Genomic DNA, 72089 nt, shown 5'->3' with positions numbered 1-72089 from the left:
CCACTGACTCCCAAGCCACTCCTCTTTCCAGTGAACCATAAAGATCCAGAACTGAAAGGCCCATAAAATTCAACCTCTTTATTTTATATGTAAAGAAATGAGGACCAGGGAGGCCGAGTGATTTGTGTAGGGTAGTGGAGTAAGCATTGGAGACAGTATTTTGGAGACAGGTCTTCTTATACCACTTCCAGCACCATTTCTACTCTACTGGTCTTGGAGTCAGGAATACTTGTATTCGAATATTGCCCGCAGAACTTACTAGTTGCATGACCCTGGGCTGGTTACTTACAATTTTTCTGTGCTCTAACCAGCTCTCTAAGTCTTGTTCACTATTCATAGATGGGTTTTGATACGCAATGGTGGAGGGTGTTTCCTCTTTGAGATGCCCCGACCTGAAGACCTCACAATTCTTGTATTTGTGGGTGAAAGATTTTACAACTTAATTCTGACTATACAACAATAAATAAATAAATAATAATAAATCTGGCTCTACTAAGCCTCCAGGCTCACCAGGCTGTTTAGTAGCACCCTCCCAAACTTTGCAAAAAAAATGCAGATTTAATTTCCCCTGGGGAATAAAAAGACTTTTCTCTCAGTAGAGGCATTTCAGGACTCAGAAGGCAAGAAGACCCCTTCCCCTCTCCTTGAAATCCTTGCTAGAGAGATGTCGGACTCTTCCTCCATTAAAACTGCCTTTCGACCGAGGAAAACTTGCTTTCTGGGGCATTTAAGGCAGCAAAACTGCAGGGAATTTCAGCTACCCAGCCATGTGGTGCCTTTCCATTTGGGTCCAGCCTTCTATAATTTGCCCCCAACTTCCTTATGGATTCCTTGATTTTTTTTGTTCATTCATTGATTCTTTCGTTCATTCCTTGATTCATTCATTGATTCACCCATCGATTCATCCATTGATTCATCCATCCATCACACACTCGTCAGGTCTCCACTATGAGTGCAGCACAGTGCTGTGGAGAGCCCAGAGCTAGAAAGCTGGACCAGGGGTCTGCTCTTCCCTCTCTCTTCCCAGCTGTCTCCCTCCCCTAGGCCACTGTCTCCCAGATGCTGGCTACGTTCCCTCCGTGGGCTGGAGACCCTCTGCTGAGGCTCTCTCTGGCTCATCCTACCCTTTGTTCACCGGGGCCGTGCCTGTCTGTGCCTTGGCAGGGCTTAAGCCCCCTGATGGTGGGTCCCCGCTGACTGAGATCGGGCCGTCCCGCTGGGCGAGGTTTGTCTTCCCACCTGCAGAGGGAGGGGCTGGGGGTGGGCTGGGCATGTCTGTCTCCAGCTCAATCTCGGTCTCTGGGAGGATTTTGAATGCCAAGCCTGGGTGACTAATATGCTGACTTTCACCTTCCGTTTCATAAATCCTTCTACTCCCGTGTTTGCAAAATGCTTCCTGCTTTATTGGCTCCAAAATGCCCACTTCAAAAGCCCTTCCATTGTCAGGAGAGTCTAGCTTCTGGCACCCCACCTGAAGTCAAGGAAACATGGGGAGGGGGGCTGGGGCTCCCTTATTTCCAGAGGCTAGGAAACACCAACCACCCAGCATCTTCAACTTATAGGACCCCCATTGGTGGGCTAGGCTCAAGCTGTGCCCTCAACACAGTAGAGTGTTGCAGTCGTAGGACCTGAGTTCAAATCCAACCTCTAAAAATTATATGATCTTGGGCAAGTCACTTAACCTCACTGGGCCTCAGTTTCATCTTCTGTAAAATGAGAGGGTTAGACTTGATGGCATCTGATGTGCCTTTCAGTTCCAGAACTAGTATCCTAAGTTATTTCACTTCTCTGGGTCTCAGGTTTCTCTTCTGTAAAATGGGGGTGTGGTACTCCATGGCTTTTGAGAGTCCTTTCATCTCTCAATCTGTCATCTACGATCTTTGCCCCCATCAAAGAACATTCCTTCCATTTTATTCATTGGTCTTCCATTCTTGAGTCTCCCGTTCAGAACCAGGTTGCCCCCAAGGAGTCCCAAGATTGGTTACTGATGCAAACTCAGCATCTTTCTGGATCTTCCTATACTTCTGGCCTCCACTTGCTGAGGTCAGAAAGGCTAGAGCCCCAAGTTCCCTCCCTATCCAGGGCTGTCCCTCACCCTAAGCTGGGAGCACTGAGAAACGGATGGGCATGATGGCCAGAATCCAGAGCTCCCCGGTGCTTCAGGGAAATCCTAGACAGTCAACGTATCCTCCAAGTAGAATCCTGGGCTGCTTTCAGAACACTCATGCTCAGCTCAGCTGCATCTCTCCCCAGGGAAGCATCCCACGTGATAACCTGTTCACAATTCTGTTCTGATGGCTTCCGGCATCCACCCCAGGGGTCTATGCTGCTGGCTAGCAGCCCACACACTGAGTGATCATGCATATGGTTTCAGAGAGAGCCTGGGCTAGAATGTGATGGGCTTCATGTCAGCATCGATGGAGGGCTTTGAGCCTGGCAGGAGGAGTCAAGGCAATGTCTAAGAGTTCTAAGTTTTTCAGTGGCACCAGAGCCCCCTGGGTAAGGAAGGGAGCCCTTCTGGAGGCGTATTTAACTCCCTGGGGATCCATCCCCATAAATCTCTCCTTGAAGCCAAAGGCAGTGACAACTCCTTGGCTTTGAGTATTGGCTTCTGGATGGGATGGTATTGTTTCCTCTTAAAAATGGGACCTTCTCGTTGCACACACTTTATAAGCACAGATAATTGCAGTATGTGAGACAGCTAGTTGGCATAGTGGGTACAGCACTGAATTTCAAGACAGCCTCAGTTTGAAGCCTGTCCCAGACATTTATTAGCCATATGACCCCAAGCAAATAACTTTCGCCCTTGGTTTTCCCATCTATAAAATGAGGAAACTTCTAGCACTTATTCTCAAGATTGTTGTGAGACTCAAATATAATTTTATATGTATATGCATTTATATATACATACACACACAAATATATCCCTTTGCAAAAGTGTTACATAAATATCAGTTAAAATTATTAATAATTATTATTATCCTGAGGAGGCTGGTAGAATCTAGAGTTGGAAGGGGTCTTCAGTTCTGAAGAAAAAGGAGTTCCTACAGTTTTAGTGACTTGTCCGAGATCACAGAGGTTGGAAGTGTTAGAGGAACGATTTGAAGTCAGCCTCCAACTCCAGAGCCAGTACCCTGGTGCTTGAGGCAGCTAGGTGACTCAGTGAATCTCTAGAGCGCTGGTACTGGGGTCAGGAAGATCTGAGTTCAAATCCTGCCTCAGATACTTACTATGTAAACAGATGGTCAATCGGTCAGTTATCTCATATGATCCTCATGGGGTGAGTGCTATTGTCATCTGAATTTTACAGTTGAGGAAACTGAGTCAGGCCGAGGTGGACAACTTGCCCAGGGTCATACAGCTGCAAAGTTATCTGAAACCGGAGAAGAGAAAGGGAAGGGAAGGGGAGGAGAAGCAGTTCAGCAAATTAACCAACATCTTAAATGAAGGCTGACACTGTAGGCAGTGTTCCACACCCATAGTCCCTCACCTTTGCAAGGAAAAGAGGGAGGCCCATTCTCATCTTTCGTCTTTGGGGCCTAGCTTGACCATTATAAACACAGAGACCTCAGGTGCAGTCTTTTGGTCCACTTTGGCTCCACTGCTCTCTTGGCTCTGGGTACTCCCTTTCGTGTTAGTTCATATAGGAATTCCTACTGTATTCCATTTAAAAAATCAGGCCTTTCTGAGTTTGAAGGGAATGATCTTAACTTCGTGTGGCTCATCAAAGCATTTCCAAGGATGGCAGGCCAGCCAGTGGAAAAACCCCACGGTTCACAGAGAAAGATTCTGCTTATTGTTCTGACGTTTTCTTTTCCCTCATAAATCTCTTCTTAAGCTATTTCTTTCTCCTTCTTCTCCACCTTCCAACCCCCAATTCAGACCCCTGGTAGAACTTTGGCCCAGGCAGCCTGGAGTGCCCAGTCTACAGAAGCCCCCACCGAGGAGACAAAGCATCAGACACCCCGAAGGGAAAGCAGAACGTCTCCCGAGGCAACCTGAGATTTTGTATTTAATATTTCAGGTAAAACACTTACTTAGATTCAATTATCCTTCGTTTTGCCTTTTTTCCCCTTCCTCCAAAGGAAATTGCTTTTTGAATCAGCCAGCTCTCTAATTACCAGATTGAACGATTGAAATTTTTAGGCAATTAAATGGAAGCATTTCTGGTTTAGAGCCCATGGTGTCCCCGTCCCCTCCCTTCTTCTTCTTGTCTGGAGCCTTTCTCTAATTTGGAGGCAGTCACAGAAAGACAAGCAAACCTTTAAAACCAAGAAGTATGTCTCCCGGAATTCCTCTGTGGATGTTTTATAGTCTGAGCAGAAAGGGATCTGGCGAATTTGCTCTCTCTGCACAAGCACGTAAGAAACACACAGTTCCATGGGGTCATAGCCTAATTCATCCTGCCATCGAGATAACTGCCTTCTTGATGGCCCTGGTACAAGGCCATGGGAGAAGAGGAATCCTCCGGGAAGAAGATGCTGAGAGGCGGATGGGAAGGGCTCGAGGGCCAAGCTCAGAAGCTTTTTATCCAGCCACCCACTGTCACGAAAGGCTCCTGAAGTCCTATGGGTTCATCCTGGGAAAGACTTTGGAGCTGCTTCTACAGAGGGGGAAACTGAGATCCAGAGAGAGGGAGGCCAAACATCTTGGAAATAGCTGGGCTGAGACTAAAGCCCACATCGTGGAATCTTAGGATCATACGACTATTGCTAACAAGGAATTTGGAGGTCATTTGGACCATTAGAATGGAAGTTTCTTGAAAGCAGGAGTGAAAAGCTTTCCATTCGTCTTTGTATTCAACACTAAGCACAGCACCTCGCATGCGGCAGGTGCTCAATAAATGCTTGCTGATGGATTTACAGTAACCCCCTCATTTTACAGGAGAGGAAACTGAGGCCCAGGAAAGTTAAGGGATTTGCCTAAGGATACGTAGGTAGCTTTAGAGGTAGGATTTGAACCAAGCCTTCCTAACTCCAAGTCCACAGCTCCAAACAATACTCTGTCCAGCTGCCTAAGCAACTGAGCTTGGTGCTTGGTTATCCAGAATGATGTGTTAAATTAGGCAGCTCGCAGACGGCATGCTTTCTCCCTCTGGTGGCTCTGCCCTAGACAAGCCCCTTTGCTCCTCTGAGCCCTGAGAGGTGCCCCGGCTTCTTCCCTGCCCATTGTGGGGGCTCTCACAATGCTTTGTTCTCCATCTTGACCGCATTTATCCTGAAAAGTTAACTTCAAAGCTCCTATGAATTAATCATCAACCAAGAAACAATGATTGAATACCTACTATTGAGGGCAGCTAGGTGGTGCCATAGTGTGCAGAGCTCCTGGCTTGAAAGTCAAATGGACTCATCTTCCAGAGTTCAAATCCAGCCTCAGACTCTTACTAGCTGGGTAACCCTGGGCAAGTCACTTAACCCTGTTTATCTTAGTTTCCTCATCTGTAAAATGAGCTGGAGAAGGAAATGGCAAACCACTCCAATCTCTCTGCCAAGAAAACCCCAAATGGGGGAATGAAGGGTTGGACACGACTGAACAACAATTGAGTGAATGGTGTTTTAGGCATTGGGGATAGGAAGAGAAGAGTGAAACAATTCCTGCCTTCAAGGAGGTTACAATCTAGTGGGGACTACAACCCCTACCTGTGTAGGTATGCAGAAAGTCAAATCAGTCAATAAAGCATTTATGAAGTGCTCTGCAAACGCTGGGCACTATGCTCAGAAGGCAGCCAGGTGGTACCATCTTAGTGGCTGGAGTGTTGGACTTGGAGTCAGGAAGACCTGAGTTCAAATCCTGCCTTAGACACTAGCCGTGTGACCCTGGGCAAGTCATTTAGTCTCAGCCTCACTTTCTTCATCTGTAGAATAAAGGTAATCATAATACCTTCCTCACACGGTTGTGGTCAGGATCGCATGGAATAACATATGCAAAGCACTTTGCCAGCCATGAGCCTATACAACACTAGTTATTCTGTGCTATTCTATAGCTCCATGGTAATTTTGGGAGGAGGCCCAAGGAGACTAGGGCAGGGGGGTCGGGAGAGGCTTCTTGGAGAAGGTGATGTCTGAGCTGATCTTCCTTTCCATATAACATGTTCCATTCTAACAGGGCTACTCACTATACACTATACAAATACAGATATCTTACCTTCCCACTCCCGCACCTTTGCTCACATGGTTCCCCCTTGCCAGGAATGCCCTCCTTCTTTCTCTCATCTTTGTATGTTGATATCCAACCCAACCTTCACATTTCATCTGCAGTGTCTTTGTTTGATCTAATGGAAAGATCACAGAATCATAGATCTAGAGACGAAGGAGATCTCAGAGCCTGCCTAGTCCAGTTTGTTCACTTTAGAGATGGAGAAACTGAGACCCAAAGAGTGTCAATGACTTGTCCAAGGTCATGCACATGTGGTAAATGATGAAGGCAGGATTTGACCCCATTTCATCTGGAAGACAACAATAAGTACTTTTTGGTCCTATCCACACTTTGTCATGTCCACTCAGCCCAGGGGCTGCAGAACCTTAGACTCTGGCCCTGGAACTGCCCTAGACTCTGATGGGGGAGCAGTCACCTTGTCTTGCTTGGATCCTCACCTCTAAAGCACTTCTCTTCCCTTTCTTCGTGATGCCTCAAGAATCCCTCCCTCCCTCCCTCCCTCCTTTTCAGCTCTGATTGATATCTTCTTTCCCCATGAGAATGTAAGCCCATGGAAGGAAGGCACTGTTCTGATTGCTTGCACTTTTAGCCCCCGTGCTTAGCCCAGTTCCTGGCACATAGTAAGCACAAAATGTTCTATCTATCTATCTATCTATTCCATCTATCCATCCATCCATCTATCCATCCATCATCCATCCATCCATCCATCATCCATCCATCTATCCATCCACCCATTCACCCATCCATCCATCCATCTATCCATATATCTATCCATCCATCATCCATCCATTCATCTATCCATCCATCCATCCATCCACCCACCCACCCATCCATCCACCCATCCATCATCCATCCATCCATCTATCTATCTATCCATCCATCCATCATCCATCCCTCATCCATCCATCCACCCATTTATCCATCCATCCATCCATCCACCCATCCATCCATCATGTATCCATCCATCCATCCATCCATCTATCCATCTATCTATCCATCCATCCATCTATCCACCTATCTATCTATCTATCCATCCATCCATCCATCCCTTATCCATCCATCCATCCATCCATCCATCCATCCATCCATCATCCATCCCTCATCCATCCATCCACCCATCCATCTATCCATCCATCATCCATCCATCCATCCATCTATCCATCTATACATCTATGTATCTATCCATGCATCATCCATCCATCCATCCACCCATCCATCCATCCATCTATCCATCCACCCATCCATCCACCCACCCATCTATCATCCATCCATCCGTCCATCCATCCATCCAGCTATTCATTTATCATCTATCTATCTATCTATCTATCTATCTATCTATCTATCTGTCTACCTATCTCTCTCTATTTATATATCTATGTATGTATCAATATATCTATTTACAACAAGAAGCATGCTGTCATTAATTTAAGCCCTAATTAATTTCATTAAAAGCATCAATTTAATTGTTTTGGAGGCAGCATATGGCAATGCTACAGGGAGACTTTGTTTTTTTGAAGGGTATGCGCCTGAAAAATAAATCCAGACCAATTTTAAATACATCAGATGAACTAGCAGAATTAAGGGCGTCCCATGGTGACTCCTTTTGGAAATCGAGAAAGCCCATCGTCCAGTGAAAAATCATCCCCTCCATTACTTGGGCTAAATAACAAACCCTTGGTTTATAGAGCTATTGATAGGTTGGCCTTTTGTGTAAAAAACAGATTTCTGTATAGTGGTTTTAAGGTAGAGCACAATTAGACACTTACTGTGTGACCCTGGGCAAGTCACTCCACTCCGTTTGCCTCAATTTCCTCATCTGTAAAATGAGCTGGAGAAGGAAATGGCAAACTGCTCCAGGATCTCTGCCAAGAAAACCCAAAAAGTGGCCGCAAAGAGTCAGACACGACTGAAACAACTGCACAACAAGAAGATGATGAATTACATGACAAAAATCTTCTTAGGATGTTGTTTTTATAAATACTCCAGATCTAGGTTTGAATCCCGCCTCTGTGGCTTATGAGACATATTTCCTTGGTCAAGTCATTTTCCATCTCTGGGCCTTTGCTCCTCATCTGTAAAAGGAGGGTTTGCACTCCATATCTCTTCCAGTCTTAAATCTGTGATCCCATAATTTTACCAGTGTGACCTGGGGTGAATCACTTTGGCTCTCTGGCTCTTCACTTTCCCCAACTGTAATTTGATGGGGTTGGACTAGGGGGCTTGTAATGCTCCTCCCAGCTCCCAATCTGGCACTGGATTTAGAGGATCTTGATTCAAATTCTTGTCTCTGAGGCTTATTCCTTGTGGGATCTTGAGTGAGTCAACTTAGTCTCTCTGCGACTCAGTTTCTCCATGAGTAAAATGAGTGGGGGGACCTTGATGCCCTCTTAGGGATCTAGCAGAAGAGACGCCACATGATCACTCGGTTTTAGAAAAAGAAGGGGAAAAAAAGACTGTGCTCAGAATAACCCTGCAACAGATATATTGCTAAGCCACTTTTACAGATAAGGAAACAGAGGTGAACTCATTTATTCAATGTCACACTGCACCCCCAGAGCACCAGGCAGGGTCAGAACTCACACCTCCCCCCTTATGGGCATCTGAAGCTTGTCTCTCCCGCTCTGCTGCCAATTTGTTTCACAACGGCCTCATTTTGCTAAGTTTTCCATGGCCTCAGCTCGATTCTGATTGTGGTTGTTTCTGTCTTTATAAGATGAAACAGAAAGAGGGTGGGGGGGGAGGGGAAGCTAGACAGGAATAATTGGCTAAGAGCTCATAATTTCTGTTTTGATTCACTAAAAGTCTCAGAACCCACAAATATTCCATCTAGGATTTATCTATGACGCTGGCAGTCTTAGCTGCTCTCACACTCATTACGGCTCAATGACTGGAGGGGACGAGATTTCTTGTCGTCTCTCATCCCAGGGAATCCAGTTCAGTTAGACGTGCTCCACTCCCAAACAAGGGCTTAAGATGCCAGAAATTAGGAAGTAGGAAGCCCAGCAGCGCATGCCTTGGTGGCCACTGGCTCCAGAGATTTATTAGCTGTGGGGAGCATGAAGCCTCCCCTTCCTCTAGACAACAAGCAACTTGTCCAGCCCTGGGGCTAGGAGGCTTCTGAGGAGCCAGAGAGAGAATCCTGCATGGGATGGAACTTCAGTGGGACCTCATTCTTTCCTTCCACGAGCCCAGGCAGATAGCTTTCTGGGTTAGTCTTCAAGGAAAAGATTTCAGATGGGAAAGGGTGGCGATACCCTTGAACCCAAGGCACCAGGAAGAAGTTCTTGAGTTTCCTCTATGGTACCAGCCTTTCCTGACCACCTCAGCCCTCATTTATTAGAAATCCTAGGGTGATAGTGGAGGGGATGCTGAAGATTGCAACTGAACCAAAAATCAACAGAATTTCCCTCAAAGTTGAGCCTGTATGCCAGGCTGAACTAGCCTGGGGAAATGCCACCCACAGGTCAGTCAGTCAACAAGTGCTTATTTGTCCAGGAACAGTGCTAGGCATTGGGAATATAAAAAGCAAACAGTCCTTGGCCTTGTATTTGATGAAGTTATGTTCTATATGCATAGGCAGGGTGTCCCGAAAATCTTAGTGCAGGCTGGACCTTTTGGAATGAAAACTTTTGGAATACCCTTTATAAGTAAAAGATGTGTATCAGATCAATACAAGGTCATGGGGGTGGGGAAGGAGGAAGCACTAAGGGCTGGGTTGGCTCGCCAAAGGTTACACCAAAAGCACGCCTGGAGTTCTCCAACTCTAGGTCCAAGGTGATGCTTGTGCTAAGCTTTGAAGGAAACCAGACATTCTGAGTGGCAGAAGAAGAGGAAAAGAGGAAGCCTGTACAAAGGTCTGGGGAAGGGGGTGGAGCATCCACCATGTCCCTGACCAGCGATCACTTAGCCTTTGCCTAAAGACCTCTAGTGAGGGGGAACTCACTGCCTCCCCAGCAAGTTCATTGACCTTTTGAGTGTTTCCAGTGACTAGGTCTTTCCTTGCATTGAGCCAAAATCTGTCTCACTGCACTGGAAAGAAGACTTCTGACTGGTTCTCTTGGATCTCTTCTCAGGGGCCAAGCAGAAAAGTCTGTTCCCTCTTCCGTATGACAGCCCTTTAAATACTGGAAGATAGCAATCAACCTTTAAATGGCATTGCTACCCTTGTAATTCTAATCACACTTTCCCAAACTACTCTAGTTGGTCTTTCCTAAAATGTACCTTTTTCCTCACCCCCAACTTACTATATTACAACCAAGGCATAGTACAGGAGTACTCTTGTCTGCCTAGCCATGGGCACTGTGGCCCAAATAAAAGCCACCTGGGATGGTGTGAGCTTTTTATCTGACTGCTTTATTTATGCTGTTCACATGTCTGGAGCTCGCAATCCACCAAATCTCTAAGGTCGTTTTTACACGTTCATTGTTTAACCATATCTTCCCCCCCTTGGACTTGTGAAATTGATTTCTTGATCCCAAGTGTCAGGCTTTGCATTTATCCTTATTATATTTCATCTTCTTAGATTCAGCCCATTTGGCTTGTTGAGACCTTAGAATCTTGGCTCTGACAGCTAATATTTTAGCTCTTCCTCCTAGTGTCTATATAGCTCAACTAAGTCATTGATAAAAAATGTCAAATGCCACTTGGTCAAGAACAGATGTCTACCTCATTCCCCTCAACAATGGTGGCTCCATCACATTTTCTTCTGGGACTAGACCAGAAAAGGTTGATATTCTCTTATTCCTTATTGTGTCTTTCCCCCTGTCCTTTCCTCCAGTCTGTCCTTCTTACCAGGAAAATGCCTCTTCATTCACCCATTGAATGTATTCATACATTGGATGATGCACTAGACCCCCCCCCTCCCCAAGTTGCTACCAGTCCAGGAATGACTGTGACCATGTAGATCTTGAGACAGGGGCTATATCTTCTCTGAGTTTTGGAAATGTCCCAAACACCCAAGTCAATGTCAGATTAAGTATTCTGTGGTTTTCGCCTGATTCTGATTGTAGATTTTTGTGCTTTTAGCTGATGATTAAAAAGGGGTTGGAGGAATGGAAGGCATGGCAGGTGGAGGAACTGGATAGGAATTATTGACGAAGATCTTGTCATTCCTGTTTGTTTCTCTCAAAGTCTCAGAGCCCACAGCCATTCCATCTTGGGCTCTGGCACTCTTATGGTTCTCACACTCATTACTGTTTGGCAGCTGGAGGGAACATTGGTTCTCATCCCCTCCCCTCCTGGAGAAGCCAGTTAAGTTAGACATGCTCTACTCCCTAACAATGGCTAAAGCAGGCAGAAAATGAAGCTGCTCAGTGAGCTCTGCAGTCTTCAGCTCCTTTCTCCCAGACCCTGAGTCACATGGAGGTCCTTTATCGCTGCTTACACACTTTGGGGATGTTGGGGAGGTTTGGGAGGGTAGATGGTACTCACGCTTCCGGGAGATCTCTTATTGCAGTGGGTTGTGAGAGATTATGTGCCACTTGACATGGGAGACAGTGCGACCTCCCTGAGAGAAAGCCAGCCTTGCAGCCAGGAGGACCTAGCTTAAGTCCAGCCTCTGACACAATACTGGCTATGTGATCCTGGACAAGTCACTGAAATTCTCAGGGCTCTTTCTAAGACTGTAAGTTGGCAATCTGCAATGGTGGAGGAGTTTTCTCACCTCAGAGTTCCCCACACACATGAAATTGTAAGAAGCCTGATTTCCCTCTGCTGCTAGGCATCTTCTCCGTCTCCTACAAAAAACCAAGCAAATCATGTCTTTAATTTCCACCTATTTTTTATGTAGTTTGTGTTTCCTCCAATAGACCATAAGCCCTCTGAGGGAAGAGACTTTCATTTTGATCTCTGTACCTCCAGAGCCTAGCACAGTGCCTGGCACATCTTAAGCTTTTAATAACTGCTTATTGAATGAACACAGGAAAGTGGCTAATTCACTGCCAGGGAGAAACTCGTCATGAATTGCCAACCTTCCCAAGGCCATTCTGAGTATGTCAGGTGTAGGGGTGTGCACCTGGAAGCTGCTGGATCTCTTCAGCTTGAGAGAAAGGCAAGAAAGAGAGGGAGTACAGGTAAGTAGATGGAGCTCTGGCTCTGAAATCAGGGGATGTGGGTTGATTTCCTTTCTGTGATGCTCCTTATCTGACCTTCAATTGTTGTTCAGTCACTTCTGAGTCTTCATGACCCCATCTGGGGTTTTCTTGGCAAAGATACTGGAGTGGTTTGCCATTTCCTTCTCCAGCTCATTTTATAGGTAAGGAAATTGAGGCTAACAGGGTTAAGTGACTTGCCCAGGGTCACACAGTTAAGAAGTGTCTGAGGCCAGATTTGAACTCAGGTCTTCCTGACTCCAGGACCGATGCTCTACCCACTGAACCACCCATCTGCCTTATGCATGACCTTCAGTAAAGTCACTTAGTTTTTCAATCCCTCAGTTTCCCCTGAGCTGCAATGGGCCAAGCCGATTGGACATCTGCACTAATTTTGGCATTCACAATGATAACTTTTTCCAGTTGGAGCCAAAGGGCAAAACATAGAGCTGTGATGGGAAGTAATGGAAAGGCAGATTTGGGCTCATTATAGGGGAAAACTCCCCCAAAATATGGAAGAGCAAAATGGCGCCCCCTTGTGAGGGTGGTCATGGAAACCAGACAGATGGTGGGCCAGTGAAGCCCCCTTCAATTCTCAGATTCTATGGTGCCTTTCCCCTTCTTCCAAGAGCTACACCCTCCCACCCCAAAGTGCTTGGTATTTAATTACTGTCTACACTTTTTCTTTATATTTATGCTCTATATGTTAGATCAAGGGACTTGGAATCGAGTAATATCTGATGTTCTAACCCTATCTCAGAAACTGGCTGTGTGACTGTGTTAGCCTCAGTTTTCCCATCTATACAATAGGAATACTTACCAGCATCTATTATTAATAACCACTAATTGTTAATGAATAATAATAAATGCCAATTGTTAATATCATTAGCATTAATAATTAATATTCTGAATACTTAATGAAAGCTTTTGGGGGTTTTGTGAAGACCAACTAAGTCAACATATGCAAAGTACTCTGCAAATCTTAAATTGCTACAGAATGCCAGCTATTAGGACCACTCATTACTATTATTTGAACTTGTTTTCTCTCCCATTAGAATGCAAGCTCTTTGTGACTTGGGATTCCTAATACTAATAATAGCTAGCATTTCTCTCCCCACAGTGCCTATCACAGTGCCCTGAACATAACAGATATTTGATAAATGTTTGCTCGTTGGTTCTGTGACCATCCTCTACTTCCCCCAGTTCCAGCTTTGGATGCTTCCCTCTGGGATCGCCTCCATTTAGCCGGTCTTTCTCCTGATTGTAGATAGCTGCTTGCACGTTGTCTCCCCCACTGGATTGTGAGCACCTTGAGAACAGGGACTCGTTTTTGCCTTTCTTTGTACACCAAGTGCCTAGCACAGTGCCTGGCACATAGTAGGTGCTTGTTGACTTGACATACATCCTGTTATCCCAGGTTTTTTTCTGGACTTGGATTTAGTCTCAATTCAACAAATCTTTGCTACAGGAGGGCAGCTTCTTATCACTCAACAGGGGCACAGACTGTATCATTTTTGCTTGTAAATCAACAAGCATTTTTTTTTAAAAATCCTACTATGTGTCAGGCACTTTGCCAGGTAGGGAGATAAAGGAAAAATAGTTAGGAAAGAAAGGCAGCACAGGAAAGTGGAGATAGCTCTGGTTTGGAAGTCAGAGGACCTGGGTTCATTTCCTACCAGTGATACTGCTGTTGTTACCTTGGAGAAGTCCCTTAACTACTCCAGACCTCAGTTCCCTCATCTGTAAAGGTATATTTCTGGAGTCCCTCCCAGTTTCTGATGCCTTCAAGGAGTTTACATTCCACAGGGGAGACCTGCACATGTGAAGATATAAAAGAGATAGCAGGTTATTCATTGGGGGAGGTACTAGGACAGGAGGGTGCGGGGCGGGGGGGGGGGTTTGGGAAAAGCTTCCTGCTAAAGGTGGTATTTAGGCGGGGCTTTGAAGAGGAATCAAAAAGGCTTCTTGGAGGAGAAGATCCTAAGATGAGCCTTGAAGGATGGACAAGGCTTACATAGTCACACCCAGTCACACTTCTCCCCTGGGATGGGCAGAAGGTCACTGACCCTTTCCATGACCACGAGGAAAAGCCCCTCTAAGCCTCCATTCCCACCTTTCAGCCAGAGGCCGCCAGGACTGAGGCTCTGGCTTATCTTCAGTCTGAATCCCAACTGCATCAAAGGCAAGCTCTGGACCACAACGCTCACTGCTCTTCCCCAAGCTTCATGGGCCCTGTTGCTTCCCCCATGGGACAGTTAAGCCCTCGCATTCCTAGGGACGTGGTCAGACCCTAATCTGAGTTATGTTTTCCCTGGCAAAGGATCTGACCAGGCGGCCCCCAAACAGCCTTCTGGGCCAGAGACCGTCAGCGATCAGAGAGCTAAAAGGAGCTTTGGAGGTCAGTGAAACCTTGGCCCAAGATGGTCAGCTAACTGGCTCAAGGTCACACAGTCAGGAGGTGGTGGAATCAGGATTTGAATCCAGGTCCTTTAACTTACAGCACACCTTCCTCTGCACCAAGCTGCACTCACTCAGGCTGATTTTTCAGATGCACAAACTGGGATTTAGAGATAAACGACTTGTCCAAGCTAGTTAGGATTTGAACCCAGGACCTCTTTCTACTTCTTCACAGTATTCCTGACAGGGTCAGATGGCTCTAAAGCATGTAAAGGGCTTTGTCTCTCTAGAAGGGTGCACGATACTGGCAAATGGGCCCTGCAGCTGCCTTTTCCTTGGGTCTCTCTCCTGATTCTTCAGGAAACAGAGGAGCCTTCATCAGAATCTAAGCCCTCTGAGGGCACGGACCATGTTTCCCTTTCCTTTAGATCACCAGTGCTCAGCCCAGCGCACATACTAGGTTCACAGTCTCCTAGATCTAGGGCTGGAAGACTTCAGAGTCAGTCAGTCAGTCAGTCAACAAGCATTGATTAGGTCCTTACTGTGTGCCTTGGACTGTGTGATATAAAGAAAGGGAAAAAGCCACCTTTGCTCTCAAGGACCTCATAGTCCAAGGTCTTTTACTCCAACCTGCCCACTTTATAGATGAGGAAACAGAGACCAGGGGAAATAAAATGACTTGTCCACAGTCATTTTAACCCAGGTCTTCTGACTCCAGAGGCAGTGATTTTTCCTTTCTGCTCCTTAGAGCTCAAGCCCATGGTGGTTCTGAGAAAGCATTTGAGGAACCCAAGGAGATCACGCCAATTCAGCTTGGCATCTCTGTGGGAGGCATTTCTGGAACACGGGCACCATTTCTTAGCTTGGCATAGGCAGCACCTGCCGGAAGGGAGGGTGTCTGGACTTTTAGCTGTCTGAAGCAATCATTCAATCAGCAAGCGGCCACTCTGCCAGGCATGGTGAAGGGCTCTGAGATCCCTGTCCTCAAAGAATTCACATTCTATTTGAGCATAACAAGATATAAATAAATTAATATTTTTGTTGTTTGGTCGTATATAGGTCATGTCTAACTCTTTGTGACTCCCTTTGGGGTTTTCTTAGTAGAGACACTGGAGTGAGTTACCATGTCCTTCTCCAGCTTATTTTACAGATGAGGAAACTGAGGCAAACAGGGTTAAGTGACTTGCTCAGGGTCACACAGTTAGTAAGAGTCTGGGGCCAGATTTGAACTAGGAAGATGAGTCTTCCTGACTCCAGGCTTAGTTCTCTATCTAATGCAACACCTAGCTGCCCACATAAATTAATATACATAAAATGAACACAAGGTGAATTTGGGGGGAGGAGTGCTAGCAGCTGGGGAGGGGGTCAGGAAAGGCTTCCTTAACCTGGGGGCCACAAACTTGGGATTTTTGGTATTTTGGTTATAGTATTTGATGTCCTTTGTAATATGATGTATTTTATTTTATGCACCTAAAAATATCATTCTGAGGAGTCCACAAGTTTTCATTGGATTGTCAAAGTGGGCCATAACACAAAAAGTGAAGAACTCCTGGTGTGGAAGGGAGTGTTTGGGCAAACTTTTGATGAAAACAAGGGTTTTTAAGAGATGGAAGTGAGGAAGGCATGGAGCACCGCCATTTTAAAATTGTGGACATGGGAAATGGATCAAAATCTGGAGAAAAGCAGGGAGGGCAGCTGGAATTGCCTTCTTTCTCCCCTTTTATTCAGTTGGCTAGCATTTATCGAACACTAGAAAATCCTAGACTAGTGTCCGTGGGGATCCCAAAGAAACGTCAGATGTAACCCTTATGAAGTCAAAGACTCTGTGGTCTAGTAGAATTCATCTTCGGGAGATCAGCCCATCTGGCAGAGTCCATCTTTAGAGCTCTTTTCCATTTTACGATAAAGGCCCAGCATTCCCACCATGGCCGCACTTGCCCACCATGCTTGAGTGCCCAGTTGGTACTCTCTGGGAGGGGGCATTTTCAAGGGCAGCCCTAGACCAACGTTCAGCTCCAGCTTTGTTGCTGGGCAGATCCCAAGTCCTGCACAGATGAGATGCCAGAGATTCTCCTGGGCTCTGGTTACCGCACTTTTACCACCTTACATCTATTGTCTAAACTTGGAACAGGCTTATTTGCCCTCATTGTCAGCAACACTATAAAATTGCCAGTCGATGTGCTATCTTGCAAGTTGGCACAACAGAGGCGGCAGAGAGAACAGCTTGATGGTAGGTAGGATGGGATTATTTTTCTCTTTTCTTTATCTCACTCCTTTCTTTTTTTTCCCTCTCCCTTTAGCCCCATCTCTTGTGTGTGTCCTCCTCCTCTTTGTTCCCCCCACTCTCTTTCTCTTCCATCTCCTTTGTCCAGCAATCCTGATGGGAGGAAGCTTGAGGCAGCAGGAGCTCAGCTAGAGAAGGTCTCTGTCAAGCCCAGGTGGCTTCAGGTCTAACCTGAGGTCATCCCAGAGGGAGCGGAGGGCCCACCCACAGGCAATAAGGGGCCCAGAGGGCCTCCCTCTCTGGCTTCTCATGGTTTCCTCTTCCAAACCTCTTCCTTGACCTTGTATTCCCAACCTTAACCATACATCTCCTACCCTGACCTTGTCTTCCCCCGGCCCCAACTTCACTGAAAGCCCCCAACCCTTGAATCTGACCTTGGACCTCAACCCAACAACACAGACCCCACCCCACCAGTCCAAAACTGCTTTTATCTTCCTAGTTCTGTTCTCCATTCTAACCCTGGCCTTAACCCATCCTTCCCCCCCTCCAAACCTGAACCTCACCCACAAAACTGACCTTATTCTTTCAGTTCTGACCCTCCCCCAAACCAGACCTCATCCTCCCAGCTCGGGCCATCCCCCTCATCCTTAACCTCATCTTCCACCATCATCTCATCACACTCCTCCAACCTCCAACCCCAACCCTGACACGGCCTCCCCTCCGCCCTGACCTTAACACCTCATTCCAGCTGTGGTCTCAGCCCCAAGCCTGTGCTTACCCTAGTCATGCCCACACCCCATCTATCCAAAGCTTGTCACCTACTTTGTCATAAGTTGGCAGTAATAATTTGTTGACTTTGATTTGTTTAACGATTACATTTTTCTAGGTTTGTGGGGAGATGAGAGGTGGTTATGAAAAGAAGGGGCGGTGAAGGAAGAACAAAGAAGGGAAGAGGGAGAGGAAGAGAGGGGCAGACAGGAGGGGTTTGTATTTGCTCAGAACTGGGGAGTGGAATGGAAAACTCTGGAAGCCGCAGCTCAGGACTTTGCCCTCTCCTTGTTTCCCTCTAAAGACAGTGGGAAAGAAGAGAGGATCTGGGGGTCACAGGGCCTGTCTTTCTACTTGAGTGACCTTGGCCAAGTCCCATGGGCCTCAATTTTCTCATCTGTAAAATGAAGGGATTGGTTTGGGTGGCCTCAGAAGTCTTTTCCTGCTTGAAACCTGTGATTCCTCTTGGTTCCCTCCTGGGGTCGTGCTCTCCCAATGCATTATCATGATACTGAAGTTCTTCCAGGTATGGAGGTTAGTCTGGGGCCAGAGCAGAGCCAAGCTGTCTTCTGTCTTCCAGGCCTTCAGCTGCTCTGAATTCTTGCTAGCAGGGAGTAAAGGGTCTGATGCCCTCATTCACGGACAGGAGCTTGGCTGTGACTCATAGGGAGGGATGGGGAGTCTTGATATCAAAGCACTTGAAAAGCTAGGGCTGGACCCAAAGGGATGAGGTGCCAATAGCTGGGAGATCTTAACCCTAGAGCTGGAAAGGACCTTGGACACCATCTCATCCAACTCCCTCATTTTACAGACGAAGAAACTGAGGTGGGGGATAAGAGATTTATTGTAGGTCCCAGGAGGAAAATCGATTTCTAAGCTCACTGGCAGCTCTAGGCTAGGAGCCTTTGAAGGGCAGGGGAGAACTAGCCCTGTATTTGAGTAACTCACTACCTGTGTGACTGGAGGCTGGGCATTTCATCTTCTTGGTCCTTGGGTCCAGCTTGTGCAGAATGAGGGGACTCAGCCAAGAACATAAGGCTGGCAGGCACCTCAGCAGCCATGTGGTGCAGCACCCTCCTTTTGCCTTTGAGGAAACGGAGTGGGCCACAGAGTGGACCTTTGTCTACTAAGGGACTTGGTCAAGGTCACGTCGCTATTACTAATGTTAACCTAACACCTTATAAAGTGCTTTACACACATCACCTCATTTGACCCTTATAAAAACTCTGGGAGTAGGTGCTTTATCCTCTCTGTTTTACAGATTAGGAAACTGAGGCAAACAGGGTTAAGTGACTTGGGCAGAATTGTGTAGCTGGTCAGTGTCTAAGGCGGGGCCCCCTGGCTCCCCATCCAGCGCCATCTGGCTCAGAAGCAGGATCTGAAAGCAGATTCTCTGATTCCAGTCTCAATGCGCTGCCCACTGTACAACACTGCCTCACATTCTAAAATTATTTCTATCTCTAGAGCCCAGGAATTTCAGGATCCCAAGAGGCTTGTATGGACAGCTTGCTGTGTAGGTGGCTGGCCCTTCTGCCTCATCGATGGCCCCCCCCCCCCCCCCGAATCCCCCAACCCAGTCTCGGGAGAACAAAGGTTTTTTGCTCCTGGAACTTGGTCCCTGTTTGTTGTTCAGGCAGCAGGAGGTCCTATTGCCGTGGGCCAAGCCCTTACACTTTCTGACACCTTTCTCTGCAGAGGAGAAAGGAGAAAGATCTAAGCCTAAAAGGGAAGGGGGGAGGGAGCAGGGGCAAGGGAAAGGGTGGGGGGAGGCTGGAGGAAAGAGAGCTCAGTCTCTCTTTCCATAAGGAAGTGATCATTTTTTATTAATCAGAGGGAAATGTATATGTAATTATGTTAGATGAACTCTGTGGGGAGGTTTTTTTTTTCTTTATGATGTCTTAAGGGATTTATAAATATTACAGAGATTTTATAGCATCATAATATTTCAGCTGTTCAGTAAAGCTTCTTTCAAAGGATTAGTGGAGACAAAGAACCATAGTTAAAATAATTACGAGTCAGCAGACTGCTTCTAGGCCCTGACAAACAGTCTTGGAAGACAGGGTGAGATGCATGGGTTCAGGGAGATCACTTGGGGAACAAGGGGGAGACCACACAGAGCCTCTGGAATGGAATTCAGAGGGCCAGAGGACCCAGTGAGCAAATTCCACTGCACACACAGCCTCCCATTTGCCTTGGGTGTCTGGGTTTGGGGTCTCTGCCTTTGGGGAGAAGAAGAGGACTGGGAAGAGGGAGTGTCCCTGAGACAGAAGAACAGGCCAGGACTGGGGTGTCTGCTGTCTGGGCTTAGGAGGGCGGGTCAGTCTCCTCTGAGTTCTGGTCTGGAGCTTGGCTCATTCACTCATACCTCTTTTGGGAGAAAAGGAAAACTCAGTGAAATATATCTCACTTCCCTCCAAAATAGACCAAGAGAACACAGCTCTAGATCTGGAAGGGACCTCAGAGGCATCTAGTCCAACCCTGTCATTTTACAGATGGGAAAACTGAGGCCCAGGGAGGGGAAGGGACTCTAGATTCAGCTGACCCTTACTATCCAGAGGAAGGGGATAGGCAGGAGCCTCACTCTAGAGCAGAGGATATCTAGTCCGGCTTCTTGTACAGATGCGGACGTTCTGGCCCAGATGGGTCAAGTGACTTGTCCACAGCCACACAGATGCTAAGCTTCTGAAATGGGATTCGAACCCAGTGTCCTTCCCGCCATCCCAACCTGCCTCATAGGGTAGGGACTGATGACCTTTGTGTGGATGCACTCAGACACAGGCTGTGGCTGAAAGGAGAAGAGCTTATTTGGGGGTTGACCGTGCTTTTAAGGGAAATGGGCTGGATATGTGTTGTGTGAGAGATGTGATGTGTGTGTGTCAAGGGGTTGAGGGAGATTCTGTTGTGTATTTAAAAAAATGTAAGGCAAATACAAGCCCATCTGTATTTACTGAGCACCTGCTGTATGCACAGGACTGTTCTAGACACTTGGGGTGAGGTAGGGGTTGTGGGGAGGTGGGGTAGAGAAAATCTAAGATGTATGTGGGAGTGGCTGTGGTTGACTGGTCCCAGGAGGAGACGGGAGGACTTGGGGTGGGGGCGGTGTATAAAAGGGAGATTTATGTCAGGAGTGAAGAGGTGTGTGTGTGTGTGTGTGTGTGTGTGTGTGTGTGTGTGTGTGTGATAGAGACACAGATGGAAAGACAGGAGGGGTAGAGGGAGAAGAGAAACAGGGAAATTCAGCTTGGAAAAACAAAGAAAAGGAGAGAAAAGCAGATTTAAAGAAGTCACAAGGGGGAGAAAAAAAAGGCAGAGACAGACCTAGAGCGGAGAGAGCACAAGGCAGGAAGCCAGACTCAGTGCTGGAGAGGAGGGTGCTGCTGTTCCCACGGGAGCCCAGGGAGCCGGAGGAAGTAAATTGGGCCTATGAGTAATTCTAGGCGGCTGACAAAGGACGGAATGGGAACCGATTTTGGAGGGGCTGATGAAGAAAGTGGGAGAATCTTATTACTGCAAATGCTAATTGTATTTAAATCGAAGGCAATCCCTGTTTGAAATGCAAATTGTGTCCTTCGGGAGGTCTCCCAGGCCATCTCCTCCTGGGTCCTCCCCGACCAGGGCTCTCCTTTGATGGTCCATCTGGCCTTCACCTGCCCCAGAAAGGGCCCGGCAGCAATGAGCAGCAGGGCCTTTCCCCCTGACTGGGGCGTCTCATTCATTTCATAATGAAGGAGACCAACAGAGGTGAAGGCCCAGCCCCCTCCCCACCCTCATGGAGGGTCTGCTGGCTCTCCGAATCTTTCTAGGCAATCTTTCATGTGGCAAGACAACAGGAAAAGCTGGAGGCTTTGGTCTGACCTTGAGGCCCCCTAGATTCTGGCCCTACCTGACCCTGCCAAAACCTCATCTTTCACTGCTCACCTATAAAGAAATGTCTGCTCCAGAGAGGCCAGTAAAGTGCCTCTTTGTCCACGCCATTCCCTCCATCTGGAATGCCCTCTTTCCTACCTGCTTTGGGCACAGTTTTACTCACTTCACCCTCACATCCCACATAGGCTAGGTCAGGGGTGGGGAACTGACAGCCTCAAGGCCTGGAGTTGTGTGAAATTTGGATTCACTCAAAAGGCCACACTTGAGGACCTAGAGGGCCACATGTCACCTCAAGGCCGCAGGTTCCACATCCCTGGGATAGATAGTACTTGTCATATTATCCCCGTTTTCCAGATGAAGAAATTGAGGCATGGAAAGCAAATGACTTGCCCAAGGTCACACAATTCTTAAGTGGCAGAGAGGGGATCTGAACCCAGGTCATCGTGACTGCCGCTGTTCCTGAATTCTGAATCTGCCCCACCCTTCAAGGCCCAGGGTCCAGCCTACCTCCTCTGGTAAACAGCCTGCTCACTCCAGGGTCATCCTTGTCTCTATCTGGCCACCAGGAGAAAGTGAGGCTGGTGACTCTGCACAGCCCTGCCTCACTTAAGTCCAATTCACCAGCCAGTCATGGCATCGCCTGGCTGATGTCACGGTCTCCTTAGAGAACAAAGGGCAGTGATTGCTCACAACTGGGCATGACCGGCCAGGGGTTCAGATGAAAAGTTCTGGGGACTTTTGTGGGGTACAGCGAGATCCAGAAGCCAAAGGAGCTAAAGCAATTACAGAATTACATTAATAGGCTCAGTTGTGTTCAGTCGCGTTGGACTCTTTGTGACCCTGTCCGCGGTTTTCTTGGCAAAGATACGGGAGCGGTTTGGCCGTTTCTTTCTCCGGCTCATTTGACAGATGAGGAAACTGCGGCAAACAGGGTGAAGTGACTTGCCCAGGGTCACACGGGCAGCACGGGTCCGAGGTGGAATTTGAACTCAAGTCTTCCAGACTCCAGGCCTGGCGCTCTATGCACTATGGCACCACCTAGCTGCCTCACTTTAATGGGAAAATGCATTATGACTAATATGAATTATTATCAATCTCATTCTCTCAATAAGTGAAACATATTGTCAAGACTATTTAAAGCAAGCTTCCTCCTGCCTTCATCTCCCTCTGCTCTGCTCTTCTTTCTCTTCTACTTTTTGGTTAAATTGTCAATTATTTAATACAAATGAACACGAACATTCGCTGTACGAAGAACAGAAAAAAGGGGTGCAGCGGAATCCGTGAATCTGTTCCACACAACTTGGTTTTTCCACAAAGTGCTTGTTAAATTTAACACAATTGCACCAACGACGCTTGTCTACGTCCCCTTCTAAGCTTCCGTCTGCTCACTTTGGTGCATTTAAAAGTATTTTATTGATGCTTTCTTCCTTTCCTTTTTCCATCACTCCCTCCCTCTTCTTCCAGCCTTCCATGGTTGGCATTAGGAGAGTGAGTTAGAAGCTAGTACTCTTTCCTTCCTCAAAAACCCTTTAAAATAAAAACATCCTCCACCATAATCATTGGAGACAGCTAAGTGGCTCAGTGAATAGAGGGCTGGGCCTGGAGTCAAGAAGCCCTGAGTTCAAATCCAGCCTTAGACACTGACCAGCTGTGTGACCCTGGACACATCATTTAACCTCTGTTTGGCCACTGAAGAAGGAAACGGCAAACCACTCTAGTATCTTTGCCAAGATAACCCCATACAGGGTGACAAAGAGTTGGACACAATTGAACAATAGAGTAATTATAATTAATTTATATATGTGTGTGTATGTATATGTGCATACACACATATATTACGTATGTATATATACACACACAAAATTATATTGTACAAGTCGCACACTCCTATTTATCTACCCCACCCCCAGCTTGCAGTCCGGTAGGGGGTTATGATGGATCCCAGAGTAACTATAATGTAAAGTGATGCATGCTAAGTGCCTGATTGAGGTACTAATGTAGAAATGAGTGCTATCTATGGTCCTAGTGGAAAGAGAGCAGGGAAGGCTTCCTGGAGGAGGTGGCATTTGATTGGGATTTGTAAGATGGCCAGGAGGTCAATAGATAAAGAGTGAATAGTGGGGAAGGCTGGCCAGGGTTGGGAGGTTATTCCAGGTGCAAGCATGAAGGACACATGCAAGGTCTAGATTAATGGGATTCAGAGCTGGAAGGAACTTGGGTAATGATCTAGCTCAGGGTCCTTCTTAGATGAATAAGCAGAGAGCTTAGACAGCTTCTCTCAATTCATAGTTATTAGGTTGGAATCTCTGTGATTAAAAACTTAGCAAGGACCCCAGAGGCTTCCTAGTCATACAATCAACCATATAGTAAGAGCTCACTACGTCTCAGATACAGCGCTAAATCCTGGGTCTACGAAGAAAAAGCAAACACGATTCCTGCCCTCAAGAAGCTTATGCTCTAATGGAGGAGACATGTACATAAATCAGTACGTACCAGATGCATACAAAGTGGATATAAGTAATGTTAGAGGGGAGGTATTAGCAATCAGAGGGACCGGAATGGTGGTTCTGCACGTGGTGGGATTTGAGCTGAGTCTTCTAGGAAGGTAGGAAAAGCAAGAGACAGAGGTGAGGAGGGAGAGTATAGGATCCCAGCTCTAGAGCTGGAAGGCACCCTGGAGATCATCGAGTTTGGATGAGGAAATGAAGGCCCATGGGTGTAAAAGTACTTACCCCAGGTCACACAGGGATTGAGAACTGGAGACACGATTTGAACCCAGAGCCCTTCCCCTACACTGTACTAACATCTAAAGTCCAGCCAGGCCCTATGATTCCAAATCCAGTTTTCTTTCCACTGTACCACGGCACTCTTTGGCAAGTCACAGAACCTCTCTGGGCTGGCTGCCATTTTCTTTTTCACCTAATGAGAAGATTGAGCTAGGTTATCTCTGAAATTCCTTCCAGTTATAATTCGCAAGAGCCTGTGATGCTGAGTCAGTCCCATATTTCCATGCCTACGATGCCCTTCAAATTCATCACCACCCTTTCCCGCCCCCCTTCCCTTCCTGGCCAGCATGTGCTTGTGGGTCTAGAGGACCACTGAGGCCTCTTCCCCTTCTCCAATCCAGCAATTCCCTGGTGCCAGACTCTGCCCTGGCACCGGGGAGAGCACAATGCTGGCTTTTGCTTTGATGTGTCTAGGTCCATATATGAGACTTTTTCCCTCGAAACCTCCAAGTCCCTAAAATCTAAGAATTAAGACAAAAAATTTGAGAGAAGAGGAAGGAGAGCGGCTGGTACAATGGGTTGCCTGGGCACCCAGTCTGGGGCAGGGGCAGGAGAGGATGATTATTTTTATTATTGTTACTGCTAATTTTTTAAATTCTAAAAATAACAGAAAAGATTCTGGGAAACAGCCCAGTTGAAAGAACATTAGCATTTGTGATATAATAAAGTGATTAGAGGCGGCTATGAAGTTGGCCTTTTAATTATTCAGCACAGGGAGCTGTGCTGTTCAGAACAGAGGGGTGATTAAGAGATGCAAGGAGGAATATAAACCACCTCATTGCAGGCTGGCCCAGCCCTCCTGCTGCTCCCCCTGCCGAGGGTTCTCTCCGACTCTGCCTAGGCACCTGGCTCTGAGCCCTCTCCCTAATGGGAGGAAGGAGAATATAGGGGGGCTGACTGGACATCATTGAGGAAGCCTCCGTGAAGCTGGGGAAAATGAAAAGAATGGGTGGAGAGTGTGGAGGGAGGGAGGGCAGAATTCCCCAGCATTCTGCCCAAGTCAAGCCATACCTGGAACAGTGTTCAGTCTTGGGGACCGCATTTCAGACAGGATGTTGGTGAGAGGCAGCATGGTGTAGTAGGGAGAAGGCAGGCCTCTGAGTTGGGAAGATTTGGGTTCGAATTTTACTTGAGACATACTGGCTGTATGACCCTGGGCAGGTCACCTAACCCAGTGCCACAGACAACTGTCTAAGACTGTACATTGAAGACTAGCTTACCAAGAGTGGAGGAAGTTTCCTATACTGTTGAAATCACAGGGACCAATGATGACCTAAAGTTCGTCCTTAGAAGAGAGACTAGGGTGGTGGGAAGACTTGAAATGCCATAGGAGGATTGGTCCAAGGAACTGGGATATGTGTCTTCAGATATTTGAGGGTAGGTTGTTTGGTGGGTAGAGTCAAAGGGTCTGGGTTCAAATTCAGGCTCTTCTATTTACTCCCTGTGGATAAATCACTGAACCTCTCTGTGCCTCAGTTTTTTTATCTGCAAAATGAGATGCTTGGAGTCAATCTCACGGTCCTTTCCAATGCTAAATCTTATGACTAAATGATGGCACAGTGGAAAGAGAACTAGCTCTTAAGTCAAAGGACCTGGGTTCAAATTTCACCTTTTATGCTTACCCTCTGCGTGACCATGGGTGAGTCACTTTACCACTCAAGGTCTCTGTTTCCTTATCTGTAAAATAAGTGGGTTAGATGAGTTCATCTCTAAGGCTCCTCCCTGTTCTAAATCAATGATCCTATAATCTTCCTACCTGGGTGATCATGGCCAAGTCACAACTGTGACTCTCGGGCTTCAGTTTCCTCAAGGGTACTCGAGGGGTTTGGATGAGGGGGCCCTTTTCAGCTTTAGACCTTGTGATCATATATTCATAAAGCAATGGCTAGAAGCTGCAGAGATGATAGCTAGCCAATAATAATAGCACTTTAAGATTGCTTTTCAGATATTATTTCATTGGCTCCTCACGACAACCCTCTGAAGTAGAGGCTGCTATTATCCCAATTTTGCATTTTGGGAAACTGAGGCCAACAGGGGTTAAGGGATTTGCTCAGGGTCCCATAGCCAGGCAGTGTCTGAAGCTAGATTTGAACTCAGGGTTCAGTGCTCTATCCACTGTGGCTCCACCTAGCTGCCTCCGGCTAACTATTTATTTCTCAGGTATATAGAAGGAGCTATTCATTTTCATGGATGACTGGGCAGGACAGTCCCCATGTTCTCTTCTAGCCTAGACTGTCTTTGATTCTGTACTGCACGAGTGACCTCCTGAGGAAGGTACAGGACTGGGATCGTCTTGGTCTGGGTGACCCAACAGCTCTTAACTAAAGAACAGCCGTGTATCTTGGAAACTGGGAAAAGGCAGTTGCTTTGAATTACATGCTCTTTTGGCTCAGCCAGCATTCTCTTGGCAAGGGCTTCTCTCTTTATGGATCTGTTTCTCAGTTGTGCCAGGCTCGCCCATCCCACCTGGCGTTGTCTGTCAGGCAGGGAGAGAGATCTTTGGAGGAGCAGCCTCACATCTGGGGAGGTTGCCCTCCTCCCATTCTGGGTAGGACCTGGTTACCCACATGTCAGGCTAGGATCACAGGTCCACAGGGACCTTAGAGATCCCCCAATCCAACCCCCTCCTTTTATGGATTAACAAATGGAGGCCCATAACAGGTTAAGTGATTGACTCAAGGGAAGCAGAAGAGATGGAATTCAAACCCGGGCCCTTTGACTCTGAATTCAGGACTCTTTTTGCTGACCCACAGCTATGAGGCCAGGTGTGCAGGGCTCCATCTCATACTGCCCTACATTTATCCTTGCCCCTGCATTACTTTCATGTTCATGGCTTCCTGCCCCTCAGAGTAAATCTTAGAGACTTCCAGGGACCGACACATTGGGAGCCAGGCTTTGAATATTGGTCTGAGCGCAAGGAGCCCTGATGAGTGCAGTGGAGGCTTGGGAGTCTCACAGGATCTGGAGTCTTGGAAAGCCAGATTCCCAAGCAGTCATTTCGATGGGGAAAGGATGATGGCATGTGGATTCTTAGGTGGGATCATGGGCAACCTCTATTAAGAGCTGACAGATGCAGGAAATTTGTCTTTGGTGCCCACTCTTCTTGCATTTATACATCCTTCTTGGCTTTCTTTGAGCTAAGCCCTTGTTTCTCTGCAGTCTGTCTTATATCTCTGTCCCAAGAGTTTTCAGTCTTGTCTGACTCCTTGTGACCCTATTTGGGGTTTTCTTGGCAGAGATACTGGAGGGTTTGGCCAAGGTAAGTAGCACTAAGTGACTTGCCTAGAGTCATATAGCCAGTAAGTGTCTGAGGCTAAATTTGAACTCAGGAAGATGTCTACCTGACTCTCGACCCAGTGCTCTATGCACTGTGTCACTTCGCTGTACACACACACACACACACACACACACACTCACACATTATGGATCTGTTTCTCGGTTGTGCCAGGCTTGTCCATCCCACTTGGCGTTGTCTGTCAGGCAGGGAGAGAGATCTTTGGAGGAGCAGCCTCACATCTGGGGAGGTTGCCCTCCTCCCATTCTGGGTAGGACCTGGTTACCCACGGGTCAGGCTAGGATCACAGGTCCACAGGGACCTTAGAGATCCCCCAATCCTTCACACATCCAAGGGCCAGTTTCTACTGCCATGATTTCTCTAGCACCAGCATGAGGCTCTTAAAATAATCAATGGGTCTGATCAGTAGTGGTGTGTCCACACTCCCTACTGCCCACCCTTCCCCTTGAGAGTCTATTAATTTAGTTCAACTTAGCTGTTGTTGCTTTTCAGCCTGGAACTGTGATTTTATCCATGTAGGGGGCTAGTGAGGAAGAAGTCTCTCTCCCAAATCCTAAAGATCTCCTCTTTAGCTTGGGAGATGCCTAGGGCCATTGATTGGTGAAGTAAATGAGCTTAGGCAACAGAGTCAGTTTGTGATAGAGTCAGGACTCAAATCCAGCACTTCCTGGCTCTAATGCCAGCTCTCATTGCACTATGGAATTCTCTCCCTACTGCTGGCTTTACATGAACCAAACCCCTCTACAGCAATACTGGTGGGTGGTCTTCCAGGCTCATCTTGGTCTGTAGTCAGTGAAATGGAACTCACTCCTTCCTGGGACAGCCCATTCCATTTGGGGGATTGTTCTAATTATCATGAAATTTTCCTTTCATCAACTGAAATCTGTCTTTTTGTAACTTCTACACATTGTTCTTATTTAAGCCCTTTGGGTGGAAAGCAGAGTAGGTCTAATCCAATCTTTCAAATCCTCGAAGACAGCTTTCCTCTCTCACCCAAGTTCTCTCTTCTACACTCCAAATATCTCTACCTCCTTCCACTGCTCCAGATGTAGCATAATCTTCAGTCCCCTCCCCACCACTGGATGAATTCGAGGTTGTCGATGTCTTTTCTAAAAATGGGATGCCCAGAATTGAATACAACACTCCTCATCTAGTCTGACAAGGGTAGAGGATGGCAGGACTGGGACCTTTCTTCTTATGGACAGTTTTCATCTCTTAGTGCAGTCCAAGATTGCATTAACTGTCTTGACTGCCATGTTAGAGTGTTAACTCAGGACAAGCTGGAGGTCCACCAGGAAGTCAAGATACATAGACATTAGCCTAGCCACACCCTTCTTTCATACTGTCCATCCTGATTTTTTAGACCCAAGTATAAGACTTTACATTAAATTTCATATGTTGATGAATTAGTGCTTTTATCCATGTCAATGCCCCATATGCCAGCGAAAGTCACAACCAATACCAAGTTTTCTCATCCTTAACCACTAAGGATATCAGGAAATGTCTGATATAGAATGACATACATGAGGTGAGCCTTTAAAAAAACTAGGGGTTATGGGAGATGGAGGTAAGGAGGGAGGTCACTGCAGATATGAGATAAAGTCAGTGCAAAATCATAGAGATGAGAAATGGAATGTCATGTGTAAGGAACAGTTAACAATGCAGTTTGGCTAGACCATGGTGTTTAACCATAATTTTAGTGAAATAATGTGTAATAAGACTTGAAAGACTATAAAAGTAGAATCTGGGTTCAGAAGAGAGACAGAGACAGCAATAGAGAGACAGAAACAAAAAGACAGAGAGAGAAGAAGAGACACAGAGAGAGAGAATGGGAGAGAAGGCTCTCAGGCCACAGACTTGGGGTACCACTAAAGTTAGGTGGCATGATGTAGGTGATGGAAACTAAGGAAGAGTGGTAAGATAAGTAGGAAGAGAACCAAGAGAGAGTAAGGTTCTGACTGTCTAAAGAAGTAAGACTGTCTAGAAAAGAGGGTCATCTATGGGGTCAAATACCTCAGACAAGTTAAGAAGAATGAAGAAAGGGCCCCCAGCCTTAACAGTGAAGAGATCATCAGTGGCTTTGGAAGGGCAGTTGCTTTTGAGTGATGATGGTGGAAGACAGATTGTAGTGAGTTCCAAAGGGTGAGAATAGAAGTGAAGGCAATGAGTGCAGAGAGAATTTTAGAGGAGTTTGGGTTATAAAAAAGGAGAGACACAGGAGGCTAGCTTGAGGGCTTGGTAGGGTTTAGTGAGGGTGTTTTTTTTAAAGGGTGGAGGAGATCTAGGAGAGCTTGTAGGCAGCTGGGAAGGAACGAATAGATAAGGAGAGATGGAGGATTAGAAAGAGGAGGGGAGTGATCATGAGGCCAATCAGCTGGAGAACCCTAGTCATTTAGCTACTTCTGAATCCACTCAATCACACCATCATCAGGCTTGGATGTGTCCAACTTGTCCTCAAGACTCCATGTGAGAGACTCAAATGTCAGATGTTTTGCTGAAATCCACAGATAGTCCACCATCTTTGCTGGTTGGCCATATCTTCATTGGTCCAACAGATACAGGAGATCAGCCAGTCCAACCCCCTCCTGGCCCAATCACCCACTCTAATTCATAAATTAGACTTGGTCCTTGTCTTCAAGGAGCTTATAATCCAGTAGAGAAGAAAAGAAGTACATACATACATATATATATATATGTATATACACATACATACATACATACGTATATGTGTGTGTACGTATATATATATGTGTGTGTGTGTATATGTGTATATATATGTATATATATATATGTGTGTATATATATATATATATATATATATATATATATATATATATATATATATATATAAAACCCTCTCCCACCACCCCACCCCCTCCCCCAGATGGGAAGAGAGGTGGCTGTTATCTTGAGGAACTTCATGGACAGGGTGGCATTTGAAAGATGGAGACCACTTCAGCAGGGGGAGCTTGGGTCGCTATGTGGACGGAAATTTAAAGCATAGGAAATAGCAATTAGAATAAGCTTTAATCTTCTCATCTGTAAAATGCAAGTACTAGGTTAGACGATCTCTAAGCCTGGCAATTCTATGATTCTATTCTTCCAGTCCTCGAGGGTGGAGACTGTTACATCCTTTGGAATACCATTGCCCTATAGCTTAATGATCCCTTGCCTTATGCCCCGAGGGTGGGGGCTGGTTAGACAGTAATGGACTGGGAAGATGTGATGCTTATTTACAAGGCTTCAGTAAGATTTTGCTTTTTCTCTGTTTTGGGAGTGGGGAGTTGGTATGGCTATTAACACAGGTAGGGGTGGTAATAATATGGTTTTTAATAATATAGGGCTTTTAACTTTTTCTCCAAGGTGTTTTCACGGGGACTCTTTGTCCCAGTGTTGGGAAGCTGTAGGCCATGGTGGCTGCCAGTGCTTGTGTCTGCATGTCGAAGTGGTAATGACTGATGTCACATATACATTGGTTTGTTGCAGGCTCCCAAAAAGGCAAAGAAGAAGACAGAGGGAGGAGCTGGCTCCAATGTGTTCTCCATGTTTGACCAATCCCAGATCCAGGAGTTTAAAGAGGTTGGTTACTCCAAAATGGAGTCAGGGCCCCCACCTGTCCAAACTTGAGTAAAAACCTGTTTCTCTAAGCAAACCTTATGTGTAAAAATCCAGGTATAGAAAGACAGAGAAATAGACAAGAGGAGGTATAGGGAGACACATAGAGAGACAAAAAGAAAGGAGAGGAGAAGAGGGGGGACAAGAAGAGACAAGAAGAAAAAAGAGAAGTGAGAAGAGGAAGAAGAGAGAGAAGTAGATTAGGAGTGTCTAGAACATGCTCTAAGAATGTACTCCCAAAGCTTCCTTTAGATCACCAACTCCCGTGCTTAGCCCCTGAGTACACGTGAAATCGGACTCATGTTATAAAATGTTGATTTGCACCCAGTGTTCGAAGAGCACATTGATTTCTTAAAGCGAGGCAGGCTTGAGGAAACAATGGAGTTAAGCAGAAAGGTCACTGCAGTCAGGGTTTTGAATCCTGTCTCTTGACAGTTAATACCTGTGTGACCCTTGGCAGCCATTCCACCTCTCTGGGCCTCAGCTGTAAAATGAGGAGGTTGAAATTGGCCTTCAAGGCCCCTTCTATCGCTGAAGCTATCATCCTATGATTTAAAAACTGTGTGCTTTCCCCCTCTCAAAAGGACTTGATGCTGAGGCCCAAAAGGAGTGGTTTGAAGGGCAGAATGTGGGTGGGTCAGAGAATCGTAGGCCCATTATTTAATCCCACTGCATCTAGGCTGCCAAGGAAGATCTCGGGTAAATCATTTTATTTCTGACCCTCAGTTTCTCCATCTGTATGATGAGCGGGGTGGGACTACATGTCCCCTGGGGTTCCTTTCTTCTCTAAATCTATGATCCAAAATGGCTCTTCCTGAGCTCTGTCTGCCAACTACCATGGTGAGGTTTGCTGTATGTGCCCACATCTTTCCTACCTTGAGTTTCCTTCTCTCTGGGAAGAATGAATTGGGCATTTAGTTGGTCTGTCCATAGAAATGGGTGGAAAGAGGGCTGGGGTCATTGGAATACCATCCCTCAAGCCTCACAAATACAAGTTCTCATGGGTTAAAAGAGTGAATGGCTGGAGCTAAGAGCATTGACTGGGACCCAACTCCATGTTTCACCAAGTGTTAATTTGGTAAAGAGAAGTTTGAGTGGATTTGATTAAACTTCTCACCAACATAGATTGATGTGTTGAAAGTATGTAATGCCCAAGAATTCCATAGGCTGAAGAGAAATGAATAATGTAGAACAGAATCTGGGCCCTTGTTCTCGTGTGATAATAAAATCATAGTCATGGCTGGGAAGAAGGAAGGGAGCAGGAGGTCCAGAAGGAACTCGGCACTAACAGGCTATTTGTTCTTTGTTAGGCCTTCACCATCATGGATCAGAACCGGGATGGCTTCATTGATAAGAACGACCTGAGAGACACCTTTGCAGCCCTGGGTAATGCTCTGAGATAAAGAATTATAATGATGGTCACAATAGCTCCACTTTCTAGAAGGATTTACTGTTACAAAGAACTCCACATATGTAGCTATTTAATCCTCCCAATGGCCTTGTGAGGTAAATAGTAAAAACATTCATTCATTCAGTTTTTAGCAAACCCGGCTCCATGCAGAGCTTGATGCTAGGAGCCAGGGGCCTGTTTTAGAAGAGTTTTGAGTGAGGTTTGGGATCTCAGGGTAGAGTACCAGGTTGTTGTATGTTATAGGTGTGTTCTTATCTGGGTCTGGAAGGGCTGAACGAACTGAAGGAGAGGAGAGAGGGAGGATGGAATCTTGACCCAGTGTCTGGGCTTTGGTTTAGGGGCTGGTGCTGCTTCAAGCTGAGGAGAATCCCTGGGGAATGGGTGGCTAGTTCATATTCACAGTCTCTGCCAATGAGAAGAGGTGCTTTTGGCTATCATCTAAGGCCTTGCCTTATCTAATTGGGTTGACTAACGGGCATTGGGCTTCCCTGGCTTCTTCAATTTGAAGGGCAGAGGGGCCACCGATGTCCTTGAGTTCATTTCAGTTGATTTTTCAGTCATGTCTGACTCTTGGTGACCCATTTGGGGGTTTTTGGCAGAGATACTGGAGTGGTTTGCTCATTTCCTTCTCTAGCCCATTTGACAGATGAGAAAATGGAGGCAAGCAGGGTTGAGTGACTTGCCCAGGGTCACACAGCTAGTAAGTGTCTGAGGCCAGATTGGAACTCACAAAGATGAGTCGGCCTGACTCCAGGCCCAGGGCTTTGTGCGCTGTAGCATCCCCATGGGTAGGTATGACTAACCTCATTTTATAAATGAGAAATCTAAGGCTCAGAAAGCTCAAGTGACTTACCCAAGGTCACTCAGGTAGCACATGGCAGTCAGAAATCAGGTCTTCCTTCCTCTTCTGATTCCACGTCCAATTCACTGCCCATCGTCCGCTGAAGGTCCCATAACTCCCTTCCATCCTCTGCTCACAGGTCGTCTCAATGTCAAGAATGAAGAGCTGGAAGCCATGGTGAAGGAGGCACCTGGTCCCATCAACTTCACTGTCTTCCTGACCATGTTTGGTGAGAAGTTGAAGGGTGAGTATCCTTCGGAGGAGCAGAAACTGGCAGAGGGAAGGGCAGGGCTGGGGGAAGGGCGGCCTGGAGGATGGTTTTCTGAGGAGAGTCTTGGTCCTAAAGCAGCCATATTCGAGCTCCTCCAACACCAGCTGCCATCACCTTTTTCTGACTCTGTGTTGCCTGCCCCCTTTCCCCCACCCTTGGAATGTTCTTCCTCATCTCTACCTCTTGGTTTCTCTGGCTGCATCCCAGACTCTGCCTTTGGCGGGAGGCTTCCCCCGTGTCCCCAGCTGCTGGTTTCTTCTTCTGTGGAACGACTTTCCTTCTACTCTATATCCCTCTTGTATCTACCAATCTGCTGACATGCTGCCTCCTTTATTAAAACCATAATGAATAATAATAACAATACCCAGCATTATTCGGCCCTTTAAGGTTTGCAAAGTGCTTTACAAATATCTCACTTCATCCTGACAACAATCTTGGTAGGTAGGAGCTATTATTGTCCCCATTTTAAAGATGAGGACACTAAGACAGACAACGACAGGGTCACGCGGGTCTTCCACACGGCCAGGTCTTACGATGACATTCAGTTGGCTTGACCTTCTCCTCCACCCTGTTGGTCCTCCTGAACTCCCACCTAAGGGTGGACATTTTTGTGGTCTCAGGGTCTGGAAAGGGGAAGGAGGAAGCTGAAGTGGGGCTCAGTGTCTGTGAGGGATGTTCTTGGGGTGATGAAAAGCTAGGCTGGGGGATTTCTTTGAGGTAAAGTGCGTCTTCGTGCATGGCCAGAGTAGGAGAGGCGGTGGTAAGCATTTCAGTCACCGCCTAACATTCTCCTTGTTCCTGTGACTCACTTTCTTAAACAGATTCTGTGCCATCACAGAGACCTACAATCCCTCCACCCCTCAGGACTTTCTCAGACCATTACTCATGTCCTAATTTCACTTTCCTCCTTTTCTGACCTGGAGAGTTCTGAGAAAATAAGCAGGACTTTGAGGTTGGGAGAAAGGGAAGGGGGTGGGGAGGAAAGGGAAAGTAGGAGGGAAGAGAAGAGGATAGGAAGGAAAAAAGGAAGAAAAGGGGAAATGAAGAGGAGAGGAGAGGAGGGGAGAGGAGAGAAGGGAGAGGGAAGGAAAAGAAGGGAGGGATGAGAAGAAGGGAAGGAGTGACCTTAATTCCTTCCTCTCCTCCGTCCCATCCCTGCCTTCTTTCCCTTCCCTTCCCCCTCTTCTTCCCTTTCCTCTCTCTTCCCCTTCCCTTCCCTTCTTTTTCTTCTCTTTTCTCCCTCTTCTCCCTTTCCTCCCCTTTCCCTTTCCCTCCTTTTTCTTCTCTTTCTTTCCTCTTCTTCTTTTCTCTGTCCTTCCCCCCCCCCTCCTCCCTTTCTTCCAACCTCAAAGGTTGTTACTTTTCTCTTCCTCCCATGGCCCAATGGGCCTCATAATCCTTCAAGGAGGTACACATGTTGTGGTCTGGCTCTATTTGGGAGGGTCAGCGCAGAAGTGACCAGGAGGGATGCACTCGTGCCAATAAGCTTAGAGCCATAAAGCTTGTGTTCAGGTTTCCTTATGAAAACTTATTATCCATAAGATACAGCAGAACCTTGCTAATGTGAAACACAAGGGATTTGGGGGATGGACTTTGAATTAACTGAATTGGGATTATCTGATGGCTTGATTTAAGAACAAAAGGGGGTCTCTAGCAGTTTTGAATTGAGCTATTTTTGCCTTAACTGACACCAATTCAGGGCCTGTCTGTGGCATTGTTCCATTCAGGGGAAAGGTGCTAGAGAACCTAGGAAGTAGCTGATATAGACAACTAGGCAAGAAGAAGGCAGACTTCCCTGGCAGCTCAGTCTGGCGGGAAGCAAACTGGCTCTGGAGTCAAAGGATCTGGATTCAGATCCTCCTCTGATGCGTATTGCCTGTGTGACCTCGGGCAAGTCACTTACATTTCTGGGCCTCAGTCTCATCAGTAAACGAAGGCGTTAGACTAGACAGCCTCTGAGGGTCCCTTCCAACTCGGTCTGTGATTAACAGCTGTGTGACCCTGGTTCAGTCACTTCTCCAAGCCGGCCTCAGTTTCCTCCCCTGAAAGATGATGGGGCCGGATGAGATGGCATCTGGGGTCTTCCCTCTCCAGCTCTAGACACACAAGCCGGGGTCCCTGCTACTCTTTCCCTCTCTCACTCCTCTAACCTCTGTGTCCCACCTTCATGTCACCCAGAGCCCTAGGCCTTGGGAAGCTGGTGCCACGTCCCCAGTCCACCATCCTCAGGCTTCCACTTGGCCAGGAGGAGGCCAGCTTTTTTTCATTTGACAAGGGGGAAACAGCTGGGCCTGTCAGGCCCTTCTGGCTGGGCTTTTGTCATGCAAACGATGCTGAGCCAAAAGGCTGCTCGGAGCCAATCAAAGCTAATTGGGATGAAGAGCCTTTGTAGTGGGAGCAGAGAGTCAGGAAGGGAGCAGAACGCAGGGAGCTAGACCTGGCCATTGGACTGTGATTTTCATTTGCCAAGCTCCATTCCAAGAGGATGCTGAAAGGTGCCTTCCCTGGGAAATCTGTGGCGCTGTAATTGATTTCTGTCTTAAAGGGTGAGCTGGGATTCTGGAGACAAGACCGAGCCTTGTACATTGATATTACGGTGCCAGATGAACAGCTAACAAAACTCCATTTATGTTAATGCCATCCACATGGAACTGTAGCTACAGGGAAAAAGAGTAATGCAATTTGTCCAGAAAGCAGCGATGCCGGCACATCAAAAGGCCGCGCTATTTACCAGCTAATCAATAAAGGCTGCCTGGTGTAGCCCGGCTGGGCTGGGCCTCGTGTCTAGTGCAGGGGAGAAGAGGCAGTTTGCATGCAGGAAGGAAAGAAAGGAAGCCTCCCCACACCCCCACAAACCATCTCCTGCCCACACGCAGCGGGGTCTGTCTCCAAAGGGGCCCCATTCTCACCCTGGGAATGGCAATCTTCCTTGCACCTGGCCTTTCACATACAGAGAGACCTGGAATCATGCCTTCTCCTATGCTGCTCTCTCTAATTTATCCTGTGTATAGTTTGTTTATACATATTTATTTGCATATTGTCTGCCGTTAGGCTGTGAGCGCCTTTGTACCAGTGATGATTCTTCGCCTCTTTGTATCCCCAGCACTTAGCTCATAGTAGTCATTTCAGTCCTGTCCAACACTTTGTGAGCCCATTGGGGGTTTTCTTGGCAGAGACACCGGAGTGGTTCGCCATTTCCTTCTCCAGCTCATTTTACAGATGAGGAAACTGAGACAAACAGGGTGAAGTGACCTGCCCAGGGTCACCCAGCCAGTGAGTGTCTGAGGCCAGAGATTTGCACTCAGGAAGATGAGTCTTCCTGATTCTAGTCTCTCTCCACTGAGACCTAGCAAGACAATAGCACCTTTAAAACTCTCCAAACCGAAATTTAAAAGCAGCAATATTAACCGCCAAAAACCTCACTAAGTGATAATCGATAATCGGTCATGTCCGTTACCCTTTGAAAAAAGAAGAAATAGCCCTGGGCAAGGTGTATTCATTTAAATAATAACTCTCGTTTGCTGTATTTCACCACATTTCGAACTCCCCCTCCACCCCCTCCCCAAATCTGGCTTCTATCAAACCCAAGTGCTGCCTATAATAACCTTCAGCTTATGATAAGCGGCAATTAAAGTGAACAAGGATGATAAACACGAATCATCCAGCCTTCCAACAACGGCTGCTTTAATCTTTCTAATGAACCCTGTCACGTCCTTGCTTAAAAATATTCAGTGACTCCCTATTATCTTGAGGACAAAACTATTGAGGTACCTTACGTCCTGACAGGAGCCTACCTCCCCAGCTGGATTTCACTATTCTTCACACTCATGCTGGGATGAGCCAAGATGAACTATTAGCTGGTTGTAATGTCATCCAGCTTTCTGCTTTCTCCATGCATGCCTCCAGCAAGGCAGGAGACCTGCATTCTAGTCCCAACTATGACACTAGCTTGGTTGTGACCTTGGATAGATCATTCAACCACGCTAGGCTTTGCTTTCCTCTTTGGTAAAACCAAGGGGTTGGGGGGCGGGTGGTAGCTAACACCTAGGGTCCCTTCCAAAAGTGATTTTAATTAGCTGTTTTAGTTTGTTACAAAAGGAAGTCTTACTGGGTGGGCAGGAGTAGGGGAATGACTGATTTTTTTGAAGATATCAATAAAAATGTTAATTTAGAAAAAAAATTAAGGGACCCAGTTCAAAAAAATAAATCAGTCTAAACTTCAAGGGAGGGGAGAGAGAAGTTATGGGATTTGGTGAAGAAGTCTGTCTTTACCCTGACCATCCTGATTTTATTGAAACAGACCCTACTTCTCTTAGCCTCAGTCTCTCTGCAGGGACTCCTGGCTACATGAAACATTCACCTGTTTTGTCTGGTTTGTCCTTCCAGGCACAGATCCAGAAGACACCATCCTGCATGCTTTCAAGATTTTTGATGTTGAAGGAAAAGGCTTCCTTAAGGCAGACTTGTAAGTTCACCTTTCAAAAGTTCCCCTTCATTTTTTTAAACGAACATTTTATTGATGGTTTTAAAAAATCACAGTCAATCCAGATATAAGCCCCCTATTCCAGCCCATCTAGTAAGTCTTCCTCTGTAACAAAGAAAAGGAATTAAGCAAGAACAACTACCACAGCGATGACACCCCACAATGTACGAAAAATTTTTGTATCAATAGTCTTCATTTTCTCCAAGGAAAGGGGAAATGTGAGGTGAACAGCATTTAGCTTGACTCCCCACATCTGGAGTAACACAAGGGAAAGCATTTCTTCATTTCATCTCTATCCCTGGACAGGTAGATAATTATGGAATTATCCCTGGGACACATAAAGGAAGGAGATTTTCATATCACTTCCTTAGGACCAGGTTTGGTCATTATAAGCACTCACTGTTCAGCTTTGTTAAACAATCCACTTTAAGAGAAATGTGTCCTCTCTCCATCCTGCATAGAAAGACAGTTGAATGGATGGATGGTTTTCCAATATTGCCTTCCCCAGATGAGGAAGGATGATAGGTGGTCACTTGAAGAATTCCAGACACTCACGGGCATTAGATAGACTGACCTCTGTGTTTTGGAGAGAAATCAACCTACAACCCCCAGATCTCTACCTATTGAATACATATGGGTGATCATAATCACCATGTTTGGCAACGAGTGAGGAGACACAGCCCAGATGGAAACTACTATCACATTTCTTGCTAAGAACCCAATTCTTGAAAAACAAGTCTCAGGGCATGGAGACAAAGGTTTCCCTGGGGAGGGTATTCATTTTCCTTGAAAATATTTGGCTTTGGATGCTTCTTTTCTACTGTAGACACCACTCAAAGTTTGTGGCTCCTGAGAGGACATTTATTTATATTTCCACATTATCCAAAGGGGGTCTTGCCAAGGCTAAAGTGTGAAGGCAATTAGTTTTATCTTTGATTATCCACATCTGGAGTAACCCTTCACAAAGAAAGAACAGAATTTCATTGAGAGATATAAAAGAGTATAGTGCATAAAATAATACACTTGGAGCTGGAAGGGAACTTAAGGATTATATTGTCCAACCCTCTCATATTTACAGATATGGAAATTGAGGCCCAAAGGAGTTACTTGTCCAATGAAGGGACAAGATTTCTGGTTGGGTTCACTATGAGTTTATGTTATAAAACCTCAACTGGGCCCTCACTGCTGCCAGGCAATCCTACTATATCTCTCATCAACTCGTTATCTCACTCTCCATAGTGGCTCTTCTAAACCTTTTCATCTCTCCTCAAACCTCCCATGACAGCCTCTGCCTACTCTGTCAGTGGAGAAACTTGCATCATATTTTACAAGTAAGAAATTGAGGCCATTTGCCAAGAGCTCCCTCTTCCTGATCTCATATCACACAGATGCCTTCTGCCACTCTCTCCTCCTTCACCTGTCTCACATGATGAAGTGACCTTTCTCCTTACCAAGGCTCAAGTGGTTCCATTCCATCCCATTCCTTCCACAAGACTCCCTCTGTCATCCCTACTTTATCACTTATTTTCAAACTCTCCTTCTCTACTGGTTCATTTCCTACAAACATGCCATGTTCCCCTCTTCCTCAAAACCTCCTCAATTGATCCTTCCATCCCTGCTGTCATCCTAGATCTCTTCTGCCCTTTGTGGCTGAACCCCTTGAGAAGTCTATAACTGGTACCTTTACTTTCCTCTCATTCTCTTCCTGACCCCTTACAATCTGGCTTCTGACCTCATTTCATCAAAACGTCTCTCTCCATAGCTACTAATGATCTCTGTTGCCAAAACCAATGGCCTTTTCTCAATCCTCATTCTCCTTGATCTTTCCGTAGCCTCTGGTGCTGTTGGTCTTCCTGTTTTCCTGGTACTTTCTTCTCTTGGTTTTGGGGACACCACTCTTCACCTCTCTGACTATTCCTTCTCAGTCTCCTTTGCTGGATCCTCATCCAGATCATGGCCTCTAACCACAGGTGTTCCACAGGGTTCTGTCCTGGGCTGTCTTCTCTTCTCCCTCTACATACCACTTGGTGATCTTATCAACTCCCATGGACTTAATTAACTCTGACGATTTTCAAATCTACACATCTTGCTCTAGCCTCTCTGCTGACCTCCAATCTTGCATCTCCAATTGCCTTTCTGATGTCTCCAACTAGACATCCAGGAGACATCTTAAACTCAGTATATCCAAAACCAAACTCATCTTTCCCCCTAAACCCTACCCCCTTCCTACCTTCCCTATTGCTGTAGAGGGTGACATCATCCTCCCAGGCTCTCAGGTTCCCAACCTAGGTGTTACCCTCAACAACTTACTAGCTCTCACCTGTGTATTCATATTCAATCTATTGCCAAGGTTTGTTGACTTTACCTCTGTAATATCTCTGGTATGTAGGGTTTGCCATTTTCTAAGGTATAAATGCTCCCACTGAACGTTTAACAACCAGCTCTTATAAGCTGATACAAGCTGGCTCCAGCACCTCTCAGGTATGGATCGATGGTAGTTGAGGTCCCTTTCAGCTCTGAAATCCACTTATTCTATATGATAGCTCCCAGGCCCAGCATGGGTGGCATGACTGAAGGTCAAGGTATAGGTCTCTGAAGCTTTGGATCACAGGAATCATGGACTGAGTTGAAACTGAGGCCCAGAGACATTAAATTACTTGCCCAAGGTCATGCAGGGCTGGGCTTTATCCAATGCCCTCCTTTTCAGTGGTTGACTGGGTCCTTGGAAGGGCATTGATAAACAATACAATGGTTGAGAGCTTTTTGAATAAATCTGGAGACTGTGAGATGATTTTCAAGAGAGGCTTGGGAAAGTGTGTGCTGTTGGATGACCTGAAAGGGCTCTGAGGCGAGCCTCTGAAATGGTTCCTAATTCTGGACGTAGATTACAAGGTGAGAAATCAAGACAGGGAAAGCCCAGTTGGAGATCTTGCCCTTGAGGTGATGGCAGTCAGATGCAATGCTCCCCTCTATTCAAACTCTCTTGGGCTATTTCCTATAGATGGCATATTTCACAGTTAAAATGAAGACAGTTCCCTCCTCCCAGCCAAACTCCTCTCTCTCCAAAGGTCAGAGCTCCCTTCTCTCTGCTCTGTTCAAAGTAGACAGTTACTTTAGTCTGTCCCTACTGGAGACTGTGATGTTTCCTTATTAGACCTGAGGGTAATGCTGATCATTACAGAGCAAACCATTTAATCAATTCCTGAAATGTCTTTGAGGTTTTCGTTTGTACTCATGGGCTCCCCTGGGTTAGAGATTTGAAGGTTTTGTAACAGATTCTTGGGCTGGTGCTTTTCCTTCCCACTTTAACATGGATCTTCCAAGCCCAATTAATGTCATATTTTAGAACTTTAAATTTTAACGATAATTGTGTTCCATATTAAAATAATTAAATAACACTGGGAAAAAAGCCTTGATGACCTTTAATCAACATTTATTTTGTTCATCTCCATATGAACGGGCCTGGGGGGGCCATGGTTTATGTCCCGTCTCCTCTTGTATTTTCACCTCGTCTGGAAAGTTGTGACTCATGTAGTCCATCTGATGGTGGTTGGAATGGGCCTCCAGATGGGCTGGGGACGGTACATTTTACCGATTTACAGCCCTGGCCCTATTTTCTCACTTCTCACAGACCCCTTGGTGCTTTCTATGTCCTTCCACCTTCAGCATCTCCCTCCCACCCCAGGAGTCTAGGGAGAGAGAATTCAGGGAGTTGATGGCAGCGTCTCCTAGTATGTTCCTAATAATGTGGTTCTCCTGAGGTCCCCGTGATGAGGCCCCCACCTCCCCACCCCCTTCATTCTTCCCCTGCCCTTGTTCCATGTGCTGCTGGATCAGGGGAAGTCACTTGCCCCGCAGATTCCAATGATAATCTTTTAAATGATTGTATGCAAATCAAAGGAACAACAAAATAGTTTCAATATTAGAACCAGTTGATATTGGCCAGACTGTTCATCAGTGAGAGCCCCACAACATGACTCTAGGCACGAATTCTGTAAAGGCACCAGAAGGCTCTGGTTGTTGTCTTGTTTGGGGGGAAGTTCTTGTTTTTCTTCCAGAAATAAATAGTATGTGAAAAGGACATAACTTTCAACATTGGAAACTGTGACTTCTCCTTCCTCTATAAAATAAATAATGGAAAATGCACATAGGTCTTTAACTTGGTTTCCTTGTGCCCCTGCCAGAGGATGGAGGGTGGGCTGGGCATCAGAAGATTATAATTAGACACTGGATTCTCCACATCCCTCCCCCATACCCTTACTTCCTCCAATATGAGCATTCCGTTCAAATTTTCTAGTACACATTTAGGCCCATCAAGCCTAAGATTCTCGAGTTTATGTCTATGTGCTGGGGGGGTGATTATTCCCAGCACTGCCATGACCTTGACCTTCATAGCCCATAATGTTTTCGCTGCCCAATGGGACAAAGGGTGATATCTCACACAGAAAGCATGAAAGGCACCTCTGAGCACTTAAGAAATGGCAGACCTGGGGCAGCTAGGTGGCACAGTGAGTAGAGCACCGGCTATGGAGTCAGAAGGACCTGAGTTCAAATCCGACCTCAGACACTTGAAATACTTACTAGCTGTGTGACCTTGGGCAAGTCACTTAACCCCAATTGCCTTCCCTTCTCCCCTCCAGAAAAAAAAAGAAATGGCAGACTTTGGTGGGGGGAGGTGAGAGGAGGGCAGGAATTGTTGCTCCAGGGACATAAAAGGTAGGGTAAATCATGATGGATTCCCAGGGGAAAATGCTGATAAAACCAGCTGTCCATGAAGGAGAAAGAGCTGAGTTCCAATCCTGCCTCTCTCCCTCACTATCTTTCTAGGGCTCAGTTCCTTCATCTGTAAAATGAAGACTTGGACTAGATGACCTTTAAGGTCTTTCTACATCTAGGACATGCAATTATTTGTCTGATGGGCCTTGGTCTCCTCATCTGAGGGCTGGACTGGATGGCCCTTCCTTTCCCCTCTGGTTCTAAATCTGCAATCCTAAAATTCTATGGTCAATCTCATTTTAAAGTTTTGAAGTAATTTGGTGGATGAGCCTTGGTTTTTTTCATGTGCAAAGTGAGGGTACATTTTCTCTCCTCTGTTGGGGAGCCACCCAAGCTTGAGCATTATCATTATACAGCATTCAGTATTTTTTTTGTTCCTTCTATTTACATTATTGTGGCACTGTGTATATTGCTTTCCTGGTTCTGCTTACTTCCCTCTGCATCATTTCATGTCTTCTCATCCTTCTCTGAATTTGTCACAGACACCATTTCTCATAGTGAAGTAAAATTCCGTTCCATTCCTGTTTGTTTAGTCATTCCCAGACTGATGAGTATCTCCTTTGTTCCCAGTCCTTTGCTGTCTCACAAAGGGCTTGTAATAAATCCGTTAGGGCATAATGATCTTTCTCGTTTTTGATCTGCCAGAGATTTATGGCAGTGCTCACATTTTAAGAGAGGTGCCTGGAGAGGCCAATCCTGAGCCCAAGGAGTTAGGATGCCAACCCAAGGGGAGTTTCAGGGATTAGGAAGGCAGTAATCTACCGGAGTCTCCCCACATCATGTAGCATGGACAACTGCATCATTTGCCCCTGGAGCCCTATCGATGTTTAGTAAATCTTGAGCCTTAAAAACCTCAGAAGGAAAGAATGGAACAAGAATTTGCCAGCTTTGCTGGGCCGGGGGCTGGATCTGATAGGGAAGGCAGGGAGCTCTTTTTGGAGCTACCGAGGAAGCTATGGAGGGGGATTTTGGTATGAGGAAGGGGATGACATTTGATCTCTGTGAGGGATAGGAAGAACAAATGACTAGAGATAAAATAAGCTGATATTTTAGTGCTTGGGTGCTGGGTTCTAATCAAGTCTCAGGGCCTTGAAGGGGGGCGGGGGAGGGAATGCCATTGAGGCCCTATTTTTCGATTTTTAGATCTAGCCTCAAAGCAGGATGCTGCTGTATCATCCTACTGACCTTCTTTCCAAGCAGAGGCATCTCTGAAGGCTGAGAAGAGAGGGAGAATTCTTTGCAAGGTCCTTAGGGACCTGCACAGGAGCACCGAGTAGGAGATTGGAGACATGGGATCTAATCCTGATTCTTATATTAACTCGCTGTGTGACTTTGAGAAAGTCACTTCCTCCCTCTCTGCCTCAGTTTCCCCATTTGTACAGTGAAGGTCCACGCCAGTTCTAACCTTTAAGGATTCGTGATGTTTGCAGGTTTTCCAGAGTGAGAGCACAAAGAAAGGCAGGAGGGGAAGACAGAACCATCACCAATTGGGAGAAACGATCATCTGTAGCTTGTTACCCTGGGGAATAAAAAGCAGAAGCCAACTAGCTGGAGAAAACAATATTCTGTTTCAAGGCAAATAACTTCAGTAATAAATAACATGGGAAGGAAGGAGATAAATCCCTGATGCTGTTTCTAAATGTGGCCATCGTCCTCACCGGGGAGGAAGCTGTGGGGGGTCTCTGGCCCGGCCGGACCAGAACGGGACTTCACGCAACCGTGTTCGGAACAATTCCTCAAGCACGAGGCCTGGGAGGCGGCTTAGGAAACATTCAGCTCATTCCCCATGATTTGCAGAAGGAGAAACTGAGGCTCAGATAAAGGAACATGGCCACATTTCCGAGGGCTGATCATTTCCTGCCATGAAATGAAGCAATTTGCTTTGTTTTTTATTTTGACAGCATCAAAGAAAGGCTCATGACGCAGGCAGACCGGTTCAGCGAGGAGGAGGTAAGGTCATCTTTTCTGTCCTTGGGATTTGCGATCCTCCCCAGAGGCAGGGGGATGGACTTGATGACCTCTCAGGGTGGGGACCTGTTTTCCTTCACCTAGAAAAATGAGTTTTGCCGTCGAATGATCGGTTGATGCCAGGAATTCCCCACACTGACAAAAACATAGATCCGCTCTGTATCCACATAGAGCGAGGCCGAGGCTTCTATTATCTCTCCCTGTAGGGTGGTCGTGAGGAGAGCCGTCGGTAAATGAATTGTTATGATTAGATTTCCTTGCTAGATTGTAGACAGGCAACCATGAGATAGCGGACAGGGTGCCGACCTAAGAGTCGGGAAGATGTCGGTTCAAGTCTGGTCTCTGACACATACCGACCGTGTCACCCTACATGGGTCATTCTCCTTCCCAGGGACCCCAGGCCACTCTCTAAGACTCTGAAGTTGTTGAGCAGGTGCTGATCTGCTTCTGCTCGCTGGGAGTCTGTCTGAGGGGGGATGGGTTGGAAGGGAATAAGCATTTAGATAGCATCTACTATGTGCCACACACCGTGCTAAGTGCTTTTTACAAATATTAAGTTACTCAGTCTTCACAACAACCCGGTGAGAGTCGGATGCTGTTATGATACCTGTTTTACAGTTGGGGAAACTGAGGCAAACAGATTAGGTGATTTGCCCAGAGTCACACAGCCGAGTAGGCATCTGAGGCTGGATTTGAACTCAGGTCTTCCTGATTCCAGGCCCAGCGCTCTATCTACTTGTCCACCCAGCTGCTTGTACCGATGAAATCACAGTTTGGGATCATAAGCTTCATGAGGGCAGGGACTCGGCCTTACTTTTTGTGGTCACATTTATGATGGGTGACTCTGGAGGAAAGTAACGCCACTGTCTCAGATGCCCAAATATGGATCCTCCGAAGAATTCTGCACATTCATTCGTCACACATCCTGTGGGCTGGGAAGAGGAAGGGCAATTTTTCCTGCATTAACTGACAAAGGGCCTGAGTCCAAGGAAGGTATGGGGATAGGTTGGGCTCAGTGACCTCAGAAGTTCTCACCAATGTTCTGTGACCCTCCAAGGAAGGTCCGGTTAGGACCCACATGGGGAGGAGAGCTAGCGGCTGTCCTGAGCTCAGCAAAGGCTGGGAGGGTTCAGTGAACTTGGATGAGGGTTCTGAGTAGAATTCTCGCTCGAGTGAGACTGGACAAGGCATGTCTTTGTCCGACAGGAGGCCAGCTGGAGGGATTTGGGGTTCTCTCCTCCTCCCTCCCCACCCCGTGGATGCCTGTTTCTTGCATTTATTTTCCAGATCAAACAGATGTTTACAGCTTTCCCTCCAGATGTGCGTGGTAATCTCGATTACAAGAACCTGTGCTATGTCATCACCCATGGTGATGAGAAAGACTAGGTTGGAGGAGAAAGCCCCCAGTGTCTCCTCTGGAAGCACTTAGTGGCAAAGGTGAAGGGGATAAGGAAGCTTCTACCGGAGATGGAGAGAAGAAAAGTCTCCTCCCTGTCATGCAGCTCATCCGAAAGGAACCAAAAATAATAATTAAAAAAATGGAAATGAGGCTAAAGTTATTCTAGTTAATGTTCTAGCCTGGATAAAAGCTGAAATTCCAATTTTGTTAGTTTTTCCCACACTTAAGAGAAAAAAAAACTTTTGGTGGTTTCGGCTGGAATTTTCCTGACGAGTTGTTGCTTTTAATTTATTGACAGTTTTAATGATCACCAGATGGCCCATAGGATAGAGGAAACATCTTGGCAGCCCCTCCCCCCCAACCACCCATTGCCTGGGCCAGACTCCATGCTCTTGGCTGTTGCATCATACAGGGTCTTTGGTAACCACAATTCTCTTCCACTCCATAGCTTTTCACATTAGATATTTAAGTGGAATCAAACTCCAGGTTGGAAACAAACAGAGCCTGTTGGTCTCTCTTGGGGGTTATTGTACAAGTTTATTTTAAAAAGTGCCACTACAGATGTTTTCAGAAGGTCCTAGCTTTCTCATGACTGGTTTCAAATGATAACCTATTCAGCACCTGGCTCGGTGCCTGATACATAGCAGCGTTTAATAAATGCTTATTGGCGGATGGGTGGATTTGTTGGTCTCTCCCCCCACCCCTCCACCCTCCAATTGGTTAGGCTACTGTCCTTACCTTTAAGGATAGCAGCTAAGTTCCCAAAGGACCTTATTATTTATCAGAATCTTAGGGCCAATCCCTCGGGAAGGCAAAGTCTCTCTGATTTTAAAGAAGATTCATTACAATCGACCTTACCAGTGTGCCCCAAGGACCACAGATTGGAAGTTGAAGCCAGTTTGATGTTAAGGAAAAACTTCTTAACAATTAGGGCTATCTCCAAATAGAGTGAGAAGCCATCTTGTCCAACCCTGCCCCTTTTACAGGTAAAAAACTGAACTCCAGGAAAGTGAAATGACTTACCCCAAATCATACAGGTATTCAGTGGCAAAGGCAGGATTTGAACCCTGGTCCTGTAATCCCAGAGCCAGTATTTCTTGTGGAGCCAGGTACCTGACAGCAAGAAGGAGCCGTAGAATGGCAACAGGCTGGAAAAGGATGTAGATCCACCTCTGCATGGACCCTGGGCCTGGCAGTGACACGAGGAATTCATTTTCCTGGGCTGGGCTTGACCTTTGCCCACACTTAGTGGGAGGCAGAACTCCAAAGGGGACTTGGCTGTCCCACCTCCACCCAAACTCCTGTTCCAGCTGCCTCCTTTGCATTCATTTCAGCTCCACTCCAGACAGCCATCCAGGGCCCTCCCATGCCTGACCTCCTTCCCCCCAGATAAGAGACGTTGAATATGTGACTTTCAGGGCTATCGGGGCAAGCAAAGAGGAGAAAAGAGACTGGAGTTTGTGAACTTAATTCTCATTTCCACTCAGGTGAGAAGCAGGACCCTGGGAAAGGTACGAAGGGGGAGAGAAGACTCCTGATTGGTTGCAAAGACACTATGAGAGAGGACCCTGGGGGAGCGATGGGAGGGAGACAGAGAGATAGAGTCAGAGACTGACAGAGACAGAGAGAGGCAGACAGACAGACAGAAACAGATGCAGAGACAAACACACAGAGAGACAGATAAACAGAGAGAGACACGGAGAGAGAGAAAGAGAGAGAGAGAGAGAGAGAGAGAGAGAGAGAGAGAGAGAGAGAGAGAGAGAGAGAGAGAGAGAGAGAGAGAAGACAGAGACAGAGACTGGAGTCCCAGGCATGGACAAGCTGCCTCCTATTTGTGTAAGTTGACCACAGTGCCTGCAAATCTAGAGACTGCTGAGAGTGGACGATGTGGTGAGATCATGCCCTTCCTTCCTCGATTTGAGTTGAGGTGTCTCTCTCTCTCTCTCTCTCCCAGCCAAAGGGTGGGAGACTGGAGGAAACATCACCGAGCCTAAACAATATGGCTCCTACCTGCCCCCTTCCCTTTTTCCTCCTCCCAATTGTGGCTGATGCACGTGTTCCCCCCTCCCCCCAACCTGCTAATCTTGGCAAAGGTGGACCAGTCCTCGGATCATATCTAGCCCAGCCACCCTAAGCCCCTCCTATAGATTTAGACCCCCTTACTCCTCTCCCCCATACATTAAGTGAAGATAATTTGGGGGGGGGGTTATTTTGGACTTGACAAACTGAGCATTTCCATTCAAAAGAAAGGGAAAAGGAGATTCCGTGTGAAACCACACACCTCCACTTTGTATAGCTTTTAATTCTTTTCAAAATTATATAATAAATCCAACAGAGTTTCAAAGCTGTCCTGTTGTCTGTGTTTCCTTCTGTTTTCTTCTGGGTGTTTTTAAAAAGGGCTTCAATGACTCTCATCTTTCCTCATTTTTTTTTTTACATGGGGAGGGGAAAATCACTCTTGATAATTTTCTTCTCTTTTTCCAACCCCTTTCCGAGGGGGGGTGGGGAGGGAGGGAACTTTGGAACAAATAAGCACAGGGAAGCAAAACTATTCCATGCATTCACCCTGTGTGAAAATGTATGTCTCAAGTACCTCAAGTTTCTCACCAATCTGGTGATTGTATTTTAAAAGAGAATCCTGCAGAAAGAAGTTCTGAACCCAAAGAAGCGAAATCTGTTGTTGCTGTTTAGTCGTATCTTTTTCTTTGTGACCCCATTTGGGGTTTTCTTCGCAAAGATACTAGAGTGGTTTGTCATTTCCTTCTCCAGTTTATTTTACAGATGGGGAAACTGAGGCAAACAGGATTCAGTGACTTGACCAGGGTCACGCAGCTAATAAGTATCTAAGGCTGGATTTGAATTCATGAAGATGAGTCTTCCTAATTCCAAGTCAAGTGCTCTGTCCACTGTGCCCCCTAGTTCCCAACATCATTAATGATGGAATTTCAAACATCCATTGGGGAGATATTTGGGGACAGAAGGATCTTCCCAGGCCATTCACATCACACCATATAGACAGTTGCCTCCTTTGTCTAAGAGGAAGACCGGCTCTCTCTGTGAGCATCTGTGTAGGTATCCTCATGTATTTTCACCTGGAATCTGTGAGTTTGTTTTTTAAAAAAATATTTGTATAACCATATTCCTTTTAAGAAATCTCATTTAATATTTTATTTTTCTCCCAATTACATATAAAAACAATTTTAACATTCTTTTTTTTCTTCTTCAAAGTATAAGTTCTAAATTGACTTTCTACATTGTATTTTTTTAAAAGTGAGGGGTCTTGTCAATTAATATATATTGAATAAATAAACGTATAAATGATTCTATCCTATGTTGGATAAGGATGATTGGGGGAAAACGCCAGGAAAGAGTAGAATAACCTTAGTGCTTGATAGCAGTGTGTGTGTGTGTGTGTGTGTGTGTGTGTGTGTGTGTGTGTGTGAAGGGTGTTTGGTCTTCAGGTCTTCCTTCTTCTGGTTTGGGTCTTTGCCACATCCTGACTTCTTTTGTACTCTCTAGGAGCTCGGCTTTCGTGGAAATCCCTGCCAAAACCTTGGGAGCCCCATCTTTAAGAACTTGTTGGGCCTGTTTGCTGCCCGCTCATCCTGAGCAGGGCCCAGCCTTCTTTCCTGTAGTCAAGAGACACCAAAGCCTTCTCTAGTCTGGGATACCAGGTTGCTTGCCTGCAGGGCTCCAAGCTGGGGCTCTTACATTCCACCCTGGCATCTCTGGGCTTGTAGGTTTGCAATTACCAGATATGGCCTTGTCTCCTGCAAAGGCAAGACTCAGGAGCCCTCATATCCCAGAAGTAGACATGAAAGAGAGGGCAGAGATGTGCCAGGAGAGACAGAGTGCCAGGTCAAGAAAGGGAATTGGGAAAAATACTAGAGGGGTCTATGTTTTGGCAGTGTGTCCCTAAGGGAGAATAGTATTTTAATGAGACAAAGACACACACATGTGAGTGCAAGCACACAAACACACACACACACACACACACACACACAGAGTTCTGGGCAAAAATTGTGAGACCAGCGGAATTTTCCTTCAGACCCTGACTCCCTCCTTTGGACACCCGAGGCCTTATGGGGCCCCAAGTGTCCTGTCATCAGTAGAATGGAATGAGGAAAGGGTTGAAAATCTTCTTTCTAGGTCACAGGATCATCAAGTTAGAGGTAGGAGGCACCTTTGAGGTCATCTTGTCCAAGCCCCCTGTTTCATAGTGAGGGAAACTGAGGCCCAGGGGGGTAAAATGGTCACACTGAGACATGATTTGAACCCAAGTCCGCTGACTCTGAAACAGTGCCCATAGGCTCCCAGATCTCAAAAGTCAAGTCAACTAGCAAATATTAAATGTGTGCAATATGCCAGTTACTGACCTAAGCTCTGGGTATACAAAGAAAAGCAGGAAGAAAGACAGTCCCACCAACTAGGACTCTATATTCTCACAAGGGAAGATTAAACCTAAGAGGAAACTGAAAAGGTTCCACCCCTCTCTTTCCAGAGATGAAGAATAGAATACATGATCCTTTCAGGGGATTTACATTTTTAAAAAGGAGGCTGGAGAGGGCAAAGCTGATTCCAAAGGATGAAGTTATAATAGTAGAATTGGGGATATGTGTGACATTTGGGGGGCAGAGGAGCTTTCCCAGCATCTTGCTTCAGAATGAACAAGCAGTCTGTTCAGTCGGTCAATGAACATTTACTAAATGCCTTCTATGTGCCAGGCACTGTGTTATGTGTTAGGGAGACAAATAGAAATAAAGCTCAAGATGCTTACAAGCTAACAGGGGAAGAAAACACACAGAAGGAAAGTGAAAAGGAAGAGAGTGGAAGAAGGTAGCAGGCATGAGGGATTGATGGAGAAGTTTAAAAGCAGTGCAGCTAGTGCCCAATGGGGAGCTGACTGGGACCTCCTCATATAGGTTCTGGAGCTCATGCCTCTGCCCTCCAATTGGAGGGGCAGAAGGGACTCTCTCAAGGGTGAGTACAGGCTGATTCCACCTTGTAGGCTGATGAGATTTCCCAGCAATGAGGTTCGTGGGCCACTGTGGGAAGATGAACAAGTCCCACAGTAGTTTAGCAGAAGGGAAATGCCAATCCTATGGAGAAGTGTGGGCAAAGGCATAAACCATATGGGACAAATGGAACTTGGGAGTGGGGAGCACTTTCAGGACTTCCTTCCCATGGCGGTACCATTCTCAGGGTCTCTTGCTATGCCCCTCTTCCAAACAGCCTTCCCTCCAAAGCCTCCTCCCTCCCCCAACTCCCCAGGCGCTAGGGCTTGACTCCCTTCTCAGGGAGCTGGCTGCCCTTCTCAGGACCTGTATGGACTATTTGCTGCACAGTCGTTGTCAGTGTCTTCCACTCTCCCAGTAAACACACACACACACACACACACACACAGACACAGACACACAGAGTGTTTCATGCTGCCTTAGGTCTCCTGTCATCAATAAAGTTGAATGAGGAAAAGGTCTGAGAAACCACTTTTGTTTCAGGTTAAAAACTCATTGTTCCAGCTTTAAGTGGGAATTCCTATAGCTTGGTAGATTGGGATGGAGTGAGAGTGAGGGTGGTCAGGGTGCATGCTAGTATATGAATGAATGAAAAGTATTTTTTAAAGTATTTCCTGTGTCCAAGAGCACTGTGGTGTGGACCATAGAGTTAGAGCTGGAAAGGACCTTAGTTAGAGTTCACCCTCTTCATTGTACGCTTCCCTGGGGCCGGGATTTGAACCAACAGTTTCCTGACTCTGAGCCTAGATTTCTATCCACTACCCCTGTAGTGGTCTCTGGAATGAAGGCTCTTGGGCCTGACCTCTACGGGATGACTGCACAGCCATAAATAAAGAATTACATTTATTTTCTACTCCTCACTGAGGTCTTCATCTTCTGTGAACTGTTTGCCAGGTTTAGTGGCAGAGTTCCCAGAGGTCTGTCCAGGAGTGGGTCAATTGCTTGGAATAACACCTGAGGTTATCCCATGCAGATAGGGATGACCCTACCTCTGAACTGCCTAGGCCTGTCCCCAGGAGACCCGGCCACAGGCCTGAGTATCCAGAGTCTCAGTCTCTTGCCTCTTGACCTTCTTACTCCTGCTGATTTTCGAAGACCTTAAAGTGCATGGCGATTGTCGATCTGTATTGGTAAAGGTAATTCAATCTTCTAACTGGGGAATGGCTTGAAGCAACCCAAGCCCAAGGTCACAGAGATAAATGTAAGACATGGGATTGTGAAGTGAAGCAGGACCTCCCTCTGTGCTGTGGAGGCATTTTAGAGAATTTCTTGCCCTATTCTAATGCAGAAGATGGAACAGGACACAATATAATTCAGTGTAATCAGTGCTAGAGCCCAAGAGTTCGATGTCAAGTTGAATGGGGGTCTCTAATGCAGTACCCCAGGGATCTGTGCTCTGAAGATTTTTATCAGTGACTTGGATGACATGATCGTCAAACCTGCAGATGACACAGATCTGGGAGGGATGTTAACAAACTACTTGACAGAGTCAATGTTCAAAAAAAATCTTCACAAACGAGATGAGGTTTGCTCTAAAAAAATGAAAATGAATAAGAATAAAGGTAAAGTCTTATTATTGGGTTAAGAACATTGACTTCACAAGTACAAAGTGAGAGGAGCAGAGTTTGGTCATAGTAAGATTTGGGGGTTTTAAAGTGATGGAATATTAAGATGAAGAAATGGTTTTATGACAGTCCAAACAAAGCTAATACAATCTTAGGCTGAATTAAGGGAGGGATAGATTCTGGGGGTAAGGATGCTGGGTCCACCATACTCTGCCTAGCTGTGCCTCATCTGGAGCCTTGTGTCCAGTTCTGGCCACTGTTTTAGGAAGGGCATTGATATGGCAGAGAGTGCCCAGAATAGGGCAACCAAGATTCAGTTCAATCCAATGAGCATTTAAAAATCACCTACTATGCGTCAGGCGTGTGCCAGGCATTGGGGATAGAAAAAGTTAAAAATGAAACAGTCCCTGTTGTCAAGAGGTGTATAACTAAAAGGGGAATCAAAACATAGATAAAATTAATTGCATGATAAAATCAAAATAAATTCTTTGTGTGTGGGGCGGTGGGGAGTAGGGAGAAACAGAGGTCTAAAATGAAGGCAGTTTGTTAGCAAGAAAACGAGGATTACGGGGGATAATAGAAAGGTAAGTTATCGGAGACTGCATCACAGGACAGATGGACTTGACATGGATGGGCACGGGGGAATGAGGACTGGTGGCTGAAGAGCAACTTTAGTTTAAGTGGCCCATGTCTCTGAATTACAGGGGTTCCTCCAGCAAAAAAGAAAAAATGAGACAGTGAGTGAGAGCAACCCCAATGACCCGATGTCTTTTGCTATTTCCTGACTCTGTAAATCCAATAGGAATTCTCCTAAAAGATCTCACCCTCCAACCCTTGGCAGAGGTAGGAGGATTCACAGAAGTGGAAAACTGCATATGTTCTCAGAACATTTGGGGATGCATTGATTGGTTTTGCTGATCTTTCTTTCTTTTTTAAAAAATCATTTGTTACAAAGGATTGCCAGGGGATGGAAAGGAGGAATACAAGCAAGAATTTAGATGCCATAAAAAAAAGATATCAATAAAATTTTATTAAAAACAACAACAAAAGAAGTCTTCTAAAGCTACCATTTGTCTGAAGTGTCTCCCATGGATCTACCTCTATTTGGGGCAGAATCTCAACCACAAGTTCCCTTCTAACCCTGAGACCTAGGACTTTTTTACTGTTGTTACTTTTACAGAGACGTTTTCCTAAGCATGCCTGCCCACGGAAAGCATTCAAAGTCAAATAGGAGGTCTCATTCATAAAAACAAACAACTATGTGCCTTAGTTCAGGTCTGACTATGTGACTCCCCACTCATAAGACGTCCCCAGCTTCCCCTCACCTGTGAATAAAACACAAACTCCATAGCCTGGTCCTTAAAGCCCTCCACAATCTATTCTCATGCACCCCTCAAGTCTTATTAATATTATTTCCTTTTCTTTCATGTGCATTCCAGCCAACTAGACTACTACCTGGTCTTGGAACTCGGAACTCCATCTCCTGCCTCTGTCTGTGCCCACAAGTCATTCCCTGCCCCCCCCTCCAGTTTTGTAATGCACCCCTTCATCTTCTCCTTATCGAGTCTTTGTCTTCCTTCCAGGCTCTACTCTGGGGTCCCCTCATCTCTGAGACCTTTCCTTACCACCTATCACCACCATTCTTATTCCTTTTCCGCTTCAATATCCCTTACATTATCCTTCTTTTCAGACGTCATATCGTCCTGCCCAAGAATGCAAGCTTCTTGAGCCCAGGGATTATTTTATCTTTGTTTTTGAATCCCCACCACCTAGTACAGTGCCTGGCATACAATAGGTGTTTAATAATTATATGTTGACTTGAATTGCATTCTATAGTGCTTGGAGGTTTTGTTCCCAACAGCCCTGGGAAGTAAGCAGTTTAAGTATTATTATTCCAAATTTACAGAAGAAGAAACAGCTCAGAGAAATAAAGGGGACTTGCCTACAGTTAGCTAATAGCTGTCTAGTTAATAAACCAGTGCTTAGCAGAGTGCCTGGCACATAGTAGGTGCTTAATAAACATTAATTGATGGATTAATAGGTGCCAAATGGGAATTAGAAGCCAAGTCTTGGGACTCCAGGTCCGCCACACTACACTGCCTCTACACGGACAGCTCCTTGACTTGCCGTGACTTTGTTTCAATATTGGATTCTTTAAAAAGTACTTTGCTATTCTTGAACCAATTCCAAGGTGAATCTACAAATCTAGTTAACTAGCTCCACTGGTAGATGGAATTTGGAGTTTCTCTTTAACAGTGACTCCCACTAAGTTTATATGAGTACCCCACTGTCCAGCACTCAGTACCAAGACATCACAAATGGAAAATGCTATTCCAAGGTTCTTTATTTGAAAGGTGTTAATGAAAACCAGCTGGTTTAGTTAGTGGGAGGACAGAGGTGGGGCTGGGTTTCTCCTCTGGACTTGGGAACCTCAGAGGTCTCCTATTATCTTTAGTTCTTTGCAAAGGAGGGATTAGGCAGTTAAAGGGGCAGTGCTGGTAAGTCTCTTCCCTGCAGACTTTTCCTTCACTTATTCTGACTTTGCCGGGTTATCCTCAAAGGTGTGAGTTGGTCTGGCATCAATTATTTGAACACAACCAAAGCTTTAAAGTCAAGCCTTCCAGAACATGGAAATATTTACTAACATCTCCTGATGCAGGAGAGAAGGAATGTTTCCTTCCCTTCGTCCTGACATTTAGTAAATAACAAAAATGTGAGGCCAAAGTTTGGGAATAATAACTTAGGAAATGTCTTTTTCAAAAGGCAACAATCAAAGAAGCCAGAAGAAGCCTCCTAGGAATGCAGATCTAGAACCGGAAAGAACCCCAGAGACCAGCCAGTCCAATCCCCTCATTTTCTAGAGGAGGAAACTGAAGTCCAGAGATGTCAAAAGAATTGCCCAATGTCACACAGCTACTAAATAATTAGAGGTGAGATTTGAACCCAGGTCTCTCTGAAACCAATCCAGCACTCCATCAATCACAGAATGTTAAAGATGGAAGGATCCCAAGACATTCTCCAGTAGTCCAACCTTCTCATTTTACATAGGAGGAAACTGAGACCTAGAGTGAAATGACTTGACCAAGGTCAAATAGGTAATAATGACAGAGCCCCAAATCTCACCTCTTGATTTCCAGTCTATAGCTCTGTTGTGAAGGTCAAAATGTTGGGAACATATCCTTCACTTCACCATTTCTCTCTAGAACCCGGGTTTTTTAGCTGATGCCTATGGACAAGTCAACTCATCTCTGTCTTGATCTCACTTTCCTCGTCTAGCCATAAAATGTCGGGATAAGATTAGATGGAATCTAAGTTTGCTCCTGGTTCTAAATCTTTCATAATGATATACAAATATGAACAAGTAATTTGGGAGGAAGGGGTAAAGTCTCATGATAATTTCACAAAATGTTGCTGTGCTATAGCATTGGCTGACTGGTTCTGTTTAGGATATTGTAGTGTTTCTATAGAAATATCTGATCTCTAGCAGTTTCATCAAATATCACGTTTTCATACAACCACTTGCCAGTGTTAGGTAGGGTGTACCTGTATTTGCATGACTCTCTCTCTCGCTCCCTCTCCCTCCCTCTCCCTCTCCCTCCATTTCCTTCTCCCTCTCCCTCCCTCTCCCTCCCTCTCTCTCTCCTTCCCTCCTTCCCTCCCTCTCTTTCTCTCTCTCTGTCTCTCTCCTCCCCTCCTTCTTTCTCTCTATCTCTCTGTCTCTCTGTGTGTCTGTCTCTCTCTCTTCTCCCTCCCTCTCTCTCTTCCTCTGTCTCTCTGTGTCTCTCTCTTTCCCTCTCTCTCGCTCTCTCTCTTTTCTCTCTCTATCTCCCCCCTCCTCTCAAGTGTCTTGAGAATATTTTACAAAATTACAAAATATTTTAGGGTTTGCAAAGCACTTCACAGACATTACCTCACTCTATCTTCACAACCTTCCTATGAGGTAGGTGTTATAAATGCCTCCAATTTACAGATGAAGAAATCAAGACTCACAGAAGCCAATTGGCTTGATCAGTTAAAAAGTATCTAAGGTGGGCTTTGAACCTGGGCCTTCCTGACTCCAAGTGCAGAGCCCCATTGGCCACATTAGGAAGGAAAGGCCCTTGTACATGCTCAGTAAGACCATAGATCGAAGGATGGGTGGAAAAGATTGACATGTAAAAACAAGCAATATAAAATCAGCAGCAGTCCTTGACATTTACTTAGCCTTTTAAAAAAACTTTTCAAAGCTCATTTGCCTCTATTAATTATCTCACTTTTTCCTCACTACAAACACTAAATGCTTTCATATTTATTGATCCCACCTCTGGCAGTGACCTCCGGTGTGCCCTTGGAAAAAGTCGCTTCACCTTCCTGGGCTTCAGTTTCTTCATCTATAAAAAGATTCACCCTGAGGTCCTTAAAAAGCCTAGATTTATGATTCTATAACCCTAAATACATACCTTCCCTGGGTCTTTCATTTATCTTCATTTCTAAAATATGGGGTTTGAACTAGATGGTTTCTATGGTCCCTTACCTTTCTAAGTTAGATGAGGAGATGGAGAGAATTGTGAGAGAGAAATGTCCCCCTCCTGAAAAGCATTACTAGTTACCAGACCTCGCTGGTTGAATGAATGAATGGATAAACAGAATGGGCAGTGTGGCCTAATAGAAAGGGCTCAGGGCTTGGTGTTAGCAGATCTGAGCTGAAGTCTTGGATGGGTCACTTATGTGCTACATGACCTATCTTTCACATCTGCAAATGGGGCACAATAATCCCAGTTCCACCTGCCTCAGGGTGGAGGGGTGGGGTGTGAGGACCAAATAAGAGAATTATGTGAAGCTGGTCATTGTGTTGTAAAGTGGCAAGCAAATATAAGGCATGATAAGTATTAGCAGGCATGGTAGTAAACATGGCATTATGTTTCTGCCAAGTAATTCAGTCTTCAAATTACTCAAACCAATTTGGTGTCTTGAAGACAAAGTGTGGGCTGATTGAATTTTCCATCCCAGAGTTCTCATTCAAGCCTTTGCCTCTCCCAAGTCTCTTTGTGGTTCTGCCTGAGATTCCCTGGCTGGGCCATGGGGATTAGGCTACAGATGTACCTATTTGCCAGGTGCATTGTGAAGATTAATTATTTAATGTTGGTAAATTGCCTTCGAGATTATAAGTGCTCAGTGTTATTAGTGGTCTTTGTCTCTGTTGTGGTTGAAGCAACTGGCAGCTGTAACCTTGGGGAAGGCTGGGTGCTCAAATTCCAGCTGAGCTTTTTATCTTCTAGGAAACCAACAATAGCTACCTTGGTTGTCCACTTCCTCCAGTTACTGGTTGGTTCCCTCCTTTGGGTTATGTGTTTCCTGGCAGATACAACTGTCTCCAAAGACCCAAGAGATTGAAGGTAGCTTTCGGATTTTAGGATTTAAAATGGGAAGGACCGTAGAGGATGTGTAGAGGACACCTACCACATTGCCTGTCACATGTTTGTGGATTGATTTTACAAATGAGGAAACTGAGGCTCAAGCAAAGGGAAATGGTTTTTCCAAAGCAACACAGGTAGTAATCAGCAAGACTCGAGTCTTTGTACTCCATACAACATGCTTGTTCCAATGTCTCTTCAGCAAATTAAAAAAGATATTGGTTATGTGAGCAAGGAAGTAATATGATATTGTGGAAAGAACATGGGACTTGGAATCCACTAGAAAATAAACTTTTCCAAATATAACAATGAGTACAACAGTGTAAATGAAAGAGCAATAACCACAAAACGGTAGAAACTAAACGCTGTGAAATTATAAAGGGTAGGTTTGCCTCCAAAAGAGACAAGAAGATCTCCCTTCCTTTGCAGAAGTGAGGATCCACAGGTGTGGACAATTGCCACAAGGTTTTGATGTGTTTGTTGTTTGGTTTTGCTGAATTTTTTTTCTAATTTTTGTTTTAAAAAATATTACAAGGGATTACTCTTTGGGAGAAGTGAGAAATGTAGGCACTGTTAAAATAAAAGGTATCAATAGAAATCTATTTTCAAAAATGCCCTTGGTGAGGGTACTTTTATTTTTATATCTTCCTCCACTCATATCAGCCTTCTTTCTATGACACACGGTAACAGGAAAAGTAGCAAGTATTTATTTAGCACTTGTTATGTGCTGGGCAATAGGCACATAAGATGAGCAGAAAGAAGGGCGGTGTTTGCTTCCAAGGAGCTTACCTTCTATTGGAGGAAGGCAACACATAATGAGGAGGGCTGGGAAGAGGGCAGATTTTATAGTGGTGTGGTTTGTGAGTGTTTATCAAGCAACATGGGAAGCCTGATTCTGGACAAGACAAGGTGAAAGCTTACCTGTCAGGGCACAGTGTGTTTCCTGAGGTGGAGTTCAGGGTTCTAGTGGGAGGAGGATGAGGACAATGGGTGGAGTACAGGTGAATAAACACCATTGAAAAGCTGGGCTGAGAAGAAGGGTAGAGTCATCTAGTGGGCTAAGGATGGAATTATGAGATTTAAGTGGATAAATGCACACACACACTAAGCTCTTAGACTCATAAACCAATATTACCACCCACAAAGGGACAGAACTATGGAAGAGAAGCAACCATGATGGCATCATTGCACCCTGCGGCATTGATTGGAGTACATACCTACTGGAAATGAGCAAGTGACTGAATATTGGGCAGGTTCAGGCAAGTGGTCAGCAGCGCCTCCTGGTGGTTAGATGTAGAATGAGGCCAATAATATGTGCAACAGGTTGTGAGGAAAGCGCTTTACAAATAATAAAGCACTACAGAAACATGAACTGAACTACTGATGCCTTGGCATATACCGCCTTCCCATATCTCTTGCGTTGTTGTCTTATTTGGTTACTTCTTATATTGCCCATATATACACAAATATTTATAGTGACTCTTTTTTCTGTAGTAGCAAAGAACTGAAACTAAGGGGTATCTATCTATTGGGGAATGGCTGAACAAATTAAGGCATATGAACATAATGGAATATTATTATGACCTAAAAATGATAAAAGGGAAGATTTCAGAGAAAATTGGAGGACTTATATGAACTGAGCTAGAGGAAAGTGATCAGAATAAGGAAAACAATTTACACAATAACAACGACATTGCCGAGACAAGTAGCTTTGAAAGACTTAGGAACTCTCATCAGTACCATGGTCAAGCACAATTCCAGAGGATGCATGATGAAACATGATATCCACCTTCTGAAAGAAGGCTAATGGATGAAAGATGTAAAATAAGACATACATTTTTGGACATGGCCAATGTAGGAATCTGTGTTGCTTGACTATGTGTTAGGTTGCAGGGTTTTTAAAATTTTTCTTTTCTTCTTCCAACGGGGGGTGGGAGGTGGGAGGGAGAGAAAAGAAGTGCTTGTTCATTAAAACTGAGTTTTAAAAATTAAAACCTTCTTGTTTTGCTTGGTAACGCCTTATGTGCTTTTGTTTCATCTCACCAATAAGTAAGTCAACAAGCATTTATTAAACTCCTACTGTGTGCCAGTCACTGTCTTAAGTCCTAATAATCCAAAGGCAAAAATGAAACAATCCCTGTCCTCTGTTGGAGAAGATTATATGTGTGTGTGTGTGTGTGTATGTGTGTGTGTGTATACATATGTGTGTGTATTATGTATGTATACATGCACACACACAGAGGGAGAGAAGGAGAGGATATATACATACACATACATACACATTGCAAAGTAGTTTTAGGAGGGAGGATACTAATACCTGGAAGATCAAGAAAAGCTCCATGTAGAAAGGATTCTTGAATTGAGTCTAGAAGGAAAGAAAGGATTTTAAGAGGAGGGAATGTATCAGGAATAAGAGCCAGCTAGCACCAAACCACACAGATGGGTGATGGAGTATTGTGGGTAAGGAGAAGCAAGAAGGATGACTAGACTGTAAAACCTTTGAAGGCAAGGACCTTGTCTCTCTATGGCCCATCCCCTAGTGCTTCCTGAGCACTGTATTGTAGTTGATTCTATCTGTAGTAGGCTCCCTCCAAGTTTCCATGTGGCAGATTAGAACCAGGCAGGGACTGCCCACACATGCTCCAAGGCTAGACCATTCATACTATCTACTCAAAAAATACTTGATCATTGATTGATTATTGTTATTCTTTGTAAAAAAATGTTTTAGTTATCATCATTTAATCTTAAGGATACATACTCTGCTACAAGAAGGAAGTCACTGATAAATCTCAAATTAAAAACAAAAAGAAATAGAGAACTGACTATAAATTGTTAGATAATAATAGCAGGCCTTTGTGTGGTCTTTTGTCAGGTAACAAAACACTTTTATATTCCCCAGGACACTTGGCTTTCACAGCTGTCCACTAAGGAAGGCAGGGAGGAATTATTCCCATTTTTAAGATGGAGAAACTGAGGGTCAGACTTTTTAGAATCTCACAGTCTCAGAGTTGGAAGGTTCCATAGGGTCCACTTAATCCATGAATTTGTTTTTTCTTTTTATATTTTGATCCCTGTATTTCAATACAATTGACTTCCTTTGTAATCCTTTGTGTTTTATTTTATAAATTCAAAAATATGATTCTGAGAAGGGATCCCTGGGCTTCTTCAGACCGTTGCTGTGGAGGTCCCTGACCCAGCCGAGGTTAAGAACCCCTGTTGTAGAGGGCTCCTTCTGTTTTCTTGGGGATTTCAGTCCATTAGCCTGAAAGTCAGGGTAGAGACAGGGGAACCTTTGGAGATTTTTGAAATTATCCCTAGTGGGCATTGTCTGTTCAGTCTATGGTTAAAGCCAATGTTCATTATTATAAAGTTAGCCTCTGTGGAGGATTTCGTAGGAAACGGCTTTAGTGGATGACCTAACATGATTCCTCTTTGGTCTGCCATTGGGAGCCTTCTTTCAGATAACTGGGCAAAGCTCATCTTCCACATCCTTCTACCTTCTAGTGACTCTGAAACTGGACCATATGTGCTAGGTGGCTCAGTGGGTAGAGCATGGGACTTAGGAAGACCTAAGTTCAAACTGTGTCTCAGACATTTGTTAGCTGTGTGACCCAGGGCAAGTCATTTTCCCTCAGAAACTGGGGCCAAGTGACTTGCTCAGGATCACACAGCTAGTAAGTGTCTGAGACTGGATTTGAATTTACAAAGGGGAGTTTTCCTTACTCCAAGCCCATTGTTCTATCCACTGTACCACCTAGCTGCCTAGTGGTGAGGTAGGGGTTAGACTAGATAATTTCTAAAGTTTCTTTCCATCTCTAATATTTTGAGAGTTATTGGTGGAATTACAGGTACAATAACAGGGTGTGTGTGTGTGTGTGTGAGAGAGAGAGAGAGACAGAGAGAGAGAGAGAGAGAGAGAGAGAGAGAGAGAGAGAGACAGAGACAGAGACAGACAGACAGAGACAGAGACACAGAGACAGAGAAAGAGAGAAACAGAGAGACAGAGACAAAGACAGAGACAGAGAGAGATACACACACAGAGACAGAGAGAGGCAGAAAAAGACAGTGGCAGAGAGACAGAGATTGAGGGAGAGAAATTTGGGTAGAGTGAATAGGAGATAGAGGAAATAAAAATACACTTTCCTTACTAACAGTTTACTATTTTTGTGAACAGCATGCACAGAGGTGTTAACAACTCTTAATTTGCTCAGATTTCTTTCTTTTCTTTTCTTTCTTCCTTCTCCCCTTCTTCCTTCCGTCTTCCTTCCTTCCTTCTTCCTTCTTGCTTCTTCTTTCTTCTTTCTTTCTTCTTCCTTCCTTCCTTCCTTCCTTCCTTCCTTCCCTTCTTCCTTCCTTCCTTTCTTTCTTTCTTTCTTTCTTTCTTTCTTTCTTTCTTTCTTTCTTTCTTTCTTTCTTTCTTCTTTCCTTTCTTTCTTTCCTTACTTCCTCTCTTCTTTCTTTCTTTTATCTCTATCTAACCTCTATATCTATCTCTATCATATCTATCTAATATCTATCTATCATATCTATCTATCCATCTGTCCACCTGTCTGTTGCTCTAACATCTCTGTCTGCCTATCTGTCTATTAATATATCTATCTAATACCTTCTCTCTGAAGAATTATCTCTAATTTCATCTATGGACAGCTTAATTGTCCATAGCTGTTTTGCTCCCTTTTCCCAGGTAGCAGAGCACTGGGTCTAGAGTCTAGGAAGACCTCAGTTCAAATCCAGCCTTAGATACTAACTAGCTGTGTGAAGCTGGGCAAGTCACTGAACCCTGTTTGCCTCAGTTTCTTCATCTGTCAAATGTGCTGGAGAAGGGAGTGGTGAATCACTCCAGTATTTTTGCTGAGAAAAGCCCAAATGGGGCCATAGAGAGTTGGATAAGACTGAAGAACAAAGCTCTTCCTTTTCCAGATTCCATTTAATTTCCTTTGACAGGTACAGTGATCTAAGCAAGAGCACAAGAAAGATAAAAAAGAGCATAAAAATGAAGCAAAAAACATGCACGTGATTGTCAGCGATTGTCTGTGTGACCTACTGTTTGTTCTCTTCATCTCTAGGGACGTAAACGCTGGTTTCCAAAGACTGGGGCCCACTTGCCACGTTTTCCAGATCTTTTTGACTTTGTTTTTCAGGTCTATAGCATGGATTGGTGGCTGGTCTAACCGTTTTGTCTACACAGCTGCAGTCAAGGTGATTACAATTCTTTTGGTTCTTATTTCTTCCCTAGCTTTGCTTCCTTGAAGTCAAGGAGGTGACTTTTAAGGAGAGTTTGTGAATCTGTGAGGGTGGGAGGGTTTGTGTGGGTGTGCATCAATATGTATGAACGTTCCACTGTGTGCAAATGTTTAGCCTGGGATGTTTCACCTGGAGAAGAGAAGACTTAGGGGAGTCATACATATGTATGAGTGTTCTCTCCTAAAGGAAGTCATCCTCCTCCCCCTCCTCCTCCACCTTCCAATTAAGCCTGCCCCTCCCTCCAAATTCCTCACCTCCCGGGTGGGCCTTGCCATCCTCCAAGTCACTTGGGTTCTCACTTTTAAGTTATCTTAGACTGTTTCCCTCTCCCTCCTTTGGTATCCAATAAGTTGCTAAGTCTAGTTGATTCTACATCCATGTTACTTCTAACATTCAATCCCTTCCTGCCCCCCGCCCCAAGCCTTCCTCCAGTTTAGGTTCTCAGAAGTCTCTCACAAACTATTGCAATGGCTTCCTCATTGGTCTCTACACTTCCAATCTCTCTCTCTCTCTCTCTCTCTCTCTCTCTCTCTCTCTCTCTCTCTCTCTCTCTCTCTCTCCCCCCCAAATCATTCTTTCTAAGGCACAGGCTTCCCTACTCAAAAGTTTTCTGTGGCTTCCTATCACCTATAGCATAAAATACAGCCGGCCTTTAAGGCCCTCCCCATCTAGTCCTCTCTTTCCTTTGCAGACTTCTTTATTTTATGATTCCCCTCTCGTTAGATTACTAGCTGGCCCCCAGATTAAACATTCCATCTCCCTTATCCATATATTTGCACAGACACCCTCCCCACGCCCCACCATGTCTGCAATGCTGCATTCCTTCCTCATCAATGGTGCTTTGAATCCTCAGCTTACTCTGGGCTCATCTCGTGAGCTCCCTTCCTCTCTGGGATGCTCCCTCCTTCCTCAGATTACCTTGTATTTATCTATGTGGGGTCACATTTGTACCCCCAGGAGAAAGTAAGCTCCCTGAGGGCACAGACTTCTAAGTTTCCATCTCTGTCTCCCCAGAATCCAGCTAGGTGCTTTTTTCCATGGCAGCTGCCTCATGCAAGCCTGTCAAACTGAATTGACTTGATAACCGACTTCAAGGATCTGAAAGGTTGTCATGTGGAATAGGGATTATATGTGTTCTGCTCAGCCCCAGAGGGCAAAACAAGGAACAGGAGGTGGAAGTTATTGAAAGGAAAATTTCAGCTCAATATCAGGGAAAAAAAACCTTCCTAATAATTTGAGCTATTCAAAAGTATAATGGACTGCCTTAGCAGGTACTGAGTTCCCCAGAGCTGGGGGTCTCCAAGCTGGTAATTGACCATGAGTCAGAGAGGTAACAAAGGGGTCATTTGAATGGGTATGGCTTGGACCAATGACCTCCCCGAGGCCCCTTCCTACTGTGAGATTCGGTGAAATATTTTAATCTCTGTGAGGTGGTATTTGTGGGCATAGCAGGCTGAAATGAGTTCAGAGCAGGGTGGGAATGAATGTGTGTGCAGAAAAGGATGTGTGTATGTGTGTGTGTGTGTGTGTGTGTGTGTGTGTGTGTGTGTGTGTGTGTGTAGGGAAGCCTGGATGTGTCTGCAAGGATGAGAGTGTGTGTGTGTTGGTGGCTGTGTGTGGGTGTGAGTGGATGAGTGTGCTGGGAGCCTGAGAGATGCTTGGCTTTCTGTTGGTCTCACTCCCTGGACCACCAACGGCTCCCTAGCACCATCTACTGGAGACAGGAGGACAGAAAGGTTTCTCCCAACTTGCTGGAAAAAAAGAGCCCCAAAGGGGATTTCCCTCCAAGTCTAGCGGGCTTTAGAATAGGGGCCATGGGGCATAAAACATGGAGCACAAGAAAATATACAGAGTATGGCATGATGGGACATGAGCCAGGGGCAGGAGGCAGGAGGTATGGGCTGTGGGGAGCAAGGCATAGGGCAGGGGCCATCCTAGGGCAAGGGAGCCTATATTGTAGGACCTTTCCAGGGAGGAGAGAGCAATAGGGGCCTGAGTCAGGCTATGGGGCCCCTGGCCTGACCTCCTAGAACAGTCTGGAAAGTTTTTGGAATGGTGGGGAGAGCACCACCTCCATTACTCCCCCGGCCCCTGTGCATGGCCCCAAAGGAGAGTTTGTTTTATTTTAATAAGCCTTGTAGTGAATAATCCCCACAGGAGTCTCACACACTTTAACCAGAGCCAAGAATACCAGGAGAGGATTTAAAGACCACTACAAATTAGTTTAGGTGTTAGGGCCAGCCCTCAAGCTAAACTGTGATGTCACATCATTTATCCTGGGGCCCTTCCTTTTCCCTTCCCTCTCCCCTTCTCTCTCTCTCTCTCTCTCTCTCTCTCTCTCTCTCTCTCTCTCTCTCTCTCTCTCTCTCCCCTCCCTCCCTCTCTCTCTCTGTCTCTCCTTTCCTTTGTCCCCTTCTCTTACTTTCTCTCTCTTTCATTCTTCCTTTTTCCTCTTTTTCTTTTAAAAAATTCTTATCTAATTATGAATTTATAAACAAACAGACATTTCAACAAAGAAAATCGTTGTATCACGGGTATCAAGAAACAGTTTCTTTTGCATATAGTTTTAAAAATAAACAACCTAACTTTAACAGTATAATAAAATTGCTCTTTTTATGTTACTTTTTATGCCTTTGGTTTAATCTGTGCATTTTAAAATGTTTAATAATGCCCTCTGGTGGGGGAGGGGGATGCCTCCCTTTCCTTGAAGGCTTTACTGTCTGGCTGTGCATGCCTAGGGAAGGTGTCAGCTAAATTTCCCCCTTGAGAGGTATGAAGGATTCATGTTGTTTCCTTCTTCCATGAGGGTTTTATCCTTAAAAGAAGAGTCTGGAGAGGAAGATTCTGAAATGAAAGAGACCCTGCCTCGGACACTTAGTACTGATAAGATTTTGGGAAAGTCCCTTAATTGCTCCAGGCCTCAGTTTCCCCACTTGTAACACAAGGGGGTTGGACTAGATGACCTCTGAGGCTTCTTCCAGTTCTGGATCTAGGGTCCTCAGATAGAGCTGCAATGGTGGGATTTCAGGTACGGAAGGTCAGAGGAGTAGAGACTGCCTTGGGTGTGGTGAGTCACTCTGATGACACAGAACATTTGCTCCCTCCCAAGGAACTCAGCTTTATTTTTATTTCGTCTCGTTATCCAAGCACAGTTCCTGTCTTGCACACAGTAGGTGCAAGCTCACTAGATTAGATTGAATTGGGAGTTGGTAATAATAAACTCAAACCCTTTTGGCTGAGATGATGGTGACCTGGGCCTCTACAATCCTGGCTTGATAGTGAATATTCTCTTCTCTTCATGGTGTGGTGGGTAGAGCACTGGGCCTAGAGTCAGGAAGACTTGAGTCCACATCCAGCCTCACACACTTACTAGCTGTGTGACCTTGGACTGGTCACTTAACCTCTGGCTGCCTCATTTTGCTCAACCATAAAAATGGGGGCAATAACAGCACCTACCAGCCAGGGTTATTTTAAGGCTCAAATAAAGATAAAATTCATAAAGCACTTAGCACAGTGCCTGGCACACAGTAGGTACTACATAAATGCTGACTATTGTTGTTCTCGCTGTTATCTCTGAATTCTGAAGTGCTCCCACCCACCAGGCTTCTTATAAGGAAGTCATTGATCTCCACAGAGAAGTTCTTTTGATGACTCTTGTTCTCTGGGAGCCCCTCACTCTATCTCCCTTCCAGGCCCCAGATTGCCTTCTCTTTTTCTAGGGCTTCCTTCCTGGGATCGTAGAGATCAGAGCGGGGAAGTACTTCACATGGCTAGTCCAATGCCTTTATTTTACAAGAAGGAAGAGAGGCAGAGAAAAGGATGCAATTTGTCCAAGGCCACGCAAAGAACAAGGAGCAGAATTCACACCCAGATCCTCTTAAAATCCAATGCTTTTTCTCCTTTCTACAGCATCGTTATTCCCAGAACTCTAATGATAATGGAATTGATAATGCTTATGATCAGTGCTTTGCTTTGCCTCAAATCTATTATCACGTCTTGTAATAGAACGAAGGGTGGCTCCCAAATTAAAGCAGCAGTGGAACCAAAACATCTTCTTAGTCACTTGGTGCGTGTAGATGACATCAGGCTCTGTGGCTCCATGGAAAAGTCCATTAACAGCTCCTTCCTCTCTCACCGAGTCTTTTCACAGTGATATCAAGATCTCATTTCTACTTATAAGCGTCAAATCTTCGGTGTATAGGTGGAACGGTAGAGACTGAAGGCTTAGCCCTGGCATCCAGAGGCCAGATTGAACCAATGAGTGAAAGTGAAAACCTTGGGCTTATTCAGACAAGACATGTTGAGCATTAAGACGTCACAGAAAAGGCTATGGTTGAGTATATTAAGAGAGATACTGATATTCGAAAATCAAAGAGGAATGGGAAGGACAAGTTTGCAGCAATTAGCAATGACAAAATACCTGACAAGACATACATTATAAAACTGTATATAAAACTGACCCTAACAGATTGGGAAAGTATTCTAACAAAAACCCCAAATATTAATGAGACAGTCCTATAGTACCCTCAAAGTGGCTATGGAAAGGTTAATACTCCTCTACTAAAAAGGAAGAAGACTCAGTGATGTCCCCAGAATAGGTCAAAAACATATAGAAATGCTTTTGGAACAAAAAGACATTATTTCAACAGGCAATAGAGAAGACTGATAACAGATAAACGGTATTGGACTTATTAAATATAACTCAAGTGCTTTACTGCCACGTAAAGCCTAGAAGGTGACTAAGATACAAGAGTGGAATCAAAAGGCCCCATGTGGGTGAGGTCTTATGACCTCAGACAAGACTATCTTGATAGAGAAGTATTTACCAAAAAAACCATCAAGCAAATTTTTTATGGAAACAGAGGGGTTAATGATAGGAATTTAGGAACGAGTCATTGCCCCCAGAAATTGTAAAGGATTTATTCTGTAAAACATGGACTCAGTCAAAAGACTGCACCCAAAGGCTTAGCAGGCCACATGTGGCCTCAAGGCTGCAGGTTCCCCACCCCTGGGTTATGTTCTCTCTTGGTCACACCTTTTACTTCCATGTGAGTCTCCATGAGGATGTCTTACAGAAACCTATATCTATGTCTGTGTCTATATTCATATCCATATCTTTATGTATATCCATATCTATATCTTTATATATATATTCATATCAATTTATATCAATATCCATATCTGTCTATATCTATATTTATATCTATCTATCCATCTCTATTTCTATCGCTATCTGTCTTTCATTTATCTATCCTGAATCTCTCCTGAACTTTAGTCCTACATCACCAACTGCCAACAGACATTTTAGACAGGTTGCCACACAGACATTTCAAATTCAACATGTCCAAAATTGAACTCATTTCCCACCGCACCCCTCAGACTGTTTCCTCTTCCAAATTGCCCTGTTTCTGTTGAAGGCAACACCATCCTTCTAGTCTTTCGGGTTACTAAACTCAGAATTCTCCTTGGCTCATTTCTGTCTCACACCACACAGACAAGACATTGTGAAGTCTTGGCCTTTTGGCCTTCACATTTCTTGAATGGACAATATTAGCATCTTTCTCTTTACTCATGCACCTACCACCTTAATTCAAGGTCTCATCCTTTAGTTTATTGTAACAGCTCCTCGGTCTCTTACCTCCAAAGCCGTGCATCCAATGCAATGATACCAAAGAAATTTCCCTTAAGTGTAGATCTGATCACACCACTCCCCTACTCCATCAACTGTACTGGCTCCCTATCGCCTCTGAAATAAAACATTTAAATTGCTTTGTTTAGCTTTCAAGCCACCCCCAGCCTAGCCCTGACCTATCTTTCTCACCATATTGGACATTAGCCTCCTTCCTTATTCTCTGATCTAGCTACACTGGCCTTCTTTCTCTCTTTCTCACTCATGTCACACGGTCTCCCATTTCTAGGCTTCTTCATTGATTGTCGACATGCTCGGTATGTGCTCCTTCCTTACTTTTGTCTCATTAGAGTTCCCCTTTTCCTTGAAGATGCTGCTCAGGCACTAACTTCTATATGAAGCCTTTACTGGTCTCCCCCTCCCCCATAGCTAGTGCCACCCCTAACATACTACCTTGCATTTATTCATTTTATATTTCTGCTGCATCTGTTTTGTGTGTACTTGTCTCCCCTTTAGAATGGAAGCTCTTTACAAATAGGGGTTGTTTCATTCTTTGTACTTAGGTCCACGGCACTTACTATAGTGCCTGACACATAGTAGGCACTTAATAAATTATTGCTGATTAATGGGTTGAAGGAGCTTAGTGATAAATGCAGATAATTCAAAAAACAGTAAAAATTGTGCAGCCTCTCACTGTCAAAATTTAGTATCTACTGAATCTCTGGTAAGAATTATATTTCAAAAGCCCGCTGTCTTTCATGGACTGGCAGGTGATAAAATCCCATACAAAAACAGACCTCAAGAATATCCTTGGGAACTCAACCGATAGCCTGCACCAGAACCAGCATGATCAAAGACTGATCCTTTACCTATGCTGATATAATAGTGATCTAGCAACGCTTAGGAATATTTTATTTATATCTATTTCTATCACTTAAATATCCCCCTGTAAACCTCCTCTCCCTCCTAGAGAACCACCATTTAGAACAAAGAATTTATAAAAGGAAAAGAGAACGAAGAGGGTTTTTTTTTTTGGTTAAAACATCAATACACTGAAAAAAACTGACATTAACTGTCAGATCAAATTAAATCCCAAATTAAATGAAATTCTACACATCTGTGCCCCCACCCCTCTACAAAGGAGTGGAGGGGCATCTTTTCATATTTCTCATTGAGGAAAAGCTTGTACTTTGTAATTTTGCAACATTCATTTAAAATAGTCCTGTGGTTGTTGTCCTTTCCACTTGCGTTGTTGTAGTCATTGTGTGTATTGTTTTCAAAGCTTTGTTTTCTTCACTTTGCATCAGTTCGTAGAGGGCTTCCCATGCTTCTTTATATACATTGCAGTCATGGTTTCTTACAGCATAGTCATATTCCACTACATTCATGTGCTGCAGCTCGTTTAGCAATTCCCCGGTCGATGGGCATCTACTTTGTTTGACCATTTCGTTTTGAGCTCTCTGCAACCATGAAAAGCGCTCCTATGAATATTTTGGTGTTTTTGGAGCCTTCTCCATAAGGAGGTGTATACGGAGGTCAGTGACCTCCTTGGGGTTATGCCTTGCAGTGGAATCACTGGGTCAATGGGAATGGGCGTTTTTAGCTATTTTATTTGTGTAATTCAAAATTGCTTTCCAGAATGGTTGTACTAATTCGTAGCTCTGCCAATAATTCATTATGGCACCTGTCTTCCCACAACCCCTCCACTATGTTCATTCTAATCTTTTGTAATTTTTGCCAATTTGCTAGGTAGGAGATGAAACCTCAGGACTGTTTTCAGTTTCATTTCTCATATAAAACTTAAGTACACTTTTAGTAGATTTTATCCCATCAGGCATCTAGATGGCACAGGAGATAGAGCACTGTACTTGGTGTCAGGAAGACCTGGATTCAAATCTGGCCTCAGAGAATTACTAAATGTGTTATATTGGGCAAGTCACTTAATCTCTCTATTCTAGTTTTCTCATCTGTAAAATGGGGGACAATAATAGCACCTATTTCATATGTTGTTTGAGGCTCAAATCAGAAAATATGTGTACAGCACTCTGTAAATCTTAACACCCGACGTAAATGCTATTATTCCTATCAAATAACCACAATCTCTATACAACAAGGAACAAAATTCAAATATGGAGGCATAGCCAAAGAAAAGTCAAAATCATGCGAGCACAGGATGAGGCACATATTGTCCCCATCAGCCTGTCTGCTGCCAGAGTTGTTTTATTTGATTACAAAAAGCAGTTGTTTTATTACCTGGGTGATAGATTTTAAATACATTTTAGATAGATAGATGACAGGTAGACAATAGATACGTGATAGATAGATGATAGGTGAATGATATAGTGATAGACCATAGATAGATGATAGACAATGGATAGATAGTAGACAGTAGATAGATCACGGATAGATGATAGATAAGCTATTGATAGATAACAGATAGATGATAGACAATGGATAGATGGTGGATGGATAGATGACAGACAGTAGATAGATAATAAAAGATAGAAAATGGATAGATGGTGGTTAGACAATAGATACATGATTGATAGATAGATGGTAGATAAATGATATATTGATAGACAACAGATAACAGACAGATGATAGATAAAAGATAGATGATGGATAAACAATATATTGAGGATAAATAGATAGATAGAGATGATAAAGTGAACATTTATTAAGTACTTACCTGAGTACTGGGAATATAAAACCAGGGGAAAGAACATTGAATATAAAAACATCATAACAAGATAGTGACTAAATTCAACCCCTTTTCTATCTCAGTGATGAGAATGAGATAACAATACTGAATTTAAACCACAACATATTCTTGAGAATTCAACACACAATCTGGCCTGGAATCAGAGCCTCAGTGTTGTCACAGACCAAACTATTGT

General features: G+C 45.1%; 1 protein-coding gene across 1 annotated transcript; it reads left to right on the top strand.

The window, feature by feature from the left end:
* The first annotated feature begins 16836 nt into the window (after window positions 1–16836).
* On the top strand, window positions 16837–48694 carry MYL10 (myosin light chain 10). Its single transcript, XM_036768664.1, has 7 exons — window positions 16837–16872; window positions 31069–31161; window positions 32508–32583; window positions 33589–33693; window positions 38107–38185; window positions 44881–44929; window positions 46235–48694. Exons 1-7 carry the CDS (start codon window positions 16870–16872, stop codon window positions 46331–46333), a joined length of 504 nt encoding a protein of 167 aa, XP_036624559.1. The 5' UTR covers window positions 16837–16869; the 3' UTR covers window positions 46334–48694.
* Window positions 48695–72089: the final 23395 nt, after the last annotated feature.

The sequence above is a fragment of the Trichosurus vulpecula genome, chromosome 7 (assembly GCF_011100635.1).
Source record: "Trichosurus vulpecula isolate mTriVul1 chromosome 7, mTriVul1.pri, whole genome shotgun sequence".
Lineage (NCBI taxonomy): Eukaryota > Metazoa > Chordata > Mammalia > Diprotodontia > Phalangeridae > Trichosurus > Trichosurus vulpecula.
The sequence above is the reverse complement of the archived record's forward strand: the minus strand, read 5'-3'. Positions and strand labels throughout refer to the sequence as shown.

Excerpts from the sequence above, each read along its gene's own strand:
- MYL10 (XM_036768664.1), top strand. Across the intron at positions 31,162-32,507 it reads AGATCCAGGAGTTTAAAGAG|GCCTTCACCATCATGGATCA; the intron begins GTTGGTTACTCC and ends GTTCTTTGTTAG. Across the intron at positions 32,584-33,588 it reads AGACACCTTTGCAGCCCTGG|GTCGTCTCAATGTCAAGAAT; the intron begins GTAATGCTCTGA and ends CTCTGCTCACAG.